At 43.5% G+C, this 72,089-nt stretch overlaps 1 protein-coding gene across 2 annotated transcripts; it reads right to left on the bottom strand.

Annotated features, from left to right (window-relative positions):
• Positions 1 to 47,845: 47,845 nt before the first annotated feature.
• GPR83 (G protein-coupled receptor 83) lies at positions 47,846 to 63,986 on the bottom strand. 2 transcript variants are annotated; one of them, XM_006071813.3, is made up of 4 exons: positions 62,982 to 63,967; positions 57,912 to 58,037; positions 54,570 to 54,703; positions 47,846 to 50,771 (listed from the first exon to the last, which is right to left on the bottom strand). In XM_006071813.3, exons 1-4 carry the CDS (start codon positions 63,342 to 63,344, stop codon positions 50,147 to 50,149), a joined length of 1,248 nt encoding a protein of 415 aa, XP_006071875.1. In that variant the 5' UTR covers positions 63,345 to 63,967; the 3' UTR covers positions 47,846 to 50,146. The 2 variants fall into 2 exon arrangements, with proteins under 2 accessions (XP_006071875.1, XP_025122825.1); XM_025267040.2 differs by lacking the exon at positions 57,912 to 58,037 and having other exon boundaries at positions 62,982 to 63,986.
• Positions 63,987 to 72,089: the final 8,103 nt, after the last annotated feature.

Here is a 72,089-nt window from a genome sequence, read left to right as displayed (position 1 = left end):
CAACAACACAAGAGACTTTACACAACTCTACACGTGGACATCACCAGATGGTCAATACTGAAATCACATTGATTATATTCTTTGCAGCCAAAGATGGAAAAGAGCTATAGAGTCAGCAAAAACAAGACTGGGAGCCAACTGTGGCTCACATCATGAACTCATTGCAAAATTCTGACTGAAGAAAGTAGGGAAAACCAGTAGACCATTCAGGTATGACCTAAATAAAATCCCTGATTATACTGTGTAAGTGACAAATAGATTCAAGAGATTAGATCTGATAGACAGAGTGCCTGCATAACTATGGACGGAGGTTCATGACATTGTACAGGAGGCAGTGATCAAGACCATCCCCAAGAAAAAGAAATGCAAAATGGCAAAATGGTTGACTAAGGAGGCCTTACAAGTAGCCTGAGAAAAGAAGATAAGCTAAAGGCAAAGGAGAAAAGGAAAGCTATATCCATCTGAATGCAGAGTTCCAAAGAATAGCAAGGAGAGATAAGAGAGATAAGTGATCAGTGCAAACAAATAGAGGAAAACAATAAAATGGGAAAGACTAAGATATCTTCAAGAAAATTAGAGATATCAAGGGAACATTTCATGCAAGATGGGCACAATAAAGAACAGAAATGATATGGATCTAACAGAAGCAGATGATATTAAGAAAATGTGGCAAGAATACACGGAATAACTACACAAAAGAAGATCTTCATGACCCAGATAACCACGATGTTGTGATCACTCACCTAGAGCCAGACATCCTGGAATGAGAAATCAAATGGGCCTTAGGAAGCATCACTACAAACAAAGCTAGTGGAGGTGATGGAATTCCAGTTGAATTATTTCAAATTCTAAAAGATGCTGCCATCAGGGTGCTGCATTCAACATGCCAGCAAATTTGGAAAACTCAGCAGTGACTACAGGACTGGAAAAGGTCAGTTTTCATTCCAACCCCAAACAAAAGCAATGCCAAAGAATGTTCAAACTACTGCACAATTGCACTCATCTCACACGCTAGCAAAGTAATGCTTAAAATTCTCAAAGCAAGGCTTCAACAGCATGTGAACTGAAAACTCCCAGATGTTCAAGCTGGATTTAGAAAAGGCAGAGAAACCAGAGATCAAATTTCCAACATCCGTTGGATCATAGGAAAAGCAAGAGAATTCTGAAAAACATCTACTTCTGCTGTATTGATTACCCCCAAAGACTTTGACTGTGTAGATCACCACAAAGTGTGGAAAATCTTAAAGAGAGGGGAATACCAGACCACCATATGTGCCTCCTGAGAAATCTGTATGCAAGTCAAGAAGCAACAGTTAGAACTGGACATGGAACACCAAACTGGTTCCATATTGGGAAAGGAGTACATCAAGGTTGTATATTGTCACCCTGCTTATTTAACTTATATGCAGAGTACATCATGCGAAACGCCAGGATGAATGAAGCACAAGATGGAATCAAGATTGCCAGGAGAAATATCAATAACTTTAGATATGCAGATGAGACCACTCTTATGGTAGAAAGTGAAGAACTAAAGAGCTTCTAGATGAAAGTGAAAGAGGAGAGTGAAAAAGCAGACTTAAAACTCTACATTCAAGAAACAAAGATTATGGCATCTGGTCCCATCATTCCATGGCAAATAGAGGGGGAAACAGTGAGAGATTTTATTTTCTTGGGCTCCAAAATCACTACAGATGGTGACGGCAGCCATGAAATTAAAAGACATTTGCTCTTTGGAAGAAAAGCTATGACCAAACTTGACAGCATATTAATAAGCAGAGACATTACTTTGCTGACAAAGGTCCATGTATTCAAAGCTATGGTTTTTCCAACAATAGTGTATGGATGTGAGAGTTGGACCATAAAGAAGGCTAAGCACTGAAGAACTGATGCTTTTGAACTGTGGTGTTGGAGAAGACTCTCGAGAGTCCCTTGAACTGCAAGGAGATCAAACCAGTCAATCCTGAAGGAAATAATTCCTGAATATTCATTGGTTGGACTGATGCTGAAGCTGAAACTCCAATATCTTGGCTGACTGATGCGAAGAACTGACTCATTGGAAAAGACCAATGCTCGGAAGATTGAAGGCAGGAGGAGAAGGGGATGACAGAGGACGAGATGTTTGGATGGGATCACTGACTTGATGGACATGAGTTTGAGGAAGCTCTGGGAGTTGGTGATGGACAGAAAAGCCTGGCGTGCTGCAGTCCATGGGGGTCACAAAGAGTCAGACACAACTGAGTGAACTGAACTGATGGTTCTAGCCTTGTCATAGGATAACAAAGAGTGTTCCCATGAACCTTATCTAAGTCATATAGGGAAGGCTGGTTGCTGGGAGCCGGCAAGAGACATTCCACTCGTGACAAAGGTCATGAGGAAGGGGGCTCGGCATACGCAAAGGCGGGATCGAGCCTAGGGAGTGCCCCCGGATATTCTCGAGCATCTACCCCCCAAAAAACCAGAGTCTGCCTACTTTATTGCTTTGTGCTCTCACCTCTGACTTTACTGGGGGCTGTCCCCCACCACCATCTCACTCTCTCTGTCAAAGAGTTAACTTACAGCTCCAATTAATAAAGTTCCTGGGCAATTAGGAGTGTTTAAATCCAAACCCCTCAGATGGCTCTCTAACTCGCCTGACAAGTTTACCCGGACACCTACAGCTATGCATACGATTGTTTACAGTCTCCCAGCCTCCAGAGGCACGGGAAGCTTAAGATATTCAAATAGCTTAGAGCCTCTCAGAGAATTAGAAACTGTCAGAATAAAGCTAGTAAAAGATTTCATTGATGAGCCAATGTTTGTTGCCAAGTTTTCACATCCCCTGAATTGTATCCTTGAATGTGCATTAATTAATATAGTTGGTATGTAGAAAAAATAAGTAGTGGCCTGGTGTTAGTAACTTTAGACCCTTAAGGTAGTAAATTCTTTCCTTTGTAAACCCATTACACATCCACCCTATAGGAACGTAATCTTATCTTCGGAAGATGGCGCCAAACCTTAAAATAATTACTCTTAGAGAAAATAAGTCTTTGTTGATAAGTGCTTGTCAAGAGTCATAAAATGTTAATAGGCCTCTGGCCAGAAGATGATGTAAATCACCTAAACCATTTGTATACGATATATCTGCAGGAAAGAAACCCTGGCTTTTGATAAGCATCAAAGACTGCTGATTTTGCATCCCCTATTGTCCTCTATGTGTAACTTAGGGTATAAAAGCCCCTGTTGAAAATAAAGCTATGGGCCTTGCTCACCAACGCTTGGTCTCCCCATGTCATTCTTCCCTTTAACTTCCAGCTGAGTGTCCATCTGGAGCGTGGATGTCCTCTGCGACCATTTATTTGCCTGGGCTTCTAAGACCCACTTGAGAAGGTGTCTAAGGTGGGGCACCTTCCGCTATTCGAGAGGGCGCCTGCGGCCTCCGTGGTCAGAGCTAACCTGGTGTCACGGGTTATATTGATTTTCCGCGTAAACCAAGCCACTCAGCTTCTTTTCTCCACTGAATTTTCCTACTGAGCTATCCTCATTCTATTCCTCTTTATTATATCTAATTAACATTTGAATAGGTCGCCTAGCCGTCTCTCCTTCGAATACCCTGGATCAGCCGGGGCTGGACCCCGGCAGCTGGTCTTAGAGGTAAACCTTTTCCTAGAACAATGCAAATGGTGAGGAGATTTATTAACCTTCTCTGCTTTCAGGATCACAGGGCTCAGGTCAAATTCCACATCACCATGCCCACTCCCACCCCTCTTCTTTCCAACATGGAGCTGCTGCCAGGAGGCCAGTCCCACTTGTTTTGCCTCCGAACGCAGTTCTCCACTCAAGCAAGATGAGGAGGAGGAGGAGAAAAGAAAAGAAAGATGAGAAGAGAAAATGCTTATTGAGCACTTGCAGGTGTCAGGAGCATCCTAAATTCTTTCTCCATGTTATCACACATGTTATCTCCATGTTATCCTCTCTAGTCTGCTCTGGCTCTGAACCACCCCATCCACCACCCCACCTCCACCTCTGGGTCATGAACTCAAGTTGCCCCTCCCAACTTGGGATCTACTTGTTCACTTGTTTCCCTGTGTTGCTATTATTTATAAATAATTTCTAGACTGCAGGCTGAGTGACCTACACATTTTTTGCCAGTTCCCGTGCCTTTCAGTTTTTTTATTTTTAAAAACTGAGATTGGAGAAGTGAACACTGGGTTGGGTTTACAGAATCTCCAATTTTCTTTTACCCAAGTGGCCATAAACCATAAAGTGTTCCCAAGTGGTCAGGAACAGACTCTGAAACTGAGCAGAGTCCTTTGGGGCCCTCCTGGGACAGGCCTTCCACCACATCCTCTGCTTTAGCTCCTCTCTGAAGTACCTAAGTAATGGTATTTGATACACATTTCATGAGTTCTTTTGCACAAGTGAAACCTCCCCACCAATTGGAAGGTGTTAACTATTTGATGACCATGAGCACATGGCCCCAGTCCCCCTGAAACCTAAGGACTGATAGTGTTAATCTCTGTTACATCACCCTGTTAACCTCACCATTAGCCAAGCAGAGAGAATTGTGTACAAATTGATCGTATACCTGTGACACGCCTCCCTCATCTGGCTTTTAAGAGTGCTTTGCTGAAACCCTTCAAGAGTTCAGGCTTTTACAGCATGAGCCACCCTTCTCCTTGCATGCTCCTGCAAAAAACCTTTCTCTGCTCCAAGGTCTTACCTGTCAGTTTGTTTGGCTTCACTGTGCATTGGGTACACAAACTTGGACTAACACAAAATTACAAGTCCATCTCATAGAAGGGCAATTTCACAAAAATTGTACTTATCAGTCCTTTGTGGTGATAGAATCTTTGGCAACTTTCTATGAAGACCATTTAGTTCAGTTCAGTTCAGTCACTCACTCGTGTCTGACTCTTTGCAACCCCATGAATCACAGCACACCAGGCCTCCCTGTCCATCACCAACTTCCAGAGTTCACTCAAGCTCATGTCCATTGAGTCAGTGATGCCATCCAGCCATCTCATCCTCTGTTGTCCCCTTCTCCTCCTGCACCCAATCCCTCTCAGCATCAGTGTCTTTTCCAATGAGTCAATTCTTCGCATGAGGTGGCCAAAGTATTGGAGTTTCAGCTTCAGCATCATTCCTTCCAAAGAAATCCCAGGGCTGATCTCCTTCAAAATGGACTGGTTGGATCTCCTTGCAGTCCAACGGACTCTCAAGAGTCTTCTCCAACACCACACTTCAAAAGCATCAATTCTTCGGTACTCAGCTTTCTTCACAGTCCAACTCTCACATCCATACATGACCACTGGAAAAATCATAGCCTTGACTAGACGGACCTTTTTTGGCAAAGTAATATCTCTGTTTTTCAATATGCTGTCATTTCCTATCAAATACAACTTCCTCCCATCCCATAGCAAACCCAAGAGACCAGCAGGAAGATTTCTGATATGTGGCTGCTTGAGGAGTTTCTTAGCTCCTTTCCACAGCTTTCTAGAAACTCTATAGTCAAATAACGTATTTAGTTCTCAAACCATTCCCAGCTTTCTGGCACTCATGATAGTACAGGTTTTCTCTGCCATCTGTAAGTAAAGCATTCCGATGAAAACTTTTGTAAGTTGAAATTGTGTAAAACAAAGAAATAATTACCTTGGGATACATCTTGCTATCAGATGTACAGAATAAATGGAGATAAAGCACAGATGTTCGCAGACACAGTTCAAAGTTATGGTAGCTTGATGCTGAGATGCTGAATGTGATTCCTGGGAAAGGAGCTTGGTGGCGCTGTTTTTACTCGGGGCATGTGTGCCGCCTCTATTAAAGCGTTAGCCACTCAGTCGTGTCTGACTCTGTGCAACCCCATGGACTGAGGCCTGCCAAACTCCTCTGCCCATGGAATTCTCCAGGCAAGAATACTGGAGTGGGCAGCCATTCCCTTTTCCAGGGGATCTTCCCAACCCAGGGACTGTACCCAGGCCTTCTGCACTGCAGGCAGATTCTTTACTGTATGAGCCACCCGGGAAGCCCTGTTATTAATGCTCCCTGCAAACAGAATTGAATACTATTTTTAATTTTTACCTTATTTTTTTTTTTTTTTGGTAAAAGCAAAAAAAAAAAAAAAAAAGAGGGACTCAAAAGTTGAGAATTATCTTTTATTTGGCAGATTTTCTGAGGACTTTGTTAGGGGAAGCACAATGACTGAAACTGCCCACCCTGGCCAGGCACATAGTAACCATTTGCATGAGGTCCTGGTAAGGAACACGGAACTAATAAGCCACTACCAACTAGAAGACTTCAAGAAATGTCAAAAGGAGACACCATATATCCGACCTCCTCCCAGAATCCTTCTCTCTGGCATCCATCTTGGCTGAACAAGGCATGCACCACCAGGAAGGATTCTGAGATTTTAGCCAATCTCAGATGATTGGCTAAAGACAACCCGGAAAATAATTCCATCACCATAAAACCCGAGACTGCTAGCCACATAGCAGTGGGAGCCAAGTGGCAGTTCTTCTGGATTCCCTTACCTGCTGCTCTCCACCCGGGCGCCCCTTCCCAATAAAATCTCTTGCTTTGTCAGCACATGTGTCTTCTCAGACAATTCATTTCTGAGTGTTAGACAAGAGCCCAGTTTCGAGCCCTGGAAGGGGTCCCCCTTCCTGCAACAAATGGCGATTCTGGCAGGGACTCTTTGCTGTGACTGACATCCTGACTACTCGGGGTACTCAGGGGCCAACTTGCCCACCAATGGACCAGACCCAGTGGCCACAACTGGGACCCTTTTGTCCCTGGTCTCCTCCTGATGCAGACAACTGGCCAGAGTGCCCCACCCAGTAAGGAACAAGAGATTCTATTGATCTCTCTCCCTTTCCCTCTCTCTTTCTTCTCCTTAACCCTTCCTATCCTTCCCCTTTTGTCTAGTCCCCTGGTCCTGGATGCAGAAATCTGGTCGAAGGGCCTCAGCCTGAGCTGAGGATTGGAGACTGATCACCTTCACTTGGCAGAGAATTTGATTTCTGGTTCTGTTCTGGTCTAGTTTCTGGTAGGGCCGAGTTCCAGTCCTCCCTTCTCTGGAGGCCCAAGATAAAGTCCTGTAATGCCTGGGTATCTGCAGGTGTCGGGAGACATTTGTAAGGCCACCCCTTGTGCCCCACCTCCCTCCTCCTCCCTCTTCTTCTTTCAACCTGGCTTCCTTTCATCCCTTTGAAACCTTTGAAGACAAGAGATATTTTCATTTACTCTGCTAGTGCTTGGATCTGTGTCTCTGTGTCTCTATAGGAGGTTTTCTGAGAGACTGTATTCTTATATTTAAGTGACTGTATGATGAGGTCTGCCAGGTCTATATGTGTGCCTTAACTCTGTGTTCTGTGTTGTGATTTTTGATGGCCATTTTGCTTTGTCTGGCCACCATTTGGTTTAGACCTGTCGCCATTTTGTTAGAACTTGATTTTCTTTCCCTGTGCCTTGAAACCAGGGCTCTGGTTCTGTTCTCAGGAACACTTAACTAGACCTCATTGACTCCTGAGACTGAGGAAAAATGGGGAAAAGCCTTTAAATTTTTTTATTTATTCCAACTCTTTTTTATAAACTAATAAAATTTTTAGGTGGCAAGAATACACAGAAGAACAGTACAAAAAAGATCTTCACAACCAAGATAATCACAATGGTGTGACCATTCACCTAGAGCCAGACATCCTGGATTGTGAAGTCAAGTGGGCCTTAGAAAGCATCACTACAAACAAAGCTAGTGGAGGTGATGGAATTCCAGTTGAGCTATTTCAAATCTTGAAAGATGATGTTGTGAAAGTGCTACACTCAATAGGCCAGCAAATTTGGAAAACTCAGCAGTAGCCACAGGACTGGAAAAGGTTAGTTTTCATTCCAATCCCAAAGAAAGGCAATGCCAAAGAAAGCTCAAACTACTACACAATTGCACTCATCTCACATGATAGTAAAGTAATGCTCAAAATTCTCCAAGCCAGGCTTCAGCAATACGTGAACCGTGAACTTCCAGATGTTCAAGCTGGTTTTAGAAAAGGCAGAGGAACCAGAGATCAAATTGCCAACATCCTCTGGATCATGGAAAAAGCAAGAGAGTTCCAGAAAAAAAATCTATTTCTGCTTTATTGACTATCACAAAGCCTTTCACTGTGTGGATCACAATAAACTGGAAAATTCTGAAAGAGATGGGAATACCAGACCACCTGACCTGCCTCTTGAGAAACCTGTATGCAGGTCAGGAAGCAACAGTTAGAACTGGACATGGAACAACAGACTGGTTCCAAACAGGAAAAGGAGTACGTCAAGCCTGTATATTGTCACCCTGCTTATTTAACTTATATGCAGAGTACATCATGAGAAACGCTGGGCTGGAAGAAGCACAAGCTGGAATCAAGATTGCCGGGAGAAATATCAATAACCTCATATATGCAGATGACACCACGCTTCTGGCAGAAAGTGAAGAGAAACTAAAAAGCCTCTTGATGAAAGTGAAAGTGGAGAGTGAAAAAGTTGGCTTAAAGCAAAATGTTGATTCAGAAAACGAAGATTAAAAAAAAAGAAAGAAAGAAAGAAAGAAAGAAAGAAAGAAAAGAAAACGAAGATCATGGCATCTGGTCCCATCACTTCATGGGAATTAGATGGGGAAACAGTGGAAACAGTGTCAGACTTTATTTTTTGGACTCCAAAATCACTGCAGATGGTGACTGCAGCCATGAAATTAAAAGACGCTTACTCCTTGGAAGGAAAGTTATGACCAACCTAGATAGTATATTCAAAAGCAGAGACATTACTTTGCCAACAAAGGTCCGTCTAGTCAAGGCTATGGATTTTCCTGTGGTCATGTATGGATGTGAGAGCTGGACTGTGAAGAAAGCTGAGCACCGAAGAATTGATGCTTTTGAAGTGTGGTGTTGGAGAAGACTCTTGAGAGTCCCTTGGACTGCAAGGAGATCCAACCAGCCCATTCTAAAGGAGATCAGCCCTGGGATTTCTTTGGAAGGAATGATGCTAAAGCTGAAACTCCAGTACTTTGGCCACCTCATGCGAAGAGTTGACTCATTGGAAAAGACTCTGATGCTGGGAGGGATTGGGTGCAGGAGGAGAAGGGGATGACAGAGGATGAGATGGCTGGATGGCATCACCGACTTGATGGACGTGAGTCTGAGTGAACTCCAGGAGTTGGTGATGGACAGGGAGGCCTGGCGTGCTGTGATTCCTGGGGTCTCAAAGAGTCGGGCACGACTGAGCGACTGAACTGAACTGTACTGAACTGAAATGTTATATTGTAATATCTAATTCATGACTAAGCTTAGAAAATGAAGCTAGATCTTTCATTGGTTCTGTCTAAATATGTCTTTGTATGTCTTTGTCTCTGGATAATATTTTTGAGGTTAATTTGTAAATGAGCTCTATTTAATTGGCTTAAAGAAAAGCAAGTGGTTACAAATCAAATAATTCTAAATTAAACAATAAATTCCAGGTTCATGTGAAGAACTGGGAAATATTCAGTATTAAATACTTGATATTATGTTTGTTTGTTGACCTATCTAGTATAGACATGTCTTAAAGTAATTAAGTAGAATATTTTCATTGTACCTAGGTTTAATATAAGTTAAATATTATCATATCTGTTACAAGTTTGTCAACAAGAAAATTACCTTGAATGAAGAAACTTCTAAAAATAATGTAAATGAGATATGAGCTTTTAAGATAAACTCTATTAAGAATAATTATGCTTTAGAAATGTCTGTCTGAAATATTCTCTCCAGATGGGGGTTGTGCTAAACTAAGTATTGGAAGTCTATTGAATAGTTAGGTCATTTCCAAATAAAATAAGATTTTGAAACATTTACTACTAAACATTAATTTCCTTTTATAGAAAAACTAAAGAGATTAGGGACTATAAATGAATAATATTGGTGCCATCCCAAAATAAAGCGTCTGTCTACAATGCGGGAGACCTGGGTTAAATCCCTTGGTTGGGAAGATCCCCTGGAGAAGGAAATGGCAATCCACTCCAGTACTGTTGCCTGGAAATCCCATGGACAGAGGAGCCTGGTAGGCTACAGTCCATGCGGTCGCAAACAGTCAGACACGACTGAGTGATTTCACTTTCACTTTCACTTTCAAAATGTTCTAAGAAAGCAAAGGTTTTAGAAATTATCACTGGTATTCATGCTTACCAATCTATAAAATGCTAATATAAAAGTTAGTTCTTTTGCTAAAAGGAAAGTAGGAAGTGTGTTTTCAGGAAAAAAACAAAAAAAAGAGTACTAAAAAGAGTTATGCATGATCAGTCAGTCAGTCAGTTCAGTCGCTCAGTCATGTCAGACTCTGTGTGACCCCATGGACTGCAGCCTACCAGGTTCCTCCGTCCATGGGATTTTCCAGGCAAGAGTTTTGGAGTGGGGTGCCATTGCCTTCTCCAATGCATGATCAGGATTTTCTAAAATTGGATTGCAATTAGTTAGATAAATGGATTTTGTTAGGAATGATACAGCAATAGGAAAACTGGTTAGAGCCAACTAGGTCCAAGATGGCAGAGTTGACTTTTACTAGACCTTGAGCCTCCGTATATACCCACATTGTGACATATCAACAAGCTAAATGATACACCCATCAACACTGACTAAATCTAACCAAATGTTCTGTCACACGAGTGTATGTTCCTTGGTTCTTTGTCTCGTCGCAGCAAAGATTTGGAGCGACGGACATTAAAGCCCTCTGTGCGTCACAGCTCTCGGGTCTTGGACAAACTGTGCTACAGCTCTTAGGCAAATCAGTGTTACAGCTCTATTTTATTTAGAAGATAGCAGGAGCATCCAAGACTCGAAGAGAAGAGAGTGGGGGAGCGCACAGGGGAGGGAAGGAAAGAGAGAGAGTAAGAGAGAGAGTGAGAGAGAGAGAGAGAGAAAGAGCGCGTGCACGCACGCACGCTGGAGAGAGAGAGTCCGTGAGAAAGTGCTTTGGCTCCTCCTTTTATATGTTTTTTCCTCCACCTGGGCCTGCCCTATGCAAATTGGGCTTAGCCAGGAGTGCTGTTTGTTCTGCCTGAAGTCTTCACTCTGGTCCTCTAACCTTCCTTTGACCTTCCTTGTCTTTTAGCCACTGCCATTTTGGACTCCTTTTCCCTATTCTACCTACCTAACAGTTCTAAACCCTTTTAATTGATCTTTTTGACAAAAATTCCTAAATCTAATTCTTTTGAATTTCCTTTTATCTCTAGCTAACTTTAGGGTGCTTCATAGGGCCCTTGAAACATCCCAAAGAGAGTGTTTATTTGGTTGGTTAAATTACATGAAAAATATTATCAAATGAGTAATAAATCCTCTCATGTTATAATGTATGGTAAATATTACTAATATAGATATCCTAGAAATCATATGGAATTCTTAACATTTTGGTATATCCTGGTATTCTAATGGAAAACCTGATGACTTCACAAAACTTAACAAACGGACTGAATGAACCAGCAAATATGCTTGTAACTTTTATGGTTTCTATCTGAAAAATTACGAGTTTGAACCTTATGCTTTCCGGTAGTAGGGAAAATCTTCCTCTCAAACTAATTATGACAATAATTTGGTAAAATTATATGTTATAAACAAAACAATTATATTTTCTCTCTATCAGACTCCTCCAAAAATTGGAAACGCTTAGGTTTCCAGTAAGCTTATCAAATGAGTTAAGAAGGTTATCTCACTAACAGGTACAAAAATCTCAAGGAATTTTTGAGAACTTGAAAAGGGAGAAAGTCACCTAGATTTGTTAGGCAAAATCTGTGATAAGCCTATGTTGTGAGTTTCCCAGCCCTGTTTTATTTTAAAAGTTCAATCTGAGACTATAAATGTTTCAGCAAAAATGTCTATGATCAATATGGTTATATAAATCATCAGGGAAAAATTAGTGAGAGCAGACCTATTTTGCAAACAAACCAGCCTTAATTTGGTTATATCTGATAAAAATAAGGGTAATTTTAGGGAGAAAAAGATGTTTCAATAAATGTTAAATACCAGTTTGTCTGCATCTAGTCAGACTCATTTCTTGGATAGTTCTTTGCTATTATGTGATATTAATGTAAAATTTAATTGAATTCTTAAAGAACACCCTAAGTTTGTTTCTGAAGTTTATCTCAGTAATCTATCTTTGGATGAAGAACAGATGTCTCATAACCTGCAACCAGGACTGAAAAAAGACATGATTTAAGGGACTGTCTCCAACCTAGATGGAAGAACTTTTTTATCAGGTACTCTTAACTAGCTCATGCACAATGAAACTGAAGGGAAATTGACTCTTAGATGAATTCCCACTTCCAAAGGCCCCACACTGGACTGGTCTATAGAGAAGACAGCTGACCTGATTTCACCTTAAAATGATCCTCAAACAACACCAGGATGAGAAGACAATGACATCAGAAGTAGACAACTTGCCCAAGATGTTGGACCTGATTCGTATGATCATTTATAATGTTTTCTTGACTTCCTAGACCTTTGCATATAAATCAAATGCTTTTCTATCCTAGGCCTGATCCTATACTAGTTTTAGAAATCAATCCAATTGTTGAGTTTGTGGCCAATTACCTGTGTCTAGTTCTGGGTTACCTTGGTAAATTTCTCTACTACAAGGTTCTAACTGATTGGCCCTGAGAAAATCTACTTAAAAAATAAATTATAGCCATATTCAGGTCACTACTGATATTACTAGATGGGATTCCCTCACCGGGAAAATTAATAGTGCCTGCTCTGACTCTGGCCATAATTTGAGTTGTCTTCTATTACTCAAACTCAATCAGAGCAACAAGCAAAGTTTCAAAAAAGGAAAAAATGCCCCACAATTATGGGATGGATTTATATAGATAATGCCAAGCTATGGTAACTTAGGTTTAAAGTCTCCTCTATGTTGGAAACAATTAAATCATACTAAGGATAATCAGTCTAGTAATACTAGAAAACTGGGCTATGTGACTTATAGACAATGCCAATATATAATTTCCCTGGAAGATAAAGATTCTACAGAGTAGACTAAGTCAGATGACCTGGGATATACTGGGCTACATCTGACAGAAGGTCTTAAGTCTTACTTGTGACTTTACTAACACTGCTGGCTATATTATTTGTATTTCACTTGTTTTACAAAGTTGCTATTTCTTACACTGCCAAAGGTGTGACTGAGGCCTCTGATAAAATAATATATAGTTCCATATGAGATCTAGAGATCTAGAGTGTAACTCTAGATATGGGAAGAAGCAATAAGAGGGAATGTTTTTCCTGGGCCAAGAGACTAGCAAGACAGGTAGTCCAGAGAATTTTGGATACTGTTTTATGGCCTAGTCCAGTAACAGCACATTAAGTGGCCTGTCAAAAAAATCTTTGCCAAACCTGAGAATGGACATTCTCAGCACCATGAGATAAGATTGTCATGAAATGCCCCCCTCAAAATCATGGTCATGTTTATGAGCAAAAAGGGGCTCTGCCATCTGAATACTGACACTTGCCATCTACGTCTACAAAGATTAAATCATGGCCACTGCAACTACTGACCTTCAACTCCCCTGAAAGGAGTTCAGGGTGAAAATCAGGAATGAGGCACTCTATGCTCTGGGAAAAACCGGCAAAACAAGCATTCAGATAGTTAGATCTTTTCAGGAAAAATTTTATGAGTCCCAATTCTTGCATCTTCTCATACCTAGAGAAACACTGACATCATTAATGGTGACATTTGCTTTGGCGATTAAAGAAAATTTTACAACTAAAAGTCATAGCTATGGTTCAGACATCCTGGGAAATAACTAGGTGATACTGTGGGTATAATTTCAGATTAGACTTTGTATTGCTAAACACTTCAGTTTTCTGAGTTGTGTCAGGTTTGGATGCCACCATTCTCAAAACAATGCCTCCTGGAAGTTAGTAACTGCAGCCTTACTTTTTTATAAAACCAGGCAACTGGCTACCTGGCTACAAGTCTTCCCAAAGTGCCAGGTCCAGACAAGGTTTCAGGCCTATTCTTCCAAAAAGAAATGAGATTTATTTTGTCTATTAAAATTCCAGTTATCACTCCTCCAACTATATCTAACTGGGTCTGTTACACCAAAATGGCAGACCAAGGGATTGAGATTTTAATCATACAAGACTCAGATCTAGGACTTGGAACTCAGGAATACTTTCAATGCAGTGTCTATTCTCCAAGCTGAGGCAGTCCTATGCCCCATTTTGACAGGAAGTTATCACAGGCATAGTTGCCTAGTTCTGTAAATTAAAACTGAGCAGGACTCTGTGGGGCTCTGGAGTACAGATCTGTTCTGTGTTCTCCATTTCTTGTCTGTAGGATATAGGCTTCATTCAACCTCCTTGACCTTTCCTGAGTTCCAAAGTGTGGATTCAAACAATTGCTAATTAGGAAAGGGTGGGGATACAGTCTGAGTGAACTCCGGGAGTTGGTGATGGACAGGGAGGCCTGGCATGCTGCAATTCATGGGGTCGCAAAGAGTCGGACACGACTGAGCGACTGATCTGATCTGATCTGGGGATATAGAAACAGACGAGAAACAATCAAATGATGGTACAGCCTTGAAACAGGGTCCTGATTCCTACTCAAAAATAATATGCATAATAATGTCTTTGAGTTCTTCTACAGAACTAGAGCCCCAAACCAGGTGGAGGATGGTAACTTCAGATTAAACACAAGATTCCTGGAGCACAGCTCTGTTGCCTCACCACCAACCAATCAAAGTCACACAGCCTGAAGCCCTCACCCCAAATGTTGCCTTCTGTTTCTAGGCACCAGTGATGACCATCCTGTTAGGTCTCCTGTTTGTCCCCTGTCTATTTCATCTCTGAAAGGAACCAACAGTTTCAAACTATATTGCTGTTATTACAAGGGTGAATGCTGGTTTCAGGAGAAAAAATACCTTGACTTAGATCATGTAGAGAGAGACTTCTGCTCTGCTAGGCAGGCCTACAACCATGCACAGCAGGAAGAAGTTACAGAAGAAAGAGAGCTCCGCCCCAATTCCCAAGAAGTATCTTGAGTATGAAGTCTCTCAGGGGGGAGTTGTTAGGGAAAGCACACTGACTGAAACCGCCCACCCTGGCCAGGCACCATAGTAACCATTTGCATGAGTTGTTTTACTACAGGGGGTCCTGGTAAGGAACACAGAACTAATAAGCCACCATCAACTGGATGAGTTCAGGAAGGATCAAAAGGAGACACCACATATCCGACCACTTTCCAGAATCCTTCTCTCTGGCATCCATCTTGGCTGAACAAGATGTGCACCACCAGGAAGGACTCTGAGTCAGATGACTGGCTAAAGACAACCCGGAAACTAATTCCATCACCTTAAAACCCGAGACTGCTAGCCACATAGCAGTGGGAACCACGAGGCAGTTCTCCTGGGTTCCCTTACCTGCTGCTCTCTGCCTGGGCGCCCCTTCCCAAAAAATCTCTTGCTTTGTCAGCACATGTGTCTCCTCAGACAAGTCATTTCTAAGTGTTAGACAAGAGCTCAGTTTTGGGCCCTGGAAGGGGTCCCCCTTCCTGCAACAACTTGAGCCTGAAAGACTGCCTCTCAGATCATTCTGAGGGACTGCTCCAAAGAGATAAAGGAGGAGCCAGGATATATAGGAATTTCTGCAACAAAACTCAGGCAGTCGGAACATCAGAAGATTGCTTTTCATTGATGAAAACCAATATCTCAAGTTAAGGAATTTAGTGCCTTTCTATATATGCAAAGATGCAAGAGTCTGGGTTTATTAAAATCAATCCGTTGATGTGCACCTTAATTATCTCCAGCTTTCCTCCATCCTGAATGCCCTCATTCAGTTGAGGGCTGGTACAGTGGCTGCTGGCTTGATGGCTACAACATCTTCTGTTTACGCATCTGGCAGGCAACATATTTCATCCACATCTCTGTTGGATTCCTTTTGGTTAGTGAAAACAGGTTGTAGTGAAGGTCTTAAGCAAAACAGCTCTTAGTGGACTTTTGAAAAGCAGGTGGTATCTGTGTTTAAAATTCAACTTATTCAACAAAAGAAACAATTTCCTATAAAACACTGCAAATTAAGAGGAAATATGGAGTATAAAAAGGTAAGGTAATTACATAAACAATGTAGTTAAGAACTGTTTGGCCTTGGGGAAAATGTGACTCACCAGATTTGCAAAATCACTCCTTAGAAAACAGAGTACCAGTAGAGAGTAAGCATATTTTATTTTTTTTTTTTTTTTTTTTTTTTTTTAGGGTAGTAAAAACCTTTTGTATTGGGAAATAGGTTTCTGTAAAGATAAACTCTCAGCCTCCAGGCAGTAGTACACAATAATAAATGCATTATTGTCCCCATATTGTGAATGATGTTACAAGCCTGGGAGCTCACTCAAGTTTGCAGATCCCAGAAGTGGTAAAGCATGAATTCAAACCAAACTGAAGTCAAAGAGGATGCAAATTGCACATGTACTCCCAAGCCCTTCTTCCCCTGAGGCTGTGCATTCCTCGAAAGCAGGCCTCTAAATAATGATTATTTTATGCACCTCACACAGTGCTTTACACTCTATCCGCCTTCAGTAAGTATTTAGAATTCCAGATCTATAAGAACCTGGTATCAGCTAGCAATGTGTTTAAATGCATAGAACAGAAAATTCAACTAATTTGAATAAATAAATAATCGGGGCTTGTTTTTGAGATTAGATAAATAGGGGCTCAGATAAATCGAGCTTGTTTTACTCACAACAATGTTTTGCTCTCAAGAATGTAAGTGACTGGCTTAGGTTCAGCAGTTCAGGCCAGCATATCTGAGGTTCTCTTGGCCTTTTTGAATGTATGTGGGGTTAGCCTACATGGAGTGTTGGCCACAGGCTTTACTTTATAGATAAGAGATGTTGAAGCCCAGAGAGGTTATATAACTTGTCCAAGATTTCACAGCTAAGTGACCAAGCCAAGGTTTAAACACAAACTCCCTACACCATGGTCTTCTCTGTTCCTAAGACTTGATCCTCCTGGGACCCTGCTCTCTACCGAAACTAATCTGATAATGGATTTTGAGTTGATCTTTGGTCATCCGCCTTCTCTCCAGGTTGATAGACTGAGCTTTCAATGGCATACTCCCAAGTAGCGGTAGTAACTGTAAAGACTACAGTCCTGCATCATGCAGAAGGAGGAGAGATGGTTTGGAGGCCAGGGTGAGCAGTGCCACCTCAGTCACATTAAAAGTTGGTGACTCACTTGGGATATCCATCTACTGAACTTCTGGTCAACCTTCTAAACCCAACTGTGCTCTGATGAAGAATTTGTCTTTGTCCAGGAATACCTGACATGGAACTCCTAGAGTTTGGGATTTCCTGAATGATAGGAATGCCTTTGTTATGCTAATAAAGCAATTCACCAGTGGAACCTAGATAGCTTCAGAATGGGCTAATCACAAGAGTGAAGCCCCATGATTAGAAGGTTGGAGCTTTAGGCCAGCCTAATCTTCAAGGATGGGAGAGGGGCTGGAGATTACATTCAATCACATAAACAATGATGTAATCAGTCATGCCTATATAATGGAATGAAATCTCAATAAAAACTCTGAACGGTGAAGCCCACTGGAACTTCATGGTTGGTGAACACATCCACATGCCAGTAGGATGAACCTCATGGGGACTGGGCACAGAAGCCCTACACCCTTCTCATACCTCTCCCTATGTGTATCCATTATAATAAAACGGTAATCTTAGGTAAAGTGCCTTGCTAAATTCTATGAGTCTTCTGAGTAAATAATTCCACCTGAAGGAGTTGTGGAAGCCCATGAATTCATAGCCAGCCAGTCAGAGGTGTGGGTGAGCCGGGGGCCCCTGGAACTTGCAGTTGACATCTGAAGTGAGAATAACTTTGTGGAAGAGTCTGTCCTCAACCTGTGGGGTCTGGATTATGTCTGGGTAGGTAGTGCCAGAACTGAATTGCAGGTGGTATTAGACAAGTAGGTGGTGGTTTAGTCACTAAGTCATGTCCAACTCCTGCAACCCCATGGACTGTAGCCCACCAGGCTTCTCTGTCCATAGGATTCTCCAGGCAAGAATTTCCTTATCCAAGGGATCTTCCCGACCCAGGATTCGAACCTGGGTCTCCTGCATTGCAGGCAGATTCATCACTGAGTGAGCTATGAAGGAAGATAAGTAGGAGCAGAAATGAAATATCAACTCAAACTTATCCCTTCTTAGATGTCTTTCCCTCTCTGGAGAAAATAAATCCTCCCACTTCTGTGCTATCTCAAAATATACTGCATAGTTATGTATTTATGTACTTTTAAATCTCCTCTAACTACATTAGTACCCTGCTTATCTAACTTACATGCAGAGCACATCATGAGAAACGCTGGGCTGGAAGAAGCACAAGCTGGAATCAAGATTGCCAGGAGAAATATCAATAACCTCAGATATGCAGATGACACCACCCTTATGGCAGAAAGTGAAGAGGAACTAAAAAGCCTCTTGATGAAAGTGAAAGAGGAGAGTGAAAAAGTTGGCTTAAAGCTCAACATTCAGAAAACAAAGATCATGGCATCTGATCCCATCACTTCATGGGAAACAGATGGGGAAACAGTGGAAACAGTGGCAGACTTTAATTTCTTGGGCTCCAAAATCACTGCAGATGGTGACTGCAGCCATGAAATTAAAAGACACTTACTCCTTGGAAGAAAAGTTATGACCAACCTAGATAGCATGTTCAAAAGCAGAGACATTACTTTGCCAACAAAGGTCCATCTAGTCAAGGCTATGGTTTTTCCAGTGGTCATGTATGGATGTGAGAGTTGGACTGTGAAGAAAGCTCAACGTCGAAGAATTAATGCTTTTGAAGTGTGGTGTTGGAGAAGACTCTTGAGAGTCCCTTGGATTGCAAGAAGATCCAACCAGTCCATTCTAAAGATCAGCCTTGGGTGTTCTTTGGAAGGAATGATGTCAAAGCTGAAACTCCAGTACTTTGGCCACCTCGTGGGAAGAGTTGACTCATTGGAAAAGACTCTGATGCTGGGAGGGATTGGGGGCAGGAGGAAAAGGGGACGATAGAGGATGAGATGGGTGGATGTCATCACCGACTCGATGGACATGAGTTTGAGTGAACTCCGGGAGTTGGTGATGGACAAGGAGGCCTGGCGTGCTGCGATCCATGGGGTTGCAAAGTGTCGGACACAACTGAGAGACTGAACTTAACTGAACTGAACTACATTATTAGCTCCTAGAAGAAAAAGATTCAACCTTACCAATTTTGATTGTGTTTCCACAGTGCTTGACAAATATAGTTGCTCAGTCCATATTTAATGAGCTCAAGGATAAATGGATGTGTGTGTGATCCTGCTGTTCAGTGCGCCCAACTCTTGGCCCTTGGTTTCTGCCTGATGCCCTCCTTCTGCTTCACTCTTCACTGCACAGACCAACGCAATTGCTCCACGTGAGCTCCAGTCTACTGTCACTTCTCTTTGTTTTCTGCTGAATAACACAGGCTGCCTGCTGCCCAGAAGTTTAATCATTGTCTCTCAGCTCTGTCTCCTAATGAGAAATGACTGTTAGGACATGAGAGATGAATAGCTGATGAGTTCACAGGTTGTAAGTATTTCTCAGGTACTGTTCCCGGCTCAGTTTTTTCCTGTTTTTATTTTCCCCACAGAAAATGGAAAAGCACTGTTTATAATGAGATCAGATACCATAAGAAGCAAATGCCACCACTGAAACACGTGTGGCATAATAAGATATAATTAAATATGTATTTCTTCACACAGAGAACTCCTCACCTCCTTTCTGCTCCACTGCTCCTTTGCCATATTTGTCAAGGCACATGAGTCCCTGTGAAGCCTGAGGTCCCCTCCTCCATGTCTGAGAAGGCAGGACACCAGTCTAGGTATTCCTCAATCCCTTCCAAGCCTTGTCTGGATGTTTCTGCTTTCAACCCTTCCAAGGTTTGAGGAGAGGAGGATGGTTTGAGAGGACAATTTCTCCTCCTCCTCTTCATCCATCTTCTCCTTCTTCCTCTCCTCTCACTCTCTCTTCCTTCCCTTTTCCCAGCACCACAGAGGCTTTCTCCTTTCTTTTCCTGTGTGGAAGGAGCTCCCTTTTATGTCATATTTCCCTTCCTCCTTGCTTTGTGAACTTCTTCTAGGTGACATTTACAACCCTTTTCTCTGGGGCACTATGTCTCATAGGCTAATCTTTTCAGGGTTGTCGGGGGTCGGGGGGAAGACCTCTAAGAGGATAATCACAGAAAAATAATGCATGATATGAATTAACACAGTGTTAGTTGCTCTGTCATGTCCAACTCGTTGTGACTCCATGGACTGCAGCCCGTCAGGCTCCTCTGTCCATGGGATTCTCCAGGCAAGAATACTGGAGTGGGTTGCCAAGATCCAGGGGATCTTCCCAACCCAGGGATCAAACTCTGGTCTCCTGCATTGCAGGCAGAAGCTTTACCGACTGAGCTACTAGGGATGCCTAGGATAAACACAGAAGTATGCATAAAATATTACAAACATCTGATCAACATTTATTCTCAATAATCCTGTGCTAGGCACTCAAGAGAAGTCTAACTCCCTTCCACAGGCAGCAACCAAGTTAATGGGAGGGGCAGATAAGCATGGAAGTTATTTTGCTACAGAGGGCTGGAGGAAGACCAGGGCTCTGTGCTTACACAGAAAAGGGGCTCCTAACCTAGACTAGGAAGTTAGGAGGTGGGGATGTGGTCCTGAGCTGACACTGGAGAGACAGACAGGAGTTAAAGAAGAATCCTTTGGTTTAGGGGTTGAGGGACCATCCCCCAACCCCGTAGGAGGATATGCCCGTGCAAATGTCTAGAATATTAAGAAACAACAAGTCAGTAGTTCACCTTAGCAGGAGCTGAGGTGGGAAGACAGGAGACATGAGGCTTCATGGGTAAGTAGGCTTTTATAGGCAATACAGTTCAGTCACTCAGTCATGTCTGACTCTTTGTGACCCCATGGACTGCAGCATGCCAGACCTCCCTGTCCATCATCAACTCCCGGAGTTTACTCAAACTTATATCCATTAGTCGGTGATGCCACCCAATCACCTCATCCTCTGTCATCCTCTCCTCCTCTCACCTTCAACCTTTCCCAGCATCAGGGTCTTTTCAAATGAGCCAGCTCTTTGCATCAGGTGGCCAAAGTATTGGAGTTTTATCTTCAGTATCAGTCCTTCCAATGAAAATTCAAGACTGATTTCCTTTAGGATGGACTGATTGGTTCTCCTTGCAGTCCAAGGGACTCTCAAGAGTCTTCTCCAACACCACAGTTCAAAAACATCAATTCTTTGGAGCTCAGTCTTCTTTATGGTCCAACTCTCACATCCATACATGATTATTGGAAAAACCATAGCTTTGACTACGTGGACCTTTGTTGGCAAAGTAATGTCTCTGCTTATTAATATGCTGTCAAAGTTGGTCATAGCTTTTCTTCCAAAGAGCAAACGTCTTTTAATTTCATGGCTGCAGTCACAATCTGCAGTGATTTTGGAGCCCCAAAAATAAAGCCTTACACTGTTTCCACTGTTTCCCCATCTATTTCCCATGAAGTGATGGGACCGGGTGCCATGATCTTCATTTTCTGAATGTTGAGCTTTAAGCCAACATTTTCACTCTCCTCTTTCACTTTCATCAAGAGGCTTTTTAGTTCCTCTTCACTTTCTGCCATAAGGGTGGTGTCATCTGCATATTTGAGGTTATTGATATTTCTCCCGGCAATCTTGATTCCAGCTTGTGCTTCTTCCAGCCCAGTGTTTCTCATGATGTACTCTGCATATAAGTTAAATAAGCATGGTGACAATATACAGGTGATGTACTCCTTTTCCTGTTTGGAACCAGTCTGTCGTTCCATGTCCAGTTCTAACTGTTGCTTCCTAACCTGCATACATATTTCTCAAGAGGCAGGTCAGGTGGTCTGGTATTCCCATCTCTCTTAGAATTTTCCACAGTTTATTGTGATCCACACAGTAAAAGGCTTTCACTGAGCATGGCTCCACCCATCAGAACAAGACCCAGTATCCCCCTCAGTCAGTCTATCCCATCAGGAAGCTTTCATAAGTCTCTTATCCTTCTCTATTAGAGGGAAGACAGACTAAAAACCACAATCACAAAAAACCAACCAATCTAATCACATAGACCACAGCCTTATCTAATTCAATGAAACTATGAGTCATGCTCTGTATGGCCACCCAAGATGGACAGGTCATGGTGGAGAGTTCTGACAAAATGTGGTCCACTGGAGAAGGAATGGCAAACCACTTCAATATTCTTGCTTGAGAACCCCATTAACAGTATGGAAAGGCAAAAAATAGGACACTGAAAGATGAACTCTCCAGGTCATTTGGTGCCCAGTATGCTGCTGCTGCTGCTGCTAAGTCACATTAGTCATGTCCGACTCTGTGCAACCCCATAGACGGAAAACCACCAGGCTCCTCTGTCCCTGGGATTCTTCAGGCAAGAACACTGGAGTGGGTTGCCATTTCCCTCTCCAATGTATAAAAGTGAAAAGTGAAAGTGAAGTCTCTCAGTCATGTCCAACTCTTAGCAACCCCATGGACTGTAGCCTATGAGGCTACTCCATCCATGGGATTTCCCAGGCAAGAGTACTGGAGTGGGGTGTCATTGCCTTCTCCACCCAGTATGCTACTGGAGATCAGTGGAGAAATAACTCCAAAAATAATGAAGAGATGGAGCTAAAGCAAAAAAAAAAAACAAAACCACCCAGTTGTGGATGTGACTGGTGATGGAAGCAAGGTCCACTGCTGTAAAGAGCAATATTGCATAGGACCTAGAATGTCCATCAGTTCATTTCAGTTCTATTCAGTCACTCAGTCATGTCCGACTCTTTGCGACCCCATGAATCACAGCATGCCAGGCCTCCCTGTCCATCACCAACTCCCAGAGTTCACTCAAACTCATGTCCATTGAGTCGGTGATGACATCTAGCCATCTCATCCTCTGTCATCCCCTTCTCCTCCTGCCCCCAATCCCTCCCAGCATCAGAGTCTTTTCCAGTGAATCAACTCTTCGAATGAGGTGGCCAAAGTATTGGAGTTTCAGCTTTAGCATCAGTCCTCCCCATGAACATCCAGGACTGATCTCCTTTAGAATGGACTGGTTGGATCTCCTTGCAGTCCAAGGGACTCTCAAGAGTCTTCTCCAACACCACACTTCAAAAGCATCAATTCTTCAGCACTCAGCCTTCTTCACATTCCAACTCTCACATCCATACATGACCACTGGAAAAACCATAGCCTTGACTAGACAGACCTTTGTTGGCTGAGTGATTAGCATTGTTTTCTATAAGAAGAGGATGAGATACCAAAAATCTCTCTGGCTCTCTGACCTCCACCCACCAAGTCTGTACAGAAGGGCCATGTGAAGACACACTGGAGAAGACACTGACAGAATGTGGTCCACTGGAGAAGGGAATGGCAAACCACTTCAGTATTCTTTCCTTGAGAACCCCATGAACAGCATGAAAAGGCAAAATGATAGGATACTGAAAGAGGAACTCCCCGGGTCAGTAGGTGCCCAATATGCTACTGGAGATCAGTGGAGAAATAACTCCAGAAAGAATGAAGGGATGGAGCCAAAGCAAAAACAATACCCAGTTGTGGATGTGACTGGTGATAGAAGCAAGGTCCGATGCTGTAAAGAGCAATATTGCATAGGAAGCTGGAATGTTAGGTCCATAAATCAGGGCAAATTGGAAGTGGTCAAACAGGAGATGGCAAGAGTGAACGTTGACATTCTAGGAATCAGTGAACTAAAATGGACTGGAATGGGTGAATTTAACTCAGATGACCATTATATCTACTACTGTGGGCAGGAATCCCTTAGAAGAAATGGAGTAGCCATCATGGTCAACAAAAGAGTCCAAAATGCAGTACTTGGATGCAATCTCAAAAACGACAGAATGATCTCTGTTCGTTTCCAAGGCAAACCATTCAATATCACATTAATCCAAGACTAGGCCCCAACCAGTAATGCTGAAGAAGCTGAAGGTGAATGGTTCTATGAAGACCTACAAGAAGTTTTAGAACTAACATCCAAAAAGATGTCCTTTTCATTATAGGGGACTGGAGTGCAAAAGTAGGAAGTCAAGAAACATCTGGAGTAACAGGCAAATTTGGCCTTAGAATACAGAATGAAGCAAGGCAAAGGCTAATAGAATTTTGCCAAGAGAACGCACTGGTCATAGCAAACACCCTCTTCCAACAACACAAGAGAAGACGCTACACATGGACATCACCAGGTGGTCAACACCGAAATCAGATTGATTATATTCTTTGGAGCCAAAGATGGAGAAGCTGTGAGCAAAAAGAAGACCGGGAGCTGACTGTGGCTCAGATCATGAGCTCCTTATTGCCAAATTCAGCTTAAATTGAAGAAAGTAGGGAAAACCACTAGACCATTCAGGTATGACCTAAACCAAATCCCTTATGATTATACAGTGGAAGTGAGAAATAGATTTAAGGGCCTAGATCTGATACATAGAGTGCCTGATGAACTATGGACTGAGGTTCGTGACATTGTACAGGAGACAGGGATCAAGACTATCTCCATGGAAAAGAAATGCAAAAAAGCAAAATGGCTGTCTGGGGATGCCTTACAAATAGCTGTGAAAAGAACAGAAATGAAAAGGAAAGATATAAGCATCTGAATGCAGAGTGCCAAAGAATAGCAAGAAGAGATAAGAAAGCCTTCCTCAGCGATCAATGCAAAGAAATAGAGGAAAACAACAGAATGGGAAAGACTGGAGATCTCTTCAAGAAAATTAAACCTACCAAGGGAACATTTCATGCAAAGAAGGGCTCAATAAAGGACAGAAACGGTATGGACCTAACAGAAACAGAAGATATTAAGAACAGGTGGCAAGAATACACAGAAGAACTGTACAAAAAAGATCTTCACGACCAAGATAGTCACGATGATGTGATCACTCACCTAGAGCCAGACATCCTGGAATGTGAAGTCAAGTGAGCCTTAGGAAGCATCACTACGAGCAAAGCTAGTGGAGGTGATGGAATTCCAGTTGAGCTATTTCAAATGCTGAAATATGATGCTGTGAAAGTGCTGCACTCAATATGTCAGCAAACTTGGAAAACTCAGCAGTGGCCACAGGACTGGGAAAGGTCAGTTTTCATTCTAATCCCAAAGAAAGACAATACCAAAGAAAGCTCAAACTACCACACAATTGCATTCATCTCCCATGCTAGTAAAGTAATGCTTAAAATTACTCCAGCCAGGCTTCAGCAATATGTGAACTGTGAACTTCTAGATGTTCAAGCCAGTTTTAGAAAAGGCAGAGGAACCAGAGATCAAATTGCCAACATCCACTGGATCATGGAAAAAGGAAGAGAGTTCCAGAAAAACATCTATTTCTGCTTTACTGACTATGCCAAAGCCTTTGACTGTGTGGATCACAATAAACTGGAAAATTCTAAAAGAGATGGGAATATCAGACCACCTTGACCTGCCTCTTGAGAAGCCTGTATGCAGGTCAGGAAGCAACAGTTAGAACTGGACATGGAACAACAGATTGGTTCCATATAGGAAAAGGAGTACGTCAAGCCTGTATATTGTCATCCTGCTTATTTAACTTATATGCAGAGTACATCATGAGAAACACTGGGCTGGAAGAAGCACAAGCTGGAATCAAGATTGCCAGGAGAAATATCAATAACCTCAGATATGCAGATGACACCATCCTTATGGCAGAAAGTGAAGAGGAACTAAAAAGCCTCTTGATGAAAGTGAAAGAAGAGAGTGGGAAAAGTTGGCTTAAAGCTCAACATTCAGAAACTGAAGATCATGGCATCGGGTCCCATCACTTCATGGGAAATAGATGGGGAAACAGTGGAAACAGTGTCAGACTTTATCTTTTGGGGCTCCAAAATCACTGGAGATGGTGACTGTAGCCATGAAATTAAAAGATGCTTATTCCTTGGAAGAAAAGTTATGACCAACCTAGATAGCATATTCAAAAGCAGAGACATTTCTTTGCCAAAAAAGGTCCGTTTAGTCAAGGCTATGGTTTTTCCAGTGGCCATGTATGGATGTGAGAGTTGGACTGTGAAGAGAGCTGATCTCTAAAGAATTGATGCTTTTGAACTGTGGTGTTGGAGAAGACTCTTGAGAGTCCCTTGGACTGCAAGGAGATCCAACCAGTCCATTCTGAAGGAGATCAGCCCTGGGTGTTCTTTGGAAGGAATGATGCTAAAGCTGAAAGTCCAGTACTTTGGCCACCTCATGCCAAGAGTTGACTCATTGGAAAAGACTCTGATGCTGGGAGGGATTGGGGGCAGGAGGATAAGGGGACGACAGAGGATGAAATGGCTGGATGGCATCACTGACTCGATGGACGTGAGTCTGAGTGAACTCTGGGAGTTGCTGATGGACAGGGAGACCTAGCGTGCTGCGATTCATGGGGTCGCAAAGAGTCGGACATGACTGAGCGACTGAACTGACTGACTAACATATCATGGACCTCCAGGGTCCTTAGTGAACTGTTGAAGCCACAAATTTAAGTCACTGACTGCCAAAAATCTACTTGATGTGGGGCTACTTCAGTAGCTCCACATTCTTTTAGCATCCCCAAAGTGTTTAAACCATTGTTTAAAATCAGCCTTCTCACTGGACTATCTATGCTTCCTCCAGCTCAGTGTTTCTCATGATGTACTCTGCATAGCAGTTAAATAAGCAGGGTGACAATATACAGGCTTGATGTACTCCTTTTCCTGTTTGGAACCAGTCTGTTTTTCCATGTCCAGTTCTAACTGTTGCTTCCTGACCTGCATACAGGCTTCTCAAGAGGCAGGTCAAGGTGGTCTGATATGCCCATCTCTTTCAGAATTTTCCACAGTTTATTGTGATCCACACAGTCAAGGCTTTGGCATAGTCAGTAAAGCAGAAATAGATGTTTTTCTGGAAGTCTCTTCCTTCTTCCATGATCCAGCAGATGTTGGCAATTTGATCTCTGGTTCCTCTGCCTTTTCTAAAACTGGCTTGAACATCTAGAAGTTCACAGTTCATGTATTGCTGAAGCCTGGCTGGAGAATTTTAAGCATTACTTTACTCGCGTGTGAGATGAGTGCAATTGTGCAGTAGTTTGAGCTTTCTTTGGCATTGTCTTTCTTTGGGATTAGAATGAAAACTGACCTTTCCCAGTCCTGTGGCCACTGCTGAGTTTTCCAAGTTTGCTGACATATTGAGTGCAGCACTTTCACAGCATCATATTTCAGCATTTGAAATAGCTCAACTGGAATTCCATCACCTCCACTAGCTTTGCTCGTAGTGATGCTTCCTAAGGCTCACTTGACTTCACATTCCAGGATGTCTGGCTCTAGGTGAGTGATCACATCATCGTGACTATCTTGGTCGTGAAGATCTTTTTTGTACAGTTCTTCTGTGTATTCTTGCCACCTGTTCTTAATATCTTCTGTTTCTGTTAGGTCCCTACCACTTCTGTCCTTTATGGAGCCCATCTTTGCATGAAATGTTCCCTTGGTATCTCTAATTTTCTTGAAGAGATCTCCAGTCTTTCCCATTCTGTTTTTTCCTCTTTTTCTTTGCATTGATCACTGAGGAAGGCTTTCTTATCTCTCCTTGCTATTCTTTGGAACTCTGCATTCAGATGCTTATATCTTTCCTTTTCTCCTTTGCTTTTCCCTTCTGTTCTTTTCACAGCTATTTGTAAGGCCTCCTCAGGCAGCCATTTTGCTTTTTTGCATTTCTTTTTCTTGGGGATGGTCTTGATTCCTGTCTCCTGTACAATGTCACAAACCTCCATACATAGTTCATCAGGCACTCTGTATATCAGATTTAGTCCCTTTAAATCTATTTCTCACTTCCATTGTATAGTCGTAAGGGATTTGATTTAGGTCATACCTGAATGGTCTAGTGGTTTTCTCCACTTTCTTCCATTTAAGTATGAATTTGACAATAAAGAGTACTTGATCTGAGCCACAGTCAGCTCCTGGTCTTCTTTTTGCTGACTGTATAGAGTTTCTCCATCTTTGGCTACAAAGAACATAATCAATCTGATTTTGGTACCGAACATCTGGTAATGTCCACGTGTAGAGTCTTCTCTTATGTTGTTGGAAGAGGCTGTTTGCTTGACCAGTGCATTCTCTTGGCAGAACTCTATTAGCCTTTGCCCTGCTTCATTCTGTACTCCAAGGCCAAATTTGCCTGTTACTCCAGGTATTTCTTGCTTTCCTACTTTTGTATTCCAGTCCCCTATAATGAAAAAGACATCTTTTTTGGGTGTGAGTTCTAGAAGTTCTTGTAGGTCTTCATAGAACCGTTCAACTTCAGCTTCTTCAGCATTACTGGCCAGGGCGTAGACTTGGATTACCATGATATTGAATGGTTTGCCTTGGAAACCAACAGAGATCATTCTGTCATTTTTGAGATTGCATCCAAGTACTGCATTTCAGGCTCTTTTGTTGACTATGATGGCTACTCCATTTCTTCTAAGGGATTCCTGCCCACAGTAGTAGATATAATGGTCATCTGAGTTAAATTCACCCATTCCAGTCCATCTTAGTTCACTGATTCCTAGAATGTCAATGTTCACTCTTGTCATCTCCTGTTTGACCACTTCCAATTTTCCTTGATTCATGGACCTAACATTCCAGGTTCCTATGCAATATTGCTCTTTACAGCATCACACCTTGCTTCTATCACCAGTCCTATTCACAACTGGGTGTTGTTTTTGCTTTGGCTCCATACTTTCATTCTTTCTGGAGTTATTTCTCCATTGATCTCCAGTAGCATGTTGGGCACCTACCAACCTGGGGAGTTCATCTTTCAGTGTCCTATCTTTTTGCCTTTTCATACTGTTCATATGGTTCTCAAGGCAAGGATACTGAAGTGGTTTGCCATTCCATTCTCCAGTGGACCACATTCTGAGACCTCTCCACCATGACCCATCCATCTTGGGTGGCCCCATATGCCATGGCTTCATCTCATTGAGTTAGACAAGGTTGTGGTCCACGTGATCAGATTGGCTAGTTGTCTGTGATTGTGTTTTCAGTCTGTCTGCCCTCTGATGCCCTCTCTCACTGCCTACCATCTTATTTGGGTTTCACTTACCTTGGATGTGGGGTCTCTCTTCACGGCTGTTCCAGCAAAGCGCAGCTTCTGCTCCTTACCTCGGACAGGGGGTAGCTCCTCTCGGCGGCAGCCCCTGACCACTGGCCTGGGGTAGCTCCTCTCGGCCGTGTTCATGTGCCATCTCTGCTGCCCCGCTTCTGTGCCGTTGCTGCCACTGAATGTACAAGAGTACACTCTTAAAATTCAACAATTACAAATAGTGTGATTTGTGAGGCTCTTTGTCTACTGACATTCTCCAGTGTGGAGGAAACTTGGGGTAGTAGAAAGCCAGCGCCTTACTCTGTAAGATGGCACAAGATGAAGGGCAGGGCTTGTGGAGTAGCTAGAAAGTTAGGGGGAGAAATTTTAGAGAAGTTACAGAAGAGGTGAACCAAAAAACAACATAAACTGAGCCAAACTTGTTGGCAGCCCACTAAACTATAGATGTTTCAGGGAGGCCCCAGGTGATAGGCGGTGGGTAGAAGTCGGAGGGACAGAGAAAACATTTCAGCTGCTGCACACCTCATGGGATATCAACGTTAACTGCCTGCTAGGCCAAAATAAGCAGAGAAGGCAATGGCAGCCCACTTCACTACTCTTGCCTGGAAAAGCCCATGGACGGGGGAGCCTGGTAGGCTGCAGTCCATGGGGTCGCTAAGAGTCAGACACGACTGAGCAACTTCACTTTCACTTTTCACTTTCACTTTTCACTTTCATTCATTGGAGAAGGAAATGGCAACCCACTCCAGTGTTCTTGCCTGGAGAATCCCAGGGACGGGGGCACCTGGTGGGCTGCCATCTATGGGGTCGCACAGAGTCGGACACGACTGAAGTGACTTAGCAGCAGCAGCCCAAAATAAGAAAGATAAAATCCTTCAGAGAAACTAAAATGCAGCGTCTCTTCAACACAGCATTATGTATCCAGTGTGTAGTCAATCTAAAATCAGTAGGAATGAAAAGAAACAGAAAAATGTAACCCATATGCTAGAGAAAAATCATACAATAGAAACCAGTTCTGAAATGAACATGGGATTTTCCAGGCAAGAGTACTGGAGTGGGGTGCCATTGCCTTCTCTGCTGAAATGACCTAGATGCTGCAGTTAGCAGACAAGGAACTTGAAAACCACTGTTATTATAACTATTCAAATATTTTATAAGAAAACATATGCAGAATGAATGAACAGATTGATAATCTCAGCAAATGAGTAGAAATTATAAAAAATAATCAAACAAGAAAAGAATGGCATTTCTATACTGGTGGCATAAAAAGCTCTGGTAATTGCTGTTGAAGATAAAAATTATTAAAATGGGACTAAAATATTTAAAACAACTTCTCCTCTGTGAAAGAGAATGTCAGGAGACTAAGAAGACAAGCCATAGACTGGAAGAAACTATTTGGAAAGAATATCTGATGAAGGACTGTTAAAATTCTTAAAACTCAACAATAAGAAAACAATGTGATTAAAAAATGGGCCAAAGAACTCAATAGACACCTCACCAAAGAAGATACACGTGCAGAAAATAAGCATATGAAGAGATGCTGAAATCATTGGTCATCAGGGAAATGCAAGTTCAAACAACAATGAGAGTTACCACTACACACTCACATGAATGGTCAAAATCTGGAACTAAGTGAAAATTTTAAAACTGAAAAATACAATGTCTGAAATACATGCTCACCACTTCCATTCACTATTGTACAGGAAAATCTAATTAGTACAATAGGACAAGTAAAAGATGTAAAAGTCATATATATTAGAAAGAAATAGAACTGTCTTTATTTGCACATGACACGATCATATACATAGACAATCCTAAAGCATCTATTATATATATGTAATATATAATATAATCTTTCATATGTTTTATATATAATGTAATCTATTATATATATACATATATATATAATGAATTAATGATTAGAATGGTTGTAGGATGAGAGTGCAATTTAAAAAGATTTATTTTCTGTTTTCTATAGCTTAGATGTATAAGAAGGAACAAGTTCCAAAGACTTAACAAATACTTAGGGTCTGACAGAGGTAAAAAATAAAGTTTAATAAAGCAAAAATTTAGGTGAGAAAAAGTGCAATCAGCAAAACTTTGTAAAATAAAGGAGAGAAGAGATTTAGCTCCCCTAGAAAGAAAACCAATCTCTGGTAAGATTACTTTGACTATTTAAGATCTAAACATACCTGTAGCATTTTTTGGTTCAGAGATAGTGCTTTCTTTGAAGTGACTATGTCTGGATGGAGTACTGGTGCCCTGTCAAGGGTAGAAGGCTCTGATTACCAGAAACTCTGATTTTTATGTTATATATAAAGTTGGACTCTTCTGGTTTTAGTTTCACTGAGAGACCAATTTCATGGCTAGCAGATGGACACTAAAGTGAATGTGAAACAAAGCTCAAACCATACTTTCTCTTCCTAAATCAAGGATGTAGGGAGGACTTGGATTTGAAGAGGGAGAGAAATGTATGGAAAACATTTATTTGAAGACAGATGTTACCTCTTAGTTCCCCTTCACCCCCGACTGCAGCTTCAGATAGGAAGTGAGGTTTTATTCTTTTATCTCAAGCCTAATGAAGGAGCTTCCTTGAGAGCCTGATATGAGTCCTCTGGAGCCTGGGGGTATTCTGGACAGGTGTCTGATTTCAGGCCATCATAGAAGGAAGGATAAGGACTGACATTGCTAGGTGGTGTAGCCAACAGAAGACCACCAGGCTACAAGAGCCTGCATGGCTCTAATGTACAGAGAAAGACAGGCTTCCCTGGTGGCTCAGCTGGCAAAGAATCTGCCTGCAATGCCAGAGACACCAGTTCAGTCCCTGGGTCAGGAAGATTCCCTGGAGAAGGGATAAGCTACCCACTCCAGTATCCTTGGGCTTCTGTGGTGGCTCAGACAGTAAGAATCTGCCTGCAATGCCAGAGACCTTGGTTCAGTCCCTGGGTTGGGAAGATTCCCTGGAGAAGGTCTTGACAACCCACTCCAGTAGACAACCCATGCCTGGATAATCCCCAAGGAGAGAGGAGCCTGGCGGGCTACAGTCCATGGGATCTCAAAGAGGTGGACATGACTGAGTAACTAAGCACAGCACAGCACATAGAAAAAGATGTGCCAGTGTTTTCTGTGAACAAAGCATAGATCACATGGGAGAAAGAGCATGTGGCTGGAGCTATGAGGAAGAGCTTGAAGTACAGAATGTGAACTGAAGGTTGAGGGCAGAGAGTTTCAGAGAATCAAATGCATCTCTTTTGTTTTGAGGATTGTGACTGATGGTTGTTGGGGCCTTGAAAAGTCCCTGCAGATCCCTTGAGAGCACCTAGAAGAAAAAGTTGGCTTTAACCACCTGCCCATACCAGAGAGGATGAAGTCACCCCATCAAGTAGGACTCTTATCTCTCCTACTACTCTACATATACAATGGGACTGAACAGTTAAGTCAAAGGATAGCAAATGGTTTCAGATAGGTTTCTCACTGTTGGAGTGGAAATTTACAATGCAAGGGATATATGCAAGGAGAGGAGGTTAAAATGATCCATTTGACAATGGATTAAAGTTAGAGATATCAGTATGGACCCATGTCTACCTTAATAAAGGAATAGATAGTTACAGAAATATTTACAGATATGTGAGCATGCACAAGGTTAATAAACATGTATATATTTATTCAGTCTTCTGGAAGTTTCTAAAGACAATCCAGTAACAATGGGTACCTCTAGCACCCAATACTTGATTTCTAATACCATTCTCCAAAAAAAAAAAAAAAAAAAAAAGGAATCAGAATACCGCAGTTCAAAAACATCCAACACTACAGTTCAAAAAGCATCAATTCTTCAGTGCTCAGTCTTCTTTATAGTCCAACTCTCACATCCCTACATGACTACTGGAAAAGCCATAGCTTTGACTAGATGGACTTTTGTCAGCAAAGTAATGTCTTTGCTTTTTAATATGCTGTCTAGGTTGGTCACAACTTTTCTTCCAAGGAGCAAGTGTCTTTTAATTTCATGGCTGTATTCACTGAAGTGATTTTTGAGCCCAAAGGAAAGGAACCAAAATACTTTGAAGAAAAGCAGATTCTAAGCCTGGGGCAAGAATTAAACAAGCTGATACTAGTATATCTTATAGTGACAGAAAGTAAGGAAATACTTTTTAAAAAATCCCACATTGATGGGGGTATATCAAATGGATGCAGGAGGCAATTGGAAGAGTTTCCAATGGCCAAAACTGGAATAATTTGGGAAACAACATAAATAAATAAATGGTAACCCAAAGTGTACAATTAATATCCATGAGTCCATGATGTTAAAAAATGGTTGAATAAGTGAATAAATGGAAGAGAGACAAATCTCCTACAAAACAGAATTCCAAATAGTTCATGCAGCTACTTTATCTTCAAGGTCTGTACCTGGTGACTTCCATGTTCATAATATGCATCCTTGATGTGATAATGATAAAAATATCACCTTCCTCCTTTCCCAAACCCTAGTTTAATCATGAGAGAAACATCACATAAATCTCAGTTGAGGGGAAAATCTTCCTCAAAACTGTAGAGATCATCAAAAACAAGGAAAGTTTATGAAACTGTCATAGTCTAGAGGAGACAAGACGGAGTGACTATAATGTGCTATCCTGGGTGGGATGAGGTATAAACTAAGGAAATTTGAATCAAGTATGGACTTTAGTTCGGGGTCTATAAAATCCCCTGGAGGAGGGCATGGCAACCCACTCCAGTATTCTTGCCTGGAGAATCCCATGGACAGAGGAGCCTGGCGGGCTATGGTCCATAGGGATCACAAAGTGTTTGACATGAATGAATGAGTGCGCATAAGCATGGTCTTTAGTTAACAACAGTGTATCAGTATTAGTTCATTAATTGTAACACATATACCATACAAATACAGGATGTTTCTAATAGGGGAAATTAGGTGTGGAGTAGAAGAGGACTCTGAGTACTCTCCTAATTTTTCTGTAAATCGAAACCTATGGAAACACTGACAAACTTTATTTTGGAGGGGGGAGGGGCTCCAAAATCACTGCAGTGACTACAGCCATGAAATTAAAAGACCCTTGCTCCTTGGAAAAGAAGTTATGACAAACCTAGACAGCATATTAATAAGAAGAGATATTACTTTGCCGACAAAGGTCCATCTAGTCAGAGCTATGGTTTTTCCAGTAGCCATGTATGGATGTGAGAGTTGGACTATAAAGAAGGCTGACTAGATGTCCATCAGCAGATGAATGGATAAGAAAGCTGTGGTACATATACACAATGGAATATTTCTCAGTCATTAAAAAGAATACATTTGAATCAGTTCTAATGAGGTGGATGAAACTGGAGCCTATTATACAGATTGAAGTAAACCAGAAAGAAAAACACCAATACAGTATACTAACGCATATATATGGAATTGAGAAAAAGGTAACGATAACCCTGTATGCCAGACAGCAAAAGAGACACAGATGCATAGAACAGCCTTTTGGACTCGGTGGAAGAGGGCGAGGCAGGATGATATGGGAAAATGACATTGAAACATGTAAAATATCATATGTGAAATGAATCGCCAGTCCAGGTTTGATGCATGATACAGGGTGCTCGGGGCTGGTGCACTGGGATGACCCAGAGGGATGGGATGGGGAGGGAGGTGGGAGGGGGATTCAGGATGGGGAACACATGTACATTCATGGTGGATTCAAGTCAATGTATGGCAAAACCAATACAATATTGTAAAGTAAAATTAATTAATTAATTTTTAAAAAAAAGAAGGCTGAGCACTGAAGAACTTATACTTTTGAACTGTGGTTTTGGAGAAGACTCTCGAGAGTCCCTCAGACTCCAAGAAGATCAAACCAGTCAATCGTAAAGGAAATCAGTGCTGAATAATCATTGGAAGGACTGATGCTGAAGTTGAAGCTCTGATACTTTGGCCATCTGATGTGAAGAACTAACTCTTTGGAAAAGACCCTGATGCTGGGAAAGAATGAGGGCAGGAGGAGAAGGGGACAACAGAGGATGAGATGGTTGGATGGCATCACCGACATGATGGACATGAGTTTGAGCAAGCTCCAGGAGTTGGTGATGGGACAGGGAAGCCTGGCATGCTACAGTCCATGGGGTCTCAAAGAATCGAACACAAGTGAGCAACTGAACTGAATTGATTTTTTAAAGATAAAAGCTTACTTTTAAAAGGCATAGAGACTTTCCAAACTTTCATCTAAAGATAGGGGATTATTACATCAATGAATGCATTTTAAAATTATGATAGAGTCAAAAAATAAAGTTTGATTAAACCACAATGAAACAATTCATCCAAAATTCAGGGGCCACCAATAGAGGCAAATACTATCCCCTTCCTCAGGATAATGCATATTCCTGGCATTTCCACAGTACTTCTCCAGAAAACACCACCTACCAAATATGAGCTCGTAGGCAAAAATTACACAACACATAAGGAACTCCACCTTCATAAAGGAGAGTTAGCAGGTAAAACAAACAGGAAGATTTCCAGCCAAGGAAATACAGACATTAGCTTAATCCCTGAGGGACTTCACCATAAGAATCACTAAACTGTTCACATAGATAAAGGGAAGAATAGTACATAATACAAAGAGAAGACATTAAGAGAAAAGTGCAGGCGTATCTCAAGAATCAGCACATGGTCACATTGGCAATGAAAGAAAATAGTCATTCAAATTTTAAAAATCAATTAATACATGACTAAATTCATCTAAAGAGAAGTAGTGAATTAAAAGATCTCTGGAAAGCATGTAATCTAGAAAACAAAGAAGATGAAAAGTATGAAAGGGAAACTAAGAATCAAAGAGCATCTAACAAGAAGCTTTAATGAATGGCAAATAAAGAGTTACACAGTGAGAAAAAGAGAAAATGGGGATATATATTTAATATGATATTGCCAGGTAATTTTTCAGAACTGAAAAAAGATATGAATCTTTTGATGAGAGATTAGACAGTTCTAAACAGAATAAATAAAAACAAATATACATCCAGATATAGTAGTAAACATTCAAAAATTAAAATCTTTAAAGCTACCCACAAAGAAAATACAAACAGAACACTCTTCTTATCAATAACAATAGAATCCAGAAACAGAATAACATCCTCAAAATGTTTTGGGAAAACATCAGTCAACCTGCTATTTTATTCTTTACACAGCTAAACTATCATTTCAGAGAGATAATGAAGTAATTTTCAGACTTTCAACGACAGAGAGAGAGATTACTTCCTATGGATCTTTGCTACATGAGCTACATCACGCTGGTTCATTTGATATCCATTCCAACTTTCTTATACTACAAAGCCTGGAACCTTTTTAAGAATTACCTACACTATAACGTTTGCAATTAGCAATCTTCATGTGACCTAGGTTCTGGCAAGTAGACACACAGTCGGACATGGAAGGAGAAGTGAACTATATGATGTAGAAGCTGTGTGAAGGTCAAAGACCCCCTTCCAGTTATTTAAACTAGCTAGAGTGGCTTCATTTTCTGTAACAAAGATTAGTAATGAATTTGTAAGCAACTAGGTCCCACTGTATAGCACAGGGAACTATATTCAGTATCCTGTGATAAATCATAATGAAAAAGAAAATGAAAAAGTATGTCATGACTTAGTCACTTTTACTACACAGCGGAAATGAACACAACATTGTAAATCAACCATGCTTCAATTTAAAAAAAATTAATGCTTTAATCAAAAAACAATTTTTGTTCCAGAAATATTGACAGGCCTATAGCCTTTCAAGGGAATGGGAATCCAGAATTCATTATCTAGTTTCCTAGGTTTACAGTCAGTGAGGATGGGTTAGCATCACAGGAAGAGGCTCAGGGGTTCCAGAGCATGCTTTGGCTGAGCAGTCACTTAAATGGCCCACCACAGTCATTTGGAATGGCTTGCATATGGAAGGCAGAGCTTCGGTGGCTATGGAGATTGACCATTATAATGGACATAAGAAGTAGACAAGTTGTGAGATGGGACGGCTGCTTTTAACTCAGCTATAACAGTTTCTAAAAGAGAATGACAGACTGAAAACTTAACATCAGAGGATGAGGGCTATTCCATGATTTCCGTAAAAGAATTTTATGTTTCTCAAAAGTGCAGAGTTCATGTAGCTAATACAGTGGTTAATCAAACATAGTGGCCTGCTGAAGTACAACATCGGTTGAATTGACAGCCTCACTTGGTCTCTAATGTAAAAGTAAAGGCGTTTACAGGGGAAAGGCAGCACCCTGAAACTGAAACAGGTGTATCTGTGGGCAATTCAGACCACTCCAATAATTCCAAACTTCATTGAGCCTCTCTTGCATGAAGAAGCAATTTCTTCTCTCCACCTGCTGAGGTTGGTCCACTCTGCTTATGTACTAACCTCATCAGAGGACTCCTTGAAATGAAATGTCAAGCCTCTTCAAGTCCCACCCCTACTAACTCCTATTTGTCTGTAGATCCCAGGGTTACAGGGGCCACTGACATCACCAAATCCAAAGGAGATATTTCATACCAAACAAATTGCATGATTTAAATAATTGAAATCTACAAATACATAGGTAACATATCTGAGCATAGATTATCAGAGTGTTAGAAGAGGAAGGGAGAAATAAAAATGTAGATTAGGTTGAGTTTATCAACATGGAAATATACACCAGATATTCTGGAGTCAGTGGATTAAGTTTGGGTTACCGAAAATGACTTTTTGTTTTTCACGTGCAACTTATATGCTTTTTTTACACTTGTGGTTAAAATTAATATAACAGTATTTACCAACTTAACCATTCTTAAGTGTATAGTTAAGTCTTGTTAAATACATTTATATTGTACAACCAACCTCCAGAACCTTTTTTCATCTGGCAAAACTGAACTCTATACCCATTAAACAACTCTCCTCTTCTGAATTTGACTAATCTGTGTACCCCTATGGAAATGAAGTCATACATGATTTGTCTTTTTGTCACTGGCTTATTCACAAAGCATAAAGCCCTCAAGTTTCATCCACGCTGTAGCACATGTCAGAATGTCCTTCTTCTTTAAAGGCTGAATAACGTTTCTTTGTGTGTGTGTACCACATTTTTCTACCATTCATCAACTTGGGTTGCTTCTACCTTTTGCCTCTTGTAGAAAATGCTGTTATGAACATGGATGTACAAATGTCTCTTGGAAACTCCTTTCAGTTTCTCTAGGTATATAACCAGAAGTGAAATTTCTGGATCATATGGCATTCTATTTTTAATTTTTTGAGTTATTGCTATACTGTTTCCCACAGCAGCTGTTCCATTTTACATTCCTACCAGCTGTGTCAAACAATTACTGTTTCCACACATTCTCACCAACACTGGTGTTCTTTTTTCCATTTTTTGTTTAATAGTAGCCATCCTAACTTGGTGTGCAATGTTATCTCACTGTGATTTTGATTTGTATTTCCCTAATAAGTGATCTTGAAATTTCTTTCATGTGTTTTTTGGCCATTTGTGTATCTTCTTTGGAATAATGTCTATTCAAGTCCTTTGACTGTTTTAAAATTGGATTTTGTTGTTATTGTTGTTGAGTTGTAGAAGTTCTTTGTATATTCTGGATATTAATGTCTTCTCAAATATATGATTTGCAAGTATATTTCTATTCTAAAGGTTGTCTTTTTACTCTGCTATTGCATCTGATGAATAGAAACTTTTAATTTTGATTAAAACTTTTAATTTTTAACTTCTTAACTTTTGTCACCTGTGCTTTTGGTGCCAAGTCCAAGAAATCATTGCCAAATCCAAAGTTGTGGAGACTTTTTTTTCCCCTATGTTTTCTTCTAAGAGTTTTATAGCTTTAGCCCTTTAGGTAATTGATCCATCTTGCATGGGTTCAAATTCTTTCTTCTGCATATGGATATCCAATTTTCCTAACACCATTTGCTGAAAAGACCCCTTTTCCTCTTTGGTCTTGGCAGCCTGGTTGAAAATTTCTTGACCATATATGTGAGGGTTTATTCTATTCCATTGATCAGTATGACTATCTTTATGCCAGTATCACAGTTTGTTTTTTTTTCTATAACTTTGTAATAAGTTTTAAAATCAGGAAGTACAAGAACTCCAAAATTGTTCTTACTTTTTAAGATAATTTTTAGCTGTTTATAGTCCTGAGAATGGTTTTAATTGTTTGCTGGGTTTCTATTGTCTCTGGGCTCAATAGTGATGGTGGCTTAGTTGCTAAGTCATGTCTGACTCTTTTGCAACCCTACAGACTCTAGCCCACCAGGCTCCACTACCCATGGGATTTCCCTGGCAAAAATACTGGAATGGGTTGCCATTTCCTTTTCCAAAAGATCTTCCTGCCCCAGAGATGGAACCTGCATCTCCTGCTTGGCATGTGGATTCTTTACCACTGAGCCACCAGGGAAGCCCATGGTCTCAATAGTGGTCTATGTCAAAAAGAACTTGAGATATTATACAGTAAAAGTTAGAAAGAGTAATACAAAGACTTTGAGAGATGGTAATACTGAAGTGAATTTAGGAGGTGTGACCCATGCATTCAACCCTAAATACATCCTCTGAGAGGGCCCAGACCTCTCCTTGACATAGAGAAACACACCAGTGATGGAAAAGCAGGGATATATAAAACCACAAAAGTGGATTTCTTCCGAGCATCAAAAATGAATGTGAGAACCTGACAAAGATCCCACAAAAAAAGAAAACTACAGGCCAATATCACTGATGAACATAGATGCAAAAATTCTTAACAAAATTCTAGCAATCAGAATCCAACAACACATTAAAAAGATCATACACCATGACCAAGTGGGCTTTATCCCAGGGATGCAAGGATTCTTCAATATCCGCAAATCAATCAATGTAATACACCACATTAACAAATTGAAAAATAAAAACCATATGATTATCTCAATAGATACAGAGAAAGCCTTTGACAAAATTCAACATCCATTTATGATAAAAACTCTCCAGAAAGCAGGAATAGAAGGAACATACCTCAACATAATAAAAGCTATATATGACAAACCCACAGTAAACATTATCCTCAATGGTGAAAAATTGAAAGCATTTCCTCTAAAGTCAGGAACAAGACAAGGGTGCCCACTTTCACCATTACTATTCAACATAGTTTTGGAAGTTTTGGCCACAGCAATCAGAGCAGAAAAAGAAATAAAAGGAATCCAAATTGGAAAAGAAGAAGTAAAACTCTCACTGTTTGCCGATGACATGATCCTCTACATAGAAAACCCTAAAGACTCCACCAGAAAATTACTAGAACTAATCAATGACTATAGTAAAGTTGCAGGATATAAAATCAACACACAGAAATCCCTTGCATTCCTATACACTAATAATGAGAAAACAGAAAGAGAAATTAAGGAAACAATTCCATTCACCACTGCAACGGAAAGAATAAAATACTTAGGAATATATCTACCTAAAGAAACTAAAGACCTATATACAGAAAACTATAAAACACTGGTGAAATAAATCAAAGAGGACACTAACAGATGGAGAAATATACCATATTCATGGATTGGAAGAATCAATATAGTGAAAATGAGTATACTACCCAAAGCAATTTATAGATTCAATGCAATCCCTATCAAGCTACCAACAGTATTCTTCACAGAGCTAGAACAAATAATTTCACAATTTGTATTGAAATACAAAAAACCTCGAATAGCCAAAGCTATCTTGAGAAAGAAGAAGGGAACTGGAGGAATCAACCTACCTGACCTCAGGCTCTACTTCAAAGCCACAGTTATCAAGACAGTATGGTACTGGCACAAAGACAGAAATATAGATCAATGGAACAAAATAGAAAGCCCAGAGATAAATCCACGCACATATGGACACCTTATCTTTGACAAAGGAGGCCAGAATATACAATGGATTAAAGACAATCTCTTTAACAACTGGTGCTGGGAAATCTGGTCAACCACTTGTAAAAGAATGAAACTAGAACACTTTCTAACACCATACACAAAAATAAACTCAAAATGGATTAAAGATCTCAACATAAGACCAGAAACTATAAAACTCATAGAGGAGAACATAGGCAAAACACTCTCCGACATACATCACAGCTGGATCCTCTATGACCCACCTTCCAGAATATTGGAAATAAAAGCAAAAATAAACAAATGGGACCTAATTAACCTTAAAAGCTTCTGCACATCAAAGGAAACTATTAGCAAGGTGAAAAGACAGCCTTCAGAATGGGAGAAGATAATTGCAAATGAAGCAACTGACAAACAACTAAGCTCAAAAATATACAAGCAACTCGTACAGCTCAACTCCAGAAAAGTAAATGACCCAATCAAAAAATGGGCCAAAGAACTAAATAGACATTTCTCCAAAGAAGACATACAGATGGCTAACAAACACATGAAAAGATGCTCAACATCACTCATTATCAGAGAAATGCAAATCAAAACCACTATGAGGTACCATTTCACACCAGTCAGAATGGCTGCGATCCAAAAGTCTACAAGCAATAAATGCTGGAGAGGGTGTGGAGAAAAAGGAACCCTCTTACACTGTTGGTGGGAATGCAAACTAGTACAGCCACTATGGAGAACAGTGTGGAGAGTCCTTAAAAAACTGGAAATAGACCTGCCTTATGATCCAGCAATCCCACTGCTGGGCATACACACTGAGGAAACCAGAAGGGAAAGAGACACGTGTGCCCCAATGTTCATCGCAGCACTGTTTATAATAGCCAGGACATGGAAGCAACCTAGATGTCCATCAACAGATGAATGGATAAGAAAGCTGTGGTACATATACACAATGGAGTATTACTCAGCCATTACAAAGAATACATTTGAATCAGTTCTAATGAGGTGGATGAAACTGGAGCCTATTATACAGAGTGAAGTAAGCCAGAAAGAAAAACACCAATACAGTATACTAACGCATATATATGGAATTTAGAAAGATGGTAACAATAACCCTGTGTACGAGACAGCAAAAGAGACACTGATGTATAGAACAGTCTTATGGACTCTGTGGGAGAGGGAGAAGGTGGGAAGATTTGGGAGAATGGCATTGAAACATGTAAAATATCGTGTATGAAATGAGTTGCCAGTCCAGGTTCGATGCACGATACTGGATGCTTGGGGCTAGTGCACTGGGATGACCCAGAGGGATGGTATGGGGAGGGAGGAGGGAGGAGGGTTCAGGATGGGGAACACATGTATACCTGTAGCGGATTCATTTTGATAATTGGCAAAACTAATACAATTTTGTAAAGTTTAAAAATAAAATAAAATTTAAAAAAAACCTACATAAACAAAAAAAAAACTCAAAAAAAAAAAAAAAGACACATTAATGGTACTGTTTATACATGGCTTTATGAGAGAATGCATGTATGTATTAATATGTCTTGTTAGGATTAGGCATGTAATTGGCCAGTTTAGTGAGTGTTACTATTGTTGTTTTTAAAATATATTTGACATATAACATTGTGTAAATTTGACAAGAGAATTTGTTTTTATTGCTTGTCATAAAAATGAAGATCAAACTAGTCAGCTTTCCTTCATCTGAAAGATACATCAGCAAAGCAAAATAAAAAATTATGGCAATTAAAAAAAAAATGAATGTGAGGATGCTACCTAGAAATAGGTTTCCTGATTCCATGAGGTTCATGGGATTGGATTCTGGGGTGGCAGAAGCCACTTAGTAACTCACTCCTAGTGGCACAGAAAGCATGGTTACTGTTAGAGTCAGCAGGGTCAGCTCATTAGTCAATGGTCTGGCCTTTCTCCAAAGGGGCTTGTGCAATGGCCATTGTACACATTTGGAGATAATTGGACTCTGGCTTTTGGGCCACCAATTCTTAGAGATGAAAAAAGACATTGCGATTCATAGATGAGAGGGGGACAAGTCCCCCTCTCATCTATGAATCGCATTGTCGCTTATGTCCCACTCATACTGGGTTCATGAGGTTATTCTGTGGCTAAGTCCTGAGTACCTAAGTATACAGTCAGAACACTCAGCAACAGGCAGAACCAACACATGAGGATAGGTACAGCAGTGTTGGTGGAAGCCCCTGAAGCTCATCCTCCCAGTGAAAATCTAATCTCAAAGCAGTATCACCTGCCTGGGGGAATTGCACAGGTTGGCGCCTATATTAAATACTTGACGGAGCAGAGGCAGTGATTCTTATTACAGTCTTTGACCCCCTGTTTGGCCTCTACCTAAGGTAGGTAATCTTGGGTTGCATGCATAGGACTGGAAGTCAGAAAAGCCTCCAGTTTCTCAGCAGAAGTGCTAGAAGGCAGATGAGCAGTGCTGGCCAGTGGAATAATAGCCTCCCAAGGATGTCCATGTCCTCATCCCCAGCACCTGTGAATGCATTAGGCAAAGCAGAATGAAGGCTGCAGCTGGAATCAGGATCGCTGTCAGCTGACCAAGAGGGGGGAGTACCCTGTGCTACTCAGGTGGACCCAGTGTAATCACGAAGGTCCTGAAAGTGCAGGAGAGGAGCAAGAGAGATGGGGAAACAAGACTAGAGAAGATCAGAGAGGTGCCAGACAGCCACACTTGAAGCTGGCAGAAAGGGGCCATGAGCCACGGAGTGTGGGAGGCCTCGGGAGCCAGAAGAGGCAAGGAAACTATCAGACCCGGAGCCTACACAAGAGAATGGAGCCCTGCCTGAGCCTTACTTTTGTCCTCCTGAGACCTGTGTCTGACTTCTGACCTGCCCACGGAAGTGTAAGAGCATACATTTGTGCTGTTTAACCCACTAAAGTGAAAGTGAAAGTTGCTCAGTCCTGTCCGACTCTTTGCGACCCCATAGGCTGCACAGTCCATGGAATTCTCCAGGCCAGAATACTGGAGTGGGTAGCCTTTCCCTTCTCCAGGGGATCTTCCCAACCCAGGGATCAAACCCAGGCCTCCTGAATTGCAGGCAGATTCTTTACCAACTGAGCCATCAGCAAAGCCCTTAACCCACTAAGGCAATCATAATTTGTATGGCAGCAACAGAAAACTAATAAAATACCTTTGAAATTCTGAGAGACAGTGATTTTCAATCTATGATGCTATTTTCAGTCAGCCACAATTCGAATTATGTGTGAATTAAACATATCTCAGGACATATAGGGCTTCCTTGGTGGCTCAGTTAGTAAAGAATCCACTTGCAAATAGAGGTTCAGTTCCTGGGTTAGGAAGATCCTCTAGAGGAAGAACTGGTGACCAGCTCCAGTATTCTCACCTGGTGAATCCCATGGACAGAGGAGACTGCCCGGCTACAGTCCATGTGGTCGCAAAGATTTGGACAGGACTGAAGTGACTGAGCACAGACTCACAGGACATACAAGGTCTCAAAAGAAATTTTTTCTTGAACAGCAGCTGGAATATGTAGCTTCCAAAGTAAAGGAGTAAATGGAAAATGAGAAAGAAACAGATCTAGGGAGTTGGAATATCTAATGGCACCCCACTCCAGTATTTTTCCTAGAAAATCCCATGGATGGAGGAGCCTGGTAGGCTGCAGTCCATGGGGTTGTGAAGAGTCGGACACGACTGAGCAACTTCACTTTCACTTTTCACTTTCATGCATTGGAGAAGGAAATGGCAACCCACTCCAGTGTTCTTGCCTGGAGAATCCCAGAGACAGGGGAGCCTGATGGGCTGCCGTCTATGGGGTTGCACAGAGTCGGACACGACTGAAGCGACTTAGCCGCAGCAAGGAGAGGAGAAGGTGAGTCCTGGGAAAGCAGGTTCTCTGCTGGCTTGAATTGTAGTTTAGTCACTATGTGTTCAACTCTTTTGTAACCCCATGGACTGTAGCCTGTCAGGCTCCTCTGTCCATGGGATTCTCCAGGTAAGAATACTGGAGTGGGTTGCCATTCTCTTCTCCAGGGGATCTTCTCTACTCAGGGATCAAACCCTTGTCTTCTGCATTGGCAAGAGGATTCTTTACCATTGAGCCACCAGGGAAGCCCCGCTTTGCTGACTAGAGTTAGGTAAACATACAATCAGCTAGCCCAGGAGAAGCAGCACAGCAGGTGAGGCGAGGGGAACTGAGTGGCCACCTCACAGTGGTGCTTTAACTGTTTTGAACAATTGGGACAGAATTAGCAAGAGTGATGGATTAGAAAACAAAAGCAAAGAAACGAGGAGGCAAGTTTTAAATCTGAAAATACAAGATTGCTTTAAAAAAATAAATGTAGTTGTCCTGTCCTACTTATCTCAGCAGTGAACTCAATTTGCATGTTCTAATGCTACAAATACAGATGCAATTTGATTGGTAGGATGCAGGGAAGAAAGGTGAAGGCGTGGACCTCCGGGTTCCATTTCTACTGGCTTATTGTTTGTGTATAGACTGCAGAGGCAAAGAATTGGATGAATCATAACTCTGGGTTTATGGCACACTCTTAATGCTGGTCCAGCTGTGATCTGCTTTTAGCTACTTGGTTAATTATTTGATTGGTGATTTTTAATCAAGTAATAAGCACCCATGAACCCACTGCCCCAGACTGAGTTAGAATCTTGACAATTATTTACAGTCACGTGGTTCCCATTACCCTACCTGCCAATGCCTACCCCTCCTCCACCTGAGATAACCATATCCTGAACCCTGTGTTCATGATTTCTTTGCCTCGTATGGAAGCTGAGCAACTTAAATTCATGACCAGTCTGAGTACAGAGTCCCTGCTAGGCTGAAAACAGGAGACGAGGAGGAGCTGTTAACGTCAAGTACTTTGTCCATGTGAAGCAGCAAATGGCTTAGTCTCGGCAAGAGAGGCTCTAAAACCTGAACCCCAGGGCTTTCTCACACTAAATACCACTGGTTATTCATTCCCCCCAAAGCTTCCAGCATTGCATGCACTGTATTTGTTCCTTTACTAAGTGTATACACCTTAACATGAGAGAGGAGGGCAGGGGTGAGGCGACAGGGTGAGGGGGTGGGGAGGGTACACAGATGCCAAAAGAAGGTGCTGATGTCCTGATCCCACAGCACTAGGAGCATCTTCTACCTGTGGGCAACATTCTAGGACAAGCATCTTTACCCAGTGGATGTCGCAAGAGCCCCTCTTCCCAGATGGCTCTGGCCCAGACACTCTGGCATGGCTCCCTTTACCCTAGGGACCTGGGGGAACCTCCCAGCCTGCCTGGAGCAGTAAGGGTCCAGCCGGGTTCTGCCTTTGCTGCCTGCAGACCCTGAGACCCAGGCCGGCTGTAAGACAGATGCTACCCCCGTCCACCTGCCACAGTCCGTAAGCAGGGCCAGGCCACTCAGCCGTGGCTCACAGGTGGTTGGGAAGATGCTTCTAACTGGGGGTGGGGGGGGGCCCACAAGGCAGTGTGACACTCGCCCTGCTCTGCGAGCAAGAGTTCACTGACCACGGGGCCACAAGGGGCCCTGGGACCCACCAAATGGTAGTCAATCATTTCCTAAAGCATGTAACTCAAGCACTGGTTTTGGGATAAACAAGTTTTACTCCCCAAAGAGCCCTATAAGCAAGGAAATTCATAGAACATTAAATTAAAAACAAAGTCAGGTTCTTTTCCTACATGGCTTCTGAGAACCTAACCTCAAGATTAGGCTGTAGGATCTTTACTGAGCTTCAGTGTAGAAATAACAACACCCACCTTGGAGAAATACGAGGGAAAATGAGTCTATGGACTTAGAAACATTCAGCAAGGTGTCTCACGCAGGAGCTGTCAGCAGGTCCTAATTCTCCTCTCTTTTCTATTGCCTTTCATTTTCTTTCAAATGTTCCCCAGGTACAATAAATTCCCTTCTGGGTCATTATTTAACACTGATTTCCTGGGCTCTGGATGGCATCAGGGTAATTATGTATGCAGTGGAAGTGCTACCAAATCAGGTCTGTCTGCTCACCGCTCAAAAATCAACATGAGAGAGACAGGGAGAGAGACAAATGCTGGTAGAAAGGAAAGGTGACTTTAATTAGAGTGGCAGGAATCTGGGGAAATGGTGGACTCAGTGTTTCCCAAAAACCAGCTCTGAAGATGCTGCTCAGCCAGGGAAGTTTTGAAGGGAAAGAGGGAAGTCATCTCAGTTAATCCCTGAGATGGGGGGTCAGAGTGGTCACCACGCCCCACTGTGTGCAGGCTTGTCGGCTCCTCATGATCTTCCTCTAGGTGTTAGTCTTGTTCACAAGATTACTGGAGGGGAAGCCAGGGAAGAGATCTGGTCATCTGTAAATTACTTCTTCATTTCTACTCCTTTGATTTACAGAAAGAACCGACAAGCGAGGCAAGGTATTGTCATTAAAATTTTGAAAGTTGTGCTGGGGCCAGAGGTGAGTACAGCATGGGGGTACCTGGTCTAAAAGTTAGTTACAATACAGCTTTATGTTAAAGTGACAAGAAAAGGGGCTGCCTGCTGAGAGGGGCTTCCTGCAAAGAGCTGCTTATAGAGGCTCCTACCCAGCTTATTTGGTTGGACAGGGGGAGCCTCGGTCCAGGGTGGGCAGAAATCCTGTGACTAGCAACGCAGTACCCACTGCACCCTGCGTGTGGGAGTGGCAGCTTCATCTTTGGGATCGCCAAGGAGCAGATGGAGTCCCAGGTTAACTCACTCAACACAGACTCACAATCACAAAAGAGGGGACTTGCAGCCAGCGCGATGGAAGAAGCGCTACCCAGAGGCTTTCAACTGGTTCTTGACCTGCTCAGTTTGTTTGTGTTTGCTCAGCTGTAAGATGCAGAGGTGAGGGCTGAAGCTCTCCACACGCTCTTCATCTAATCCACATGAATCCCTATTTGAAGGTCACCAACTGGAATCACCAGTCCGGGAAGCACAGGCCACACAGCCACTATGTATTTTATTGACACTGGAACAAGTTACAGTCAAGTCTTCACGACAGCACAGTGCAGAGGTTCCAGGGTGACACATGTCACTTTCTTAAACACAAAGCACTTTTTGTTCTGAGACACACAGGGAAGGTCGATGAAGTGGAGGGAGATGGGAGACGGAGAGCTGACAGCAGACCCAGACCTTAGTGGGGCGGGACTTCCACCAGAGAAAGACCTTCCCTGTGACTTGGCAGCATTTCTATAGGCCCTCAGAGAGGAGGAAGCGAAGGCAAACTTTTCGTCTGATTTCAGAGCAGGACAAACTTTTCATAGCTCTGCCACTTGCTCTCTTTCTGATTCAAAGGATATCATTACAGCATTAAAAGACAATAGGCTCAGGCCTGGGAGCCTTTTGGGCTGGAAAAAACCCGCCTGGTATCCCTATGGGCCTAAAAGCCTCCCTCTCTCCCATGAAGGTGGAACCTATGGGCTTCCCTGGTGGCTCAGATGGTAAAGAACTTATCTGTAGTGCAGGAGACCCAGGTTTGATCCCTGGGTCGGACACAACTGAAGCAATGTAGCATGCACGTCCCATGAAAGTCACTTTTTTACCCACTGTTCAGAAGATGATTTTTTAAACTTTACAGCTTGAAATTTTCAAACATCCCCAAAACAGAATAGTAATAATGAACCCCCAGGATTCGTTTTAGGGAAGCAGATGATATGACAAAGTCCAGTTAACAGCCAAGAGATCTAAGTGAACCTCAGACAAACCCCTTCTCCCTGAGCCTCAGTTTTCCACTCAGCCAACGGCTATTGTGTTTTCAGAATCTCTCTGGTTGCTAGAAAGAAACCTCAAACCAGCATGAGAGCAGCACTTGCTTAAGGGTGGTGAATGAAGCTCTCCTCTGCCTAGGGCATCTCTCTCCTGGGTGACACTGTGACTCACTCAGGACCAGACCGAAGATGATGAAAACACTCATCGTCTCTGGAATGAGGTTTCTCTGGCAAGCTGAGTTATTAAGGACCATCATGATGCCATAGGTTTTGATAAGTAACATGTGAGCCACCAGAGTAAGGTTGAATGTAAGCTGTTTTGTGGAAATTGGTGCGAAAAAGCCTTACTATTCAGACAACACAGAGGAGAAACAGCCTGTCTAGACAGCTTGGGAGCATGTTGGAAAGCCTGCTCTCTCATCTCCTGCAAAAGCAGAGAGGTACTTCATCGCATCTTGTTCTGTGAGATTGCAGGAGAGGAGGAGTTGTATCTCTTGGATGTATCTTTTTTTTCTGGTTGGATCTTTTGTATCTGGTTTATCACAATGGCCACCATCCCAAGAGAGGTCCTTTAACCAGGCCCTTCCCACCACTGGTTGCAGAATGAAGGCAGTCTGTCTGCTCTGGGACAGTTTTCTCCTTGGGCTCTTCTCCCATCTCATCTCACTCTTCCAGTAGATATTACTCCTGGGAGAGGGGTTCAGGAGTTCTCGGTTATGCTTGTATTTCTTATTTCTAAATGGAAAACTGTAATTCAACATGAAACGAAAATCACTGACACACACATACAGAAAAAAGTTGCCAAGAAATCCATAGCATTTTGACAGAAATTATCACAAGTTAGTGGGAGAAGGGGGTAGTTTTTATTTTCCTCTTTGTGCTTTTCTGAATGTTTCAAACTTTCAATGAGAGTTTTTCTTTGTTTTAAGGAAACTTGGTAATTCCTGTTTACTAAAGTAAAGAACCCAGTCAGCCCTTTCTTGTCATGTTTTGGGCCTCCGTAGAACTGGGATTCATCTTGCTCCAGCGACTTCAGAAAGCAAGGCATTCAAAGCTCCACACCAGCTCTGGCTGGCGAACCTCTCATTGGCCAACGGTCCTGTCTCAAGCAGTGCTGTGCCCCTGGGTTGTGCACACCCCAAGTCTGACTCCAGGGTCCATCACAAGTGATCAGTGGTGGGGAGTGTTGTAAAGAGGCTACCTTACTGTTGGGAGCAGTTGCCTAACTCAACCCCCATGTGAGCAGAAGCTGTCCCAGGTCCTCTGGCTCGTGGAACCAGCATGTCTCAGACAGAAATTCACCAATACGTGTTGAGCTGGAAGTTGCCTTTTTGCTTTCTCTAATGGAGCCAAGAGGCTGGACAGAGTTGTGTGGGAACTCAAGTGCCCTCGGGCTTCTGCAGGAACTTGTTTCTGGCATGTGAAGTTCATCATGTGTGAGGACAGACTCTTTTCCAGGCTCTGTTCTCAGGCGCTCTGCCATAATCCTCGGCAGACAGAGCCCCTCACTCCCACCCCTTCCCTGCCTCCTCCTCTAAGTCATGGTCACAATGGGTTCCACGGACGCCAGGTCTGTCCTCCCAGACTGCACCTGGGAGGACGGCAGGAGGCTGTTGGCTGGAAGAGCCCTGCGGCTGCTGCTCTTCTCTGCCCAGGCCACCCTGAGGGAGGGCACAGGGGAGGGTGGCTGCCCCTCCTGAGGCTTGGGTGACCTCTGGCACATGCGCAGCAGCGCCTTCAGCTCGACCCTGAAGTTCTCATTGAGCCAGCAGTAGATGAAGGGATTGTAGCAGGTACTGCTCATGGCGAACCAGTGGAAGGCAAAGTAGAGGGCGTTGTTGGTGCGAATGACCTTGCTGGACAGCAGGAGAACGTAGCAGTTGAGGGGGAACCAGCAGAGGGCAAAGAGAACCACCACCAGCATCAGCATCTTGATGGTCTTCTTCTTCTTGCGCCGCAGGGCCAGGTACTGCTTCGTGGTCACGTCACCGATGGTGTTGCACAGCCACAGCTTCTTGGCCACACGGGCATAGGCCACGGAGATGATGAGGAGGGGCAGAATGTAAAGCAGGATGAAAGTGGCCAAGTCCAGGTACTTCCAGAAGAGGTCGGCTGGCTCAGGGAAGTCTGGCAGGCACAGGGAGCGGACAATGTCCTCACTGGGGACAGGGGAGAGAGAAGGAGAATGTGTGGTTACTGTGGAAAAGCCCCATCCCAGGAACACTGGCCTCTCTCTCCCTGGGTTCCTGGTACATCCATCTGTTAAAGCATAGATGATGAGCAGCCTGATTATCTGACTACATTTCCAGCATTCCCACTAGGCTGGGAGTTCTATAAAGGTAAGAATAACACCTAAATGTCCAATGACAAATGAGTGGATAAAGAAGATATGGTACACATATACAGTGGAATACTACTCATCCATAAAGAATGAAATAATGTCATTTGCAGTACATATGGACCTAGAGGTTATCATGCTAAATGAAGTAAGCCAGACAGAGATAGACAAATATCGTATGATATTGCTTATACGTGGAATCTAAAAAAATGATACAAAAATTTTTAAAAAATGTTAAAAATGACACGGATGAACTTATATACAAAATAGAAACAGATCCATAGACATAGAAGACAAACATGGTTACCAAAGGGGAAAGGTCAGTGGGGAGAGGTAATTTTGGAGTTTGAGGTTAACATTCAGTTCAGTTCAGTTGCTCAGTTGTGTCCGACTCTTTGTGATCCCATGGACTGCAGCACGCCAGGCCTCCCTGTCCATCACCAACTCCTGAAGTCAACTCAAACTCATGTCCATTGAGTCAGTGATTCCATCCAACCATCTCATCCTCTGTCATCCCCTTCTCCTCCCACCTCTATCTTTCCCAGCATCAGGGTCTTTTCAAATAAGTCAGTTCTTTGCATCAGGTAGCCAAAGTATTGGAGTTTCAGCTTCAGCATCAGTCCTTCCAATGAATATTCAGGACTGATGAATATGAACTTATAAATTGTTAATATTTGACTGATGTGATTAACATATAAAACTATAATATATAAAATAGATAACAAGGACCTACTGTATAGCACAGAGAACTATACTCAACATTTTGTAATAACCTATAAGAGAAAAAAGTCTGCTATACACTTGAAACTAACACTGCAAATCAACTATACTTCAATTTCTAGGAAAGAGAAATACACCTAGATTACTCTGTGTGTTTACTTTGTATTGTTCCTAGCCCAGAATAGAGGCCCAATAAATATTTGTTCAATGAATAAATGCACTGGTGTTCCTAGTCTTAGAATTAACTCATCCTGGAAGCACAATGGATTCGGGAAATCTTGGAATTTCTGTTGGACAACCTACTCTCTATTCCAGAGGGGATCCAAGGAATGGGGGGAAAATGATGAGTTTTGAGAATGTGAGTGGCAATGCTGGAACTCATACACCTTCAGCCACTCAGACAAAAATACTTATTTTCTATGGAATGTACCCAGTCCTCTTCAAATTCTTTAAGGACACCTATGTGTATTGGAAAACCTGGAGCTGGTGGATGAAGAACATGCAGATTATGATCTGCTGAACGAGGCAGCAGGGAGCTCCCTCAGAACTTCCTTTCAATTTTGGAGAAGTGAAAATCCCAGGGCCATTTTGACTGAAGGTGCAGTTTTAACACACTCACACAAAGGAAGTCACAAGACTATTACTTACATCCCAGCTGGGGGTGCTGTGAGCTGGGAGAAGTGCCATCCTTACTCCCAGGTCTCCAATGGGCAGGAGAGAGAGCAGGCAGCAAGCACCTGTTACTTACAAGCTGGTTGGGGTGGAGGTCACTAATTTTTCACAGGCTCAATTCTGAATGAACATTTTAAAAGATGCTCCAGAAAAAGCAAGGCAGGAACTTGTGGCAGGAAACCTAAGCTCGGTCTTTATTTACATATCCAGACTTTTGATGCCCGCAGGGGTTTCATCCTATAAAATCTCTAAGCAGCAACTCGAAATTGCTACTTTCTCATCATACCATGTAGCTTGTTGATCTTGTAATATCAGTACATACAGGTGGCTGTCACTAGTGAAACAAAGAAAACTCTCTTTGCTTTTGTTATCAGAAAAAAGAAACAGCCCTCCACATGTGAAGACAGATGGGGAAGCTGAGTGCTCAGGAGGGGTGGGTACCTGATTCACTTGGTATCCTAGAATTCAGGCACGGATTCTTCATAAATTAGTTCAAGTTGGCCTTCAGAGCGTGTTTGGAGCCCTCCTACATCACAGGAGTGTGTGTAAATGTATGTTTCAGGTGAGGCAGCACACAGGAAGACCCATCAGCAGGGCACCCCTCGCTGGTCTGAAGCACTGGGCCTCAGCTCTTGCCCACCCCACAAGACACAGCTGGTACCCAAGCCTTCCAGGAGCCTAGGACCACCCGAAGGCCACTAAAGACACTTTCCCCAGATTCACTAAGCTAGACGTGACCAGGAGTTTCCTAGGATATGAAAGCGCAGCTCCGTCGCCTCCAAGCTGGCAGACGCAGCTACCGTCTGCCCCGGAGCGCCCCCCCGCAGGCCAGGCCCTCCCTCGGTCTCTCCCCATTTGCTGTCCTGCTTCTCCACCCAGTATCTACCACCCCTGGGAGCACTTCACTTATTTATTTTTTTTAAGGGTGATTTTTTTTTTTAAGTATGTAGAAATCTATTGGTATTTTTAAAATTAATTATTCTGTTGTTGCTGCACTGGGTCTTTGTTGCTGTGAATGGGCTTTCTCTAGATGCAGCGAGCAGGGACTGCTCTTACTACAATGTGCAGGTTTCTCATGGTGGGGGCCTCTCTTGTTGCCAAGCCTGGGCTCTGGGCACATAGGCTTTAGCAGTTGTGGCACACAGGCTTAGTTGCTCTACAACATGTGGAATCTTCCCAGACCTGGGGTCGAACTTGTGACCCCTGCACTGGTGGGTGGATTCTTATCCACTGTACCACCAGGGAAGTCCAGCACTTCATTTATTTATTCAGCTGTGTCAGGTCTTAGCTGAAGCATGCAGGCTGTCTAGTTGTGGAAAGCAGGCTCAGTAGTTGCAGTATGGGCTTAGTTGCTCCTTGGCACATGGGATCTTGTTCCCCAACCAGGGATCGAATCCATGTCCACTGCATTGGAAGGAGAATTCTTAACCACTGGACCATCAGGGAAGTCCTCTGGGAGCACTTTCTTAAAAATCATGGGTACATGCATCTTCCTTTATCTCAGGATCTGTTTCTATAGAACTTCAGCTAAAACAACGATGAACTGATAAAGATCACTCTACGTTCATTCATTCATTCAGCAAATATGTACTGAGAGCTTGTGATGTGGAGACAGTCATTTAGATGCTAGGGACAGCAAGATGACAAAATCAGAAATGGACCCAGTTCTCCCCAACCTCACAGTCTAACAGGGGAGGTCACGTTTAACGAGCTAGCAGCATGCACAAGTATTTAAATTTCAAGACACTGAGTGCTTTCCTTTCTAGAAGAGCACAGACAAAGCATACGATAAATGAGAGGTGTGTGTAGGGACAGCATCCTGCCTGAGACACTTAGACATATACAGGTTTGTTTGTAGGTGGTGCAAGAGAACTTAAACCTCATCATTTTAAAAAAGGACTAGGTGATTCTGAATTTCAGTCTGGGTGAGTATATGTCACCAGTGGCAGAAGCTGATTGCTCTTGCCTTGACCTTGCAAACAAAGGGACAGAGAAAAACAAGGAAGAGCTGTAAAGTGTTTAGAAGAAAGGATGAGGGAAAAAAAGCAAAACAATAAAAGTTCAGAGGATAGGCACAGGCCTGGAAGCAACAGGATGGGAAGGAAGCAGAGAGACCAGCTTGGCACAGTAACTTGGTGCTAGTAACTCTGAGATTCAGAGGAGGCTCAAGTTTCCATCTGTCCAAGTCCTCCAGGCCCCCAGGCTGCTCCCTACTAGTCCATCTCACCTGTACTTGAAGGTAAATAATTTCTGGCAGATAGCGTGTGGGAGGGAAAAGAACGTTGCCATGGTCCAGATGACTGCAATGTAGATGACACCTTTTGTGATTGAGATCCGGGGTTTTAAAGGATGCATGATGACCTGGAAAACACACAAAACTGGGCATCATTGGCAGAAGACAGCTTGAAGCAAATGAGAAATCCAGATGATGTGGCTCGCTTGTCACAACGAGGCAGGTAGGTCCTACTTACAAAATCAAGTACCCCTTAATTCATTGTAGAGCCCCTGGGTTACACCACCCTACCGCCCAGGTCTGGGGGTAGAAAGAGGATGCAATCTGGACTCAGAGACTCCAGGCAGTTCAAATGGCTCTTGCAGGTAGGTCATGCCTGGCCGAAGCAGGGTGCAGTGAGAAAGTCAGGGAGGAGTGAAGGGAGAGGTCTGTCCCCATGACACTCACAGCAGAGCGGGGAGAGGGGCAGCCACGGTCAGCCTCCACCTCAGGGCCTCATTCCATCTGCCCAGATCCTTTAGGTTACGAAGGGCTCTGAGGGGTAGGAAGGTGACACACACGGGGTGAGGTCCTCACCACTTACTGTGGAAAGCTGCATCGACCTTTATCTGGGGGTCACTGCTGTTTCTGAAAGTTGTTTCTACTGGGCTGGCCAAAAAATTCATTTGGCTTTAAGTACTAATAAAAGACACATTTTTCATTTTCACCAAGAACTGTGTTGAACAACATACTCACTAACCGAACGAACTATCTGGCCAATCCAATAAAACTGCGGTGGGGCCCAGCTTTCCCAAGCCCCAGATAAAACCAGTGCTAGAAGCTTTGGGCTGAAAAGCATCTTAGAACCAATTGCTACTATATGCCAATCAATTCTCCTAAAAGGTTTAAATAAAGACTTGGGAATTTCACAGCAGCCTCATTTTAAGGTTAGAATCATTATTTCTTTTTATTAAATTGAAATATAATTGATGTATAATATTATATAAATTGTAAGTATACCATATAGTGATTCACAATTTTAAAGGTTATACTCCACTTATAGTTATTGTAAAATATGGGTCATATTCCCTGTGTTGTACAATAATCCTTGTAGCTTATTTTATACCTGTAGTGTGTACCTCTTAATCCTCTACCCAGACATTGCCTCTTCCTCCTTCCCTTTTCCCACTGGTAACCACTAGTTTGTTCTCTATGTCTGGGGGTCTGCTTATTTTTTGTTATATTCACTAGTTTGCTGTATTACTTTAGATTCTAATATAAGTAATATCATGCAGCATTTGTTTTTCTCCATCTGGCTTACTTCACTTAGCATAATACCCTCCAAATCCATCCATCTTGCTGCAAATGGCAAAATTTCATTCTTTTTTATGGCTGAGTAGTATTCCAGTATATATATACACCACATCTTCTTTATCCATCTGTCTGTTAATGGACACCCAGGTGGCTAGGTTAGAATCATTATTTCCTGAAAAAGATGTTTGGGGTGTTTGGGTCAGGAGGAGAGGTCATAAAGAGCTGCCACCACCTCGGGATGCCATCCCAGGACACACTGGACCTTCTACTATGTTCTTCCACAGTTTTCTCCCGGTCTCTTAAGGTTTATCAGAGGAATGGACTAGGCTTCAGAAGCTGCCCAGCACATCTCCATTCTGGACTCGGCCATCCTTGCCTCTCACACTCCTTCATGGCTCAGGTCAATAAAGAGAGTGGAAGCCTGGGTCAGAGACCTTGGATGCTCCAAAAACCTGTAGCCTCTGGGACAGGATCCCATGTGTGGGTTTATATCACAGTAGTGTGGCCAGTGTGTGCAAGACCTCCCCCTTGTTCCTCAGACCCACCTTTGGTCCAAGGGTGGACCCTCAGTTAGCTGTGTTAAGTGAAGTAGGTATAGCCCAAGTAAAGGTAAGGTGATCCAGAGTCCTTCTTGTTGAATTAGGGGAGAAGGTCAAGAAAAGGCAGGAAATATTTGTATGCAACCTTTTGATATTTTGCACCAAAACATCTTAACATAAATGCCAAAGGGACAGTGTGCATGGGTGCTAAGCTGCTTTAGTCATGTCCAACTCTTTGTGACTATGGACTGTAGCCCACCAGGCTCCTCTGTCCATGGCAAGAATACTGGAGTGAGTTGCCATGCCTTCCTCCAGGGGATCTTCCCAAATCAGGGATGGAACCCAAATTTCCTGGGTCTCCTGTATTGCACACAGATTCTTTACCTGCTGAGCCACTGAGGATTCTCCCTGATGAGTCTGTACCTTAGAAGCTTCCTATCCCTTGGCTGTTGTTGTAATTCTTGGAGCTCTTTAGAATTAAATTTCCCTCTTTTTGTCTTGATTGTCCTTATGATACTGGCCTGAAGGCGCCCCTGTGTCTTCACAGAGCAGACTAATGATCTTCTAGAAATCTGAGCATTAGCCTGCAGCCAGCCTTGAGGCAGCCAGCCTCATGCCTCAAGGCTGTTCCTCCCTTCATCAGTCACCATGCATATGGTGCTGTGCAGGCGATGATGCCCTTCCCTGAACCTGCAATCAGCGACTCTGCACAGACTCAAGTGTTATAACCAAGGTTCGCTGAATCAGCATAAGCCAGGCATCTGTGTGGAATCACCCTTCTCCATGACAGGCGCTATCAGGTCCTTTCGGCTCCCTTCACCATACCTGCCCATGTGTGCCTGAAGGGGCAGGACAGTGAGCAGTGCCTCAACACCCCGCTGGACTCCTGTGCCCGCACACCTCCCTGTCTGCAACCCCAGGTGTACCTCTTCTACAACCAGGCCCAGGAATATCCACCTCATCTCCCAGCCAGCAGCCTTGCCTCCGGCCTGCAATTATCTGCCACTCTCTTTTCATCTGTCATTTTCCAGATTTGCCTTCCTACCCCTGAAAACAAGCTCAGTCATTTCTGATGCACAGAATGCCAGCAGGGAGTCTTCACTGGAATAACAAATGGGGAGTAATGTTTTGCAGCCCCTAGCACAAAGGACTTAATATGCCTAATTTAGTGCTCATATTGGTCAGTAAGAAGACAAATAGGCTCTTTGAAAAATGGTCTAGGGAACTTCACTGGCCGTCCAGTGGTTAAGACTTCGCCTTCCAATGCAGGGGGTGCGGGTTCAATCCCTGGTCACAAAGCTAAGGTCCCACATGCCTCGCGGGCAAAAAGCCAAAACATAAAACAGAAGAGATATTGTAACAGATTCAATAAAGACTTTAAAGACGGTCCACATCAGAAACAGTCTTTAAAAATAAATGGGCTGAAGCACTGTCCTGAGCGCCCTTGGTAAGCAACGCCGGGGCGGTAGGGCAGGGCGCGCGGGGGGTGGGGGGTGGCCCTCACCTGGTGGCGGTCCACGGCGATGGCCGTCAGCGTAAGGGCAGAGACGTGCAGGGAGCAGTACTGTGCGAAGCGGCTGACGTGGCACATGCCTTTCCCGAATACCCACGTGCTGTTCACAAAGCGGACCTGCAGATGAACCCGCAGGAGTCAGGAGGCAGACAGTTCTGGCCCTTGACTCCCCCACCCTGGGTCTCTGGGCAGCGTCCCACAGGAGGCCTCTCCCTGCCTTGCTCTACTCTGCACTGCTGGACTGTGGGTCTCACATGCTTTTCTCCAGCATAACTCAGGCTCCATCACCCAATTCAGCAGACTCTGATCCTGCTACTGGGGCCGGGCCCTGCTAGGTGCCAGGACAGAGTGGGAAGGACATGGGTTCTGGAGTCAGATTTCCTGCCTCTAATGTTTTCGAGCTGTGTGACCTTGGGCAAGGTAGGTAATCTGTCTGAACCTCAGTTTCCTCATTTGCAAAAAAAAAAGGCTCAAAAATCTCTTTTGTTGTTCTGTTGCTCAGTCATGTCCTACTCTTCGTGACCCCATGAACTGCAGCAAGCCAGGCTTCTCTGTCCTTCACTGTCTCCTGAAGCCTGATCAAACTCATGTCCATAGAGTTGTGATGCCATCCAACCTCATCCTGTGTCGTCCCCTTCTCTTCCTGCCCTCAATCTTTCCCAGCATCAGGGTCTTTTCTAATGAGTCTTATTTCTAATGTATCTTATTGTAAGGATTAGCTTTTTTTTTTTATTTTTAGAGAAAGACTACAGTGCATGGAATATAATATCTGGCAGATTGCTAGAAAGATATGATTAGAAATAAATAGGAGCTATTTTTATGATAATAACCAAATTCATTTTTGGTTCCTATGAGTTCAAACTCACAGAGGAGACATGTCTACAGAGTCACAACATAGCGTGTGGGCTGTGCCCTGGAATGTTGACTAAGCAGGCCTTGAGACACGTTATCTGGGAAGGAGATCCAGGGATCTGCAGAGGTGGGAGCAGGGGCCGGGGTCTGGGCGGAGAGAGGAGACCAGCTCTCAGGGTGTGTGGTGCTTAGGGAGCAGGCAGAGGCCTCAACCCACATCTTCCACAGCTCTTTGCTCACTCAGCGCAGTGATGTTCCACATCCAAAAAGGATCAGGCATTGATTCTGATCAAGGAGCTCCCAACTGGGGAAGAGGAGGTCTCAGGTGTCTCAGATGCAAGATAGAAAATATTCAATGTCCTATGGCAGGGATCCCCAACTGTTTTGGCACCAGGGGCCAGTTTCATGGAAGATAATTCATGGGGGGTAAGGCTTTCAGGATGATTCAAGTGAAGTAGGATGCGTGCTCCAAGGGGAATTAATGCTGCCTTGATGGACAGGAGGAGGTGCTCAGGAGGTAACACGTGAAGGGTACAGGTAAACACAGGCAGAGCTTCACTCACTTGCCCACCACTCATCACCTGCTGTGGGGCCCGGGTCCCATTAGGTACTGGTCCGTGGCCTAGGGGTTGGGACCCCTGCCCCACAGAAGGCCCAAAGGGCCACCAGGGCGGGTGGGAGTGGGCTGAGGCTGAGAGAGAGAGAGGTGACACAAAAAAATGGAGCAAGTCAGCTCGACAGGAAGAATGTTGAGCAGTGATTTACAGCAGCGTATTTGCTACTGATAGCTGTTACCTTGGGCAAGGCACTTAGGCCCAGTGAGCCTCACTTTCCTGGGCTAACCCTTGTTCACATGATTGCTATAAAAATCAGGTACCTATAAAGCAGATAACATGAGTAAACCAGATAAAACAGTGCCTGGTACATAGCAAGTACTTAACTACTAGCTGCCATTATTATAAGATACGAGACATTTGAGATGAGCTTTACAGAATGGGCTTCCCTGGTGGCTCAGATGGTAAGGAATCTACCTGCAGTGCAGAAGACCCAGGTTTGATCCCCTGGAGAAGGGAATGGCGATCCACTCCAGTATTCTTGCCTGGAGAATTCCATGGACAGAGGAACCTGGAGGGCTACAGCTCATGGGTTCCCAAAGAGTCGGACACAACTAAGCAACTAACACTTTACAGAATAGGTAGGATTTGCCCGTGTGCAGGTAAGAACAAAGAGCGTGGCACAAAGTCAGGAATCTCAGGAGCTGTTTGGGGAATAAGGGTTGGAATGATTTGACTAGAGCATGTGCATGAGAAACACGGGGGACAAGTCTGACCTGATCATGAACCTGGTACACAAACCATGGACACTATTCTCTATGGAATAGGCAGGTAGGAGCTCCATGAGGATGTGAGCAGCCCAGTGACACTACCCAGCAGGAAATGCTTAGGTAACCCCGCTTCTCACCTCCCACGGTCAATGCAAAACCAAAGCCAAGCAGTGCTGCTTGAAGGGTTTCCCAATCCACTCCCTCTTATTCAGCCCCCAGGCCACGGCCTTCCTGGAGCTCCCTCATCTCCCACCTGGATTATCACAGCCTCCAGTCAGCTTTCTAGTCCTCCAGTCTGCCCCCCTGTAATTCAGCCTTCACATCGCTGACAGCACTTCTTAACCAAAAGTCAGGTTACTGTCACCTTTCTGCTTAGAATCATCAACGGCCTTCAAGACGGAGCCAGATACCCTCCAAGCATCCACGCTGCTCACAGCCGGCTCGCCTTTCCCTGGCCGCCTCTGCTTCTTCCTGCCCCACAGCTCCTCCATGGTGCTTCCTGCCCTGACGCTGCAGCTGCAGTGAGCACTCAACACACCACGAACCTGGACACCCCTGCCTTTGTCCTCTTCAGTCTCTGCCTGTACTGAACATTCATCTCACCCTAGAAATTCCTACTCATCCTAGCCCCTTTGAAATGTCGTGTTCTTTGAAAAGTCTCCTTTGACCCGCCCATGGGACTCTGGCAGATCAAAATAAAGGACTGACTCCTGGCTCCACCACACTCTGTGCCCACCTCTGTCACAGTAATTGTGAGTAATTGTTTGCTTTTCTCTCATCGACCAGCACTGGTTTTCATGCTGACCATAGTATGTAAAGCGGACAGGAAGGGAGACCAGAGAGGAGGGATATTGACATCAACTAGCCCAAGGACAGGATTTCTTACCCATTGAGGAGCCCAGCTGAGGTGTAGAAGACCCTCCCCTCAACCCTTTCACTCACCCTGGTTGCCAGCTCCTTGGAAGCTCTGATAGGAAATTGGACTGGAGTGGCTGCACGGGTCAGGTTGAAGGCCAAGCTGGTTTGGATCAACCTGGAGCAGGGGCTGGGTCCTCAGAGCCTTGACACCCCTCCTTTGCAGAAGATCCTCCAGGTAGGGGCTCTCAGCTCCGATCTGCAGTCTGGCCTCCCCCTCCCCCCACCTGCCCTGTGTGCAGATCCAGCCACGCACCCTGCTCTGGGCAGCAGCAGAGGGCTGTGCCCTGGGGCTCCTATCCTGGGCGGCCTAGCCCACCCCCCAGGACTGCAGATGGTCAAGTCAGAAGCTAAGGGGGAGCCAAGAGGAGCCAGAGATGCACTTCCTGTGCTTTAAGGCAGTCGGTGGGGAGTGGATGTGTGTGTGTATGTTGTAGGGGGGAGGTATCTGGAAGTCTATTTGCCCCTGGCTACTGCCCATGGCATCCTGAGGAATCCAGTAAATGTAGGCAGAAAGGAGAGCAGGAAAAGTCAGTGGTTGAGAGCAGTGGTCCAAGAGGTCCCACCCTCTATCCCCAGTTAAGTGGCTTCATGGACAGACCTCCGGCCGTACCTGAGTCAGAGGACCAAATTCTCATGCTGGCTCTGCCAGTTACCAGCCAAGCGACCTGGACAAGAGACTGAACCTCTGTGCCACAGTTTTCTCATCTGCCAAATGGGAGTGATGCTCTCAAAAGCAAAGACAAGACAGAGGACACAGTTTTTAAACGTAAGATTTGAAAGGATGTTCACACACGTGTATAGGCTTGTGGGAATTCACCTTCTTTTTGCTCGTCTGTTATTTCTGGTTGAGTGTGTGTGGTGTGTGTAAGAAAGAGAGAGAAAGACATATGAACAGATAGGGTTTGGTAATAACTCAAGTATCAATAAGGTTGTTCATAAATTGGAAAAAAGCCTAACTCATGCTGCAGAAATAGAAGGTGTTCCTGTCATGATGATTGCTTGGTCACAGTTCTTTCAGTTTTGATCATCCATGGGCACCACAGTCCCAAGACACGGAAGAGAAGTGACACCACTATCACTCAGCAGTCTGGGCTCAGTGGAAGTTGGGGAAGAGAGGCGGGGTGGGAGGGGCTCTCCCCCTACCCATGTGCAAGTGCCCCCAGGCGGCCCCTGCCCTGGGGCCCAAGCCCACCTCACCCGCATGTCCTCGACCACACAGACTTCATACACCACCTCACTGGCAAACCACAGAAGGGACATGCAATTTAACTAAGTGGTCTAGGAAAATGCACCCAAGGTTCCATTAATAACTAGCAACTGTTTCATATTTCAGATGGCTTCAAGCAGCATCCCATGGTGGGGGAACATTTAATGGGCTATATTTAATGGGAGTGGGGTGACCTAACAATCTACGCTGGCATTTCAAAGCGCTTTGATTTACTGCTCCATCATCATGCAGACTCTCGGTCAGTGACATTACACAGGAAATGGTCATTGACTCACAGCTGGCTGCAGACACTCGAATCATTGACCCCAGTGCCATGAGCTGCAGAAGCTCTGGCTTAGAAGGTGATGAGAGAGAGACAGAGCACAGAAAGACAAAGCTAGAGAGACAGACAAGAAGTGTCAAGGATAAGCATGAGGAGAGAGAGAGACAGACAAACAGAGGCAGAGAGAGTCACAGACAGGAAAAAAATAGATGAAGACACAGAGAACCGGAGACAGAGGAAAGAGACGATGCTGGAGAGACAGGCAGGCAGAAAGGCAAACACGGAATGACAGCGTCAGAAACAGACACACTAAGAGACAAACAGCAGGGCAGAGCGATGAAAGATGAGTCGATCAGAGAGAGACTAAGAAACATGAAGCAGGAAGACAGGCAGAGAAGGGAACAGACGGGAAAAGGGGGAAATAGGGCGGCGAGAGGGAGGGGACCCAGGGAGACAGAGCCCAGCCCTCGGCCTCACCAAAGTGAAGGGGGTGTTGAGGAGCGTGATCATGATGTCGGCGACGGCCAAGTTGACGATGAAGAGGCTGGTGGCCGAGTGCATCCGCTGGTTTTTGAAGATGACATGACAGACCAGAACGTTGCCAAAGAGCGAGAAGATGATGATGAAAGAGTAAGCCACGATAAGCAGGGCTTTCACCGTGGGGTTCTGGGACTCGGCCCCATAGCGCCTTCGGCCCACGAAGTTCTGCCAGTCTGAGAAGGTGTAGTTGTTCCAGAAGAAGTGCGAAGCATTGGGGCCCGCTAGGGCCGCCCCAGGGCTCCGCTCGTCCGCGGCCCGTACCGCGGGGAGCAGGCAGAACAGCACCCAGCCAGGGGTCATCTTTGCGGGAGCCCCGCGCCCGGGGCCGGCCGGGCCGGACGCCCCACGGGCCGCGCACGTGCTCTCGGGCGCTGGGAGAGGAGCGCGTGGGCCGTGCGTCCCGGGACCCCGGACCTTGCCGCGCGCGGTGGGCGCCCCTCCCCGCCTGCCTCCCGCCCGCGATCGCGCGCTCCGGGCCGCCCGCGCCACTTTCGTGTCTCCGCTGCGCCCTCCGGCTGCGGGAGAGCGAGCGCCTCTGCAAATCGCGCGGCGCGGCGTCTCTCCGGGAGACGGTGACGCGCTCCGGCTCGGCGAGCTCCTCTCCACCCCCTGCCCCAGCCCGTTCTCGCTCTAGAAATAAAACTCCAGTTGGGCTTCAGGGCTGTTTCGCTAAAGACTCGTATCCGCCTGCCTTCAGCTTAAGCCTAGCCGTCCGAAAGGAAGCGGGAGGAATGCGCCCCGGGGCAGTTGGGGTTTCGGAGGGCGCGCGGCAGCGACTGGGTGTGCCTGCTCCAGGCAGCACCTGGTTCCGCGCTGGGGCTGCTCTGATCTTGTCTGAGTGTCAGTCTTGGCAGGTTTCAGGTTGAGGTGTGTCCCTGGGCCCTGGGGGTTCTGGCACAATGTGAACAATGAAATCGATGTGGACTATCTCCAAGCGTCTTCAGTGACCAGACTTAAGATGTCCTGGGAGGCTGGCCAGACTTCGCTTCCTTCCCTTCACTAAGATTTAATGGGGGGTGTGGGCTTGTTTTTCCAGGAAACACTTCAAAGCAGTTATCCTGGTGTGATCCAGGAATCAAAGGAGGTAAATAGCTCTGTGCCCAATTCTTGGGTAACTGAGTTTTCTGCCATGGGCGTTTCTGAAGCTGTATCTGTAAGGGATGTTACGCATGTTGTTTTCTGTTCCCACCTACTTCTCCACGAAATCTTGGTATTTTACTCACCTGGTCTTTCACACACACATACACACACAAACACCCACCCAAGTCTTTCCCAGTCACTCCTGCCCTGCCATCCATTCCATACATAATCCTGTTGAATCAGAGTCAAATCCTAGTTTTGTCAAGTCCTACCTAGCTCTGAAATCTTAAGCAAGTTGTTTCATTTTTCTGGCCTTAGTGGAAAGCTTTCCTTTTCCTGTATGTGGAGTTTTCAGTCCCATAGGGCTGCCCTGCCACATTGCTCTGGGCTCTGTATGCAGTAATTGGTTGACTACTTGTAACTGCCCCCTCTATTGTTCTACTGGCAAAGCCCAAGCAGACTTTTTTTTTGTAATGGCACCCGGCTGAGAAGTGCCCTTAGGTCTCCATCAAATGACTCAAGCCCAGGTCCCTTCTGAGATGTCCCTTTCCTTCAGGAGAAATCCTTTGTCTTACCCAATCCCTGGAGAACAGACCCCTCCCACCCAAGTCCTCTTTTCTCACTAAGGGAAAGCGTAGCCACCTCTCATTTTGGAAATTTTCTAGGAAATTTGGACATGAGCTTCTGTACCCCCTTGAGCTCCAGGGACACAGGAAAATAAGCAAATAGAAAATAGTTTGATTAAGTGTCACCAGAGTAAAGTACAAGGTGCCCTGATCTACATGAGAGGAAATCAGGGAAGTCTTCTCAGAGAAAGTGACACTTCAACTCAGTCCCAAGGGACCAGCAAGAGTCATTAGGTCACGGAGGAGGCAGAGGGAAGAAGATGGAGAATTCCGTAAGGAGAGAGTCTCTGTGTGCCACATGCAGAGGCATGGAGATGACTGTGAGTCTGACTCATTCAACTGCAGGAGCAGGAAGCGCTTGAGTGTTATGCAAAGAGATGTGGACTGAAGGAAAACGTACAACTTAGAAAATGCCAGTTATGCTTTATTCAGGGACCTTATTGAAGACTATAGCCTGGGATACAGACTCTCAGATGGCTCTGAGAAGCTGCTCCAACGAGGAAAGGGAGGGCAGGATATATAGGTGGTGGTAGTGGTGAATGCTCAGTCGTGTCCGGCTCTTGCGACCCCACGGACTGTAGCCCTCCAGACCCCTCTGTCCATGGGATTCTCCAGGCAAGATTACTGGAGTGGGTTGCCATGCCCTCCTCCAGGGGATATTCCCAACCTAGGGATTGAAACTTCATCTCCTGAATCTCCTGCATTGCAGGTGGACTGTTTACCACTGAGCCACCTGGGAAGCCCAGGATACAAACGAGTTTTTGTTTAAATAAAAACAAATAAGCAAGTTGTCAAATATCAAAAGATGATTGCTAATCAAGAAAACAGACATCTCAAGTTAATGAGTTTCATGCTCTTCTATGTATGGGAAGATGCAAGAGTCTGGGCTCATTGAAATCATTGCTTTGACACACATCTTAACTATCTAGGGCCAGTATGCTCTTCTCCATTATGAATGCCCCTTAGTGGCTGATGGCTTGATGGCAGACAATAGTCTTTGTTTGCTGAAATGGCAGGCAACATTTTTTTTTTTTTTTCTGAAGAGTTAAGTGGAGAGAGAGGACTGGAGAGGTAGGTAGGGGGCCAGACAAAAAGGGTTCCATCAGTTTTGAAATCCTCATAAAGATCTGAATGATTTCCAAAGAGCAACAGGAATTCACAGAATGGCTACAAGTAGAGACTGATAAGATCAGATTTGCATTTTAGAAAGAACACTCTGGCAACTGGAAAATAGAGAGGGAAGGCTGTTCAAGTGATTCAGGAGCAGACTGGAGACCTGGATCTTGGTGCCAGCAAGGTGGGGCTCAGGGTTGACAGAGACTGGAGGGGGGAAGCAAGGATGATTGCCACATTCTTGGTCAAATACAAGAAACACAAAAGATCCTCCTTGGACATTAGCTTCCTCCCAGAGCTTTTAGCCTACCTTTCTCCATTATTTTATCAGAAGTTCAAAGAGGTCCACTCTTATTTCATCACTTTACATTCCCTTGGTAAACAACTATGTCTGGGAGCAGAAGCTGATATGCAGATATCCTCTGATTCTGCTGATGGACCTGGTGGGTCTCATGGAGTCATGTGGTTGGAATAGGGGAGTATGTGACTGATCCTAGGAGAAGCGACAGGGGTGCCAGATTGATGAGATAATAGATACTTAGGAATCTAAATATCAGGAAAAAAACAAACAAACAAGAGACTGCCTGTGAACATGCAACTCAAGAGCCCAGGTGGATTGGATGCTTGCCAGTATCTCAAGATGACTTGCCAGTATTACAGGGAGGCAAGGCTCAAATGTGATGGTGGCTTAGAAAACGGAACCCTGGTTAATTGAATTAATCTCAGTGTTGAGGAAGAGGTATGGGCAGAAGAAGGCTAGTCAGCATCGAGCACAGAGAGAGAAACCCAAGATAGGCATTGCCTTCTGAGCTCTGTTATCTAAGTACTTTGCTTGGTGCTCTGGACTGCACACTAGTCTGGAGCACTCATGCCTTCGTGGTGATTTACTGCTTGCCGTGCCCACCTTGTGGGTGTGATGGCATTTGTGCCGGGGGCCTGAAACTCTCTTTCTGAAAGATGAGGTAACATATTTCAGTCCTTACCTTTCCACAGGAGTAAATCCTGAGACAAAGTTTTTAATGCAAGTTTACTGGGGAAGTGGAAGCAAACAGGAGTAGGGAAAGGTGGAAAAATGAGACAAGGAAAGGAAGGTGGCCAATAAAGAGCGTATTGTCAGACCAGTTACCATTGTGGGTGACTGGGCATAGTCCTGCTGGGGAAGCTGATACAAAGCATGCACAGCAGCTGTGCAAGCTCTGCGAGGGAGCCGGAGTATCTACACACCACCTCCTTCAACCACAGGTTGAAGGCTGCTCCCAGGGGTGTGATAATTCTCCTCTACTTCCTGCCTGCCAAGTGGGTGGCTGAAGTGAGCCTCAGAAGCCAGAGAAGGCCCTCAGGCTGCAGTTGGAATTTGGACCAGTGTGCTCTGAAGGGGTCAGGAGTATTCACAATACCCAAAATATTAGTTGCTCAGTCATGCCCGACCCTTTGCAGCCCCATGGACTGTAGCCCACCAGGCTCCTCTGTCCATGGGATTTCCCAGGCAAGAATACTGGAGTGGGTTGCTATTTTCTTCTCCAGAGGATCTTCCTGACCCAGGGATCAAATCTCCTGCATTGCAGGCAGATTCTTTACCATCTGAGCCACTAGGGAAGCCCCCAATATCCAAGTGAAGTAAAAGTGGCTCAGTCATGTCCGACTCTTCGCGACCCCATGGACCATACTGTCCATGGAATTCTCCAGATGAGAATACTGGAGTGGGTAGCTGTTCCCTTCTCCAGGGGATCTTCCCAAGCTAGGGATCAAACCCAGGTCTTCCAAATTGCAGGCAGTTTCTTTATCAGCTGAGCCACCTGGGAAGCCCTATATCCAAGGGGAGGTATAAATTCTAGAACACTTCCTCTTTTCCAGGCTTCCAGCTCTCTACTTGGCCAGGATTGGGCCTCCCGAGTTCCCAGTCCAGCACCACTGTTGACTTCCCCTGAACTGATGGATCAGTCTAGTGCTTAGTGAAAGAACATCTCCCACTCGTTCCATGTTAAGACTAAACAATTAAGCCTTCTTCAGACACTTTGTTGGCTCTTCAGCATTATTATGTCTATAACTAAGGAGACTTCCAAATAGGAAAAGGACTGACTTTATTTTGGGGGGCTCCAAAATCACTGCAGATGGTGATTGCTGCCATGAAATTAAAAGATGCTTACTTCTTGAAAGGAAAGTTATGACTAACCTAGACAGCATATTTAAAAGCAGAGACATTACTTTGTCAATAAAGGTCAAGGCTATGGTTTTTCCAGTGGTCAAGGCTGTATATTATCACCCTGCTTATTTAATTTATATGCCAAGTACATCATGAGAAACGCTGGGCTGTATGAAGCACAAGCTGGAATCAAGATTGCTGGGAGAAATATCAATAACCTCAGATATGCAGATGATCTTTATGGCAGAAAGCGAAGAAAAACTAAAGAGCCTTGATGAAAGTGAAAGAGGAGAGTGAAAATGTTGGCTTAAAGCTCAACATTCAGAAAACGAAGATTATGGCATCTGGTCCCATCACTTCATGGCAAATAGATGGGGAAACAGTGGAAACAGTGACTGACTTTATTTTGGGGGGCTCCAGAATCACTGCAGATGGTGATTGCAGCCATGAAATTAAAAGATGCTTACTTCTTGGAAGGAAAGTTATGACCAACCTAGACAGCATATTTAAAAGCAGAGACATTAACTTTGTCAACAAAGGTCTGTCTAGTCAAGGCTATGGTTTTTCCAGTGGTCATGTACGGATGTGAGAGTTGGACTATAAAGAAAGCTGAGTGCCAAAGAATTTGTGATTTTGAACTATGGTGCTGGAGAAGACTCTTGAGAGTCCCTTGGACTGCAAGGAGATCCAACTAGTCTATCCTAAAAGAGATCAGTCCTGGGTGTTCATTGGAAGGACTGATGTTGAAGCTGAAACTCCAGTACTTTGGCCACCTGATGGGAAGAACTGACTCATTTGAAAAGACCCTGATGCTGGGAAAGATTGAGGGCAGGAGGAGAAGGGGACAACAGAGGATGAGATGGTTGGATGGCATCACCGACTCAATGGACATGAGTTTGAGTGAGCTCTGGGAGTTGGTGATGGACAGGGAGGCCTGGCGTGCTGTGGTTCATGGGGTCGCAAAGAGTCAGACACGACTGAGCGACTGAACTGAACTGAGCTAAAGGAGACTTCAGAAGACATGGAGCTTCCAGAATGAAGCAGCTCCTTCTTGTGTGCCTTCTGAATAGAACCAAGGATGCTGTGTACAGTCAGTACATGCTGTTAGGGACAAAAAAGTTTCTTCTACCCATTTAGGTTCTTTGGGCTGGTCTATTAATTAAATTGACATAAAACAGATTAACGGGCTTCCCTGGTGGTTCAGATGGTAAAGAATCTGCCTGCAATGCAGTATACCCGGGTTCGATCCATGGGTTGGGAAGATCCCCTGGAGGAGGAAATGGCAACCCACTCCTGTAATCCGGCTCGGAGAATCCCGTGGACAGCAGAGCCTGGCAGTCTACAGTCCATGGGGTTGCAAAGAATCAGACATGACTGAGCACTCATGAACCAAAAAACAAATGAAAACAAATTAACATGAGAAAATCACATTTAATTACATACATATGGGAGCCCAAAGAAAGATAGTGAGAGGCTCCCTGAAAGTCGGGCAGTTGAGGCTGAGAGGCTATATTCTGAAATAAGAAGAAGGCAATAGAGGTCTGGAGTTTAAAAGGGGAGGAAGACAATTCACAGCAAGACAGCAAGAGCCCATGCTGGTCAATCAGTGCTTGCTGTGCCTCACAGAGACAGTGGGACAGAAAGGACTTTGAACAAAGAGGCTCTGCTGGGTTTCCCCCAGCTTTCCAAACAGCCCACGTGGTCTTAGTTACCTCCAGTAAAAGCTATCTTCCTGGACCAGACTCTCCCTCTGAATTCTTTTAGGCAGTTAAGGGGGAGGTAAAACAACAATAGCAGCAACAACTCTTTCCAAGTCTTTTGTACCTCAATTGACTTCAGCTCAAACTAATCAATAAGCGTAAGTGGCATATTTTAGGGACATTCATTCTGAACTCTTGCAGTGTCAAATAGTAATTATATTTTCATCTCTAATAATAGTCATACATGTTGAACAAACCAGAGAGCAGAGTTTAGTGTTTAACTATTTCAAATGGACTTAAAACCAAAAAGAAAAATAACAAATCATTTCACAAATATTTTTAATAAAAACTAGATAAAGAATAACAATATCACACAGCTCCTTAGAAAGTTGTTTCTGACAGCTGCACCACACCAAAATTCCTGGTACCACAAGCAATTCCTCATTTAACACCAATATTGTTTCCTGAAAATCCCTACTTGATTAAAAAAGTTATCACCCCCACAGTCCTTCTCTGGTGACAATCACAGTGGCAGAGGGAAAGAAAGAGCCCTTAGCATCATTTCCAGTATATGATAGTCACACAGAATCTGTCTGTTTTCATGGCAAAAGTTGAATGTCATGTTACTTAAACTACAAATAAACCAAGTAGTGCTGAAATATAAACCATGGCTGAAGATCATCTCAAAAGCAATAAAAATGGAAATGTTATGCAAGGAATTGGCTTCCAAGTTCTAATACACTGGAGCCATAGGGTAAAATGGTATATTTAGGATAAATAAAAGGAAGTACACACAAGCAACCTGCAGTTTGTGGCTCCAGGTTTTTCTTTTTCTGTTTTTCTTTTTTGTAAGTTGTTTGATCTCACTCTACATGTTTACATAGGAGCTTTTATAAAAGGTGGCCTGGCACTACTATTCAACATAGTTTTAGAAGTTGTGGCCACAGCAATCAGAGCAGAAAAAGAAATAAAAGGAATCCAAATTGGAAAAGAAGAAGTAAAACTCTCACTGTTTGCAGATGACATGATCCTCTACATAGAAAAACCTAAAGACTCCACCAGAAAATTCCTAGAGCTCGTCAATGAATATAGTAAAGTTGCAGGATATAGAATTAACACAGAGAAATCCCTTGCATTCCTATACACTAACAAAGAGAAAACAGAAAGAGAAATTAAGGAAACAATTCCATTCACCATTACAACGAAAAGAATAAAATACTTAGGAATATATCTACCTCAAGAAACAAAAGACCTATATATAGAAAACTATAAAACACTGATGAAAGAAATCAAACAGGACACACATAGATGGAGAAATATACCATGTTCATGGATTGGAAGAATCAATATAGTGAAAATGAGTGTACTACAATTATTGCAATTTATAGATTCAATGCAATCCCTATCAAGCTACCAATGGTATTTTTCACAGAGCTAGAACAAATAATTTCACAATTTGTATGGAAACACAAAAAACCTTGAACAGCCAAAGCAATCTTGAGAAAGAAGAATGGAACTGGAGGAATAAACCTGCCTGACTTCAGGCTCTACTACAAAGCTACAGTCATCAAGACAGTATGGTACTGGCACAAAGACAGAAATATAGATCAATGGAACAAAATAGAAAGCCCAGAGACAAATCCACACACCTTGGACACCTTATCTTTGACAGAGGAGGCAAGACTACACAATGGAGAAAAGACAATCTCTTTAACAAGCAGTGCTGGGAAAACTGGTTAACCACTTGTAATAGAATGAAACTAGAACACTTTCTAACACCATACACAAAAATAAACTCAAAATGGGTTAAAGATCTAAACATAAGACCAGAAACCATAAAACTCCTAGAGGAAAACAGGCAAAACACTCTCCGACATAAATCACAGCAGGATCCTCTATGACCCACCTCCCAGAGTAATGGAAATAAAAGCAAAAATAAACAAATGGGACCTAATTAAACTTAAAACCTTTTGCACAATGAAGGAAAATATAAGCAAGGTGAAAAGACAGCCTTCAGAATGGGAGAAAATAATAGCAAATGAATCAGCTGACAAAGAATTAATCTCAAAAATATACAAGCAACTCCTGCAGCTCAATTTTAGAAAAATAAACCACCCAATCAAAAAGTGGGCCAAAGAACTAAACAGACATTTCTCCAAAGAAGACATACAGATGGCTAACAAAGACATGAAAAGATGCTCAACATCACTCATTATCAGAGAAACGCAAATCAAAACCACAGTGAGGTACCATCTCACAACGGTCAGAATGACTGCTATCCAAAAGTTTACAAACAATAAATGCTGGAGAGGGTGTAGTGAAAAGGGAACCCTCTTACACTGTTGGTGGCAATGCAAACTAGTACAGCCACTATGGAGAACAG

The sequence above is a fragment of the Bubalus bubalis genome, chromosome 16 (genome assembly GCF_019923935.1).
Source record: "Bubalus bubalis isolate 160015118507 breed Murrah chromosome 16, NDDB_SH_1, whole genome shotgun sequence".
Classification (NCBI taxonomy): Eukaryota; Metazoa; Chordata; class Mammalia; order Artiodactyla; family Bovidae; genus Bubalus; species Bubalus bubalis.
This window is presented reverse-complemented; position numbering and strand designations above follow the sequence as displayed.

What these genes read in the sequence shown, in the direction of transcription:
- GPR83 (XM_006071813.3), bottom strand. Translation starts at nt 63,344, where the DNA reads ATGACCCCTGGCTGGGTGCTGTTCTGCCTGCTCCCCGCGGTACGGGCC. An exon ending in TCAACACCCCCTTCACTTTG is followed by an intron (nt 58,038 to 62,981) that starts GTGAGGCCGAGG and finishes GTTCATCTGCAG; the next exon opens with GTCCGCTTTGTGAACAGCAC. An exon ending in TTATTTACCTTCAAGTACAG is followed by an intron (nt 50,772 to 54,569) that starts GTGAGATGGACT and finishes CCCTGTCCCCAG; the next exon opens with TGAGGACATTGTCCGCTCCC.